Source organism: Eleutherodactylus coqui, chromosome 13 (genome assembly GCF_035609145.1).
Source record: "Eleutherodactylus coqui strain aEleCoq1 chromosome 13, aEleCoq1.hap1, whole genome shotgun sequence".
Taxonomy (NCBI): Eukaryota; Metazoa; Chordata; class Amphibia; order Anura; family Eleutherodactylidae; genus Eleutherodactylus; species Eleutherodactylus coqui.
Window position 1 is genome coordinate 20,545,442 of NC_089849.1, and position 64,865 is coordinate 20,610,306.

At 48.2% G+C, this 64,865-nt stretch overlaps 3 protein-coding genes across 3 annotated transcripts; 2 read left to right on the forward strand and 1 right to left on the reverse strand.

Moving 5' to 3' along the window:
• The first annotated feature begins 19,356 nt into the window (after positions 1-19,356).
• PRELID3B (PRELI domain containing 3B) lies at positions 19,357-31,209 on the forward strand. Its single transcript, XM_066587978.1, has 6 exons — positions 19,357-19,464; positions 25,584-25,752; positions 25,952-26,041; positions 26,150-26,220; positions 27,112-27,214; positions 29,052-31,209. Exons 1-6 carry the CDS (start codon positions 19,433-19,435, stop codon positions 29,169-29,171), a joined length of 585 nt encoding a protein of 194 aa, XP_066444075.1. The 5' UTR covers positions 19,357-19,432; the 3' UTR covers positions 29,172-31,209.
• Positions 31,210-36,051: 4,842 nt separating this feature from the next.
• On the forward strand, positions 36,052-40,583 carry ATP5F1E (ATP synthase F1 subunit epsilon). Its single transcript, XM_066586419.1, has 3 exons — positions 36,052-36,202; positions 37,781-37,909; positions 40,452-40,583. The coding sequence occupies exons 1-2, from the start codon at positions 36,171-36,173 to the stop codon at positions 37,902-37,904; spliced, it is 156 nt and encodes a 51-aa protein (XP_066442516.1). The 5' UTR covers positions 36,052-36,170; the 3' UTR covers positions 37,905-37,909; positions 40,452-40,583.
• Positions 40,584-43,775: 3,192 nt separating this feature from the next.
• On the reverse strand, positions 43,776-58,657 carry TUBB1 (tubulin beta 1 class VI). Its single transcript, XM_066588190.1, has 4 exons — positions 58,532-58,657; positions 50,618-50,726; positions 50,419-50,529; positions 43,776-47,720 (listed from the first exon to the last, which is right to left on the reverse strand). Exons 1-4 carry the CDS (start codon positions 58,586-58,588, stop codon positions 46,630-46,632), a joined length of 1,368 nt encoding a protein of 455 aa, XP_066444287.1. The 5' UTR covers positions 58,589-58,657; the 3' UTR covers positions 43,776-46,629.
• Between the last annotated feature and the right edge of the window lie 6,208 nt (positions 58,658-64,865).

Consider the following 64,865-nt stretch of genomic DNA (forward strand, 5'->3'; position numbering starts at 1 on the left):
CACTACACACAAGGAGCCTCCGAGAGCCTTTTATAGGGCAAGGGGGGACCACTTTTAGGGCCTCCGGTGACAAGACCGTCCATCTAATCACCACAACTCTCATCATTTACAGATCTGCCTGAGATGGAACTGCAGGACGAGTTTTACAGCAAAATGACAACTTTTTCGGGGGGCCGAATTGTTTTTCTCTGTTTTATCAAAGACTGTATGTAAAGGCTTTGGATGGAATGTATCGGCCATGTTACTAGCAATAAACTACTTATGGTATGTGAAGAGCCCGGCCGTGGCTCTGCCCATACACGGCGCATTCAGTGACCCAGTGTTCTGCCAGCACCCAGACACCACCAGCTTATTGTCCTTACAACAATCGGGATGATGACATTGCTGGAACAGGCTTGACCTGGACACAACGCACTTACAACAATGCAGCCTTATTAACTCTTTTATAGTGGCCCAGTACACGCTTTCCTGGCCCCCTCCATAAATGTCATACATGTAATGTCTTATGTTGATGCACTGTACAAAACTGTCTTGTCATTTTGTTATGTGTATTGCACAGCTGCAGCATGTGATGGGTTAAGTGTCTGCAATGCATAGAGACTGTCTGGTAAATGTAGCAATTTATGTCCTGTCACGTGGGATGGGAGAGGGGATAAATGTGAGTGCTTGAGAGCGAGAAGGGAGTTCTTCCATCTTCTGGAGTTGAGAGAGAAAACCACAGAGACACATGGGGCACCTTCAGCCCTCATATGCTGAAGATGGAAGAGGAGGAGAGGTTTCCCGGAGTGCTTGTCTTTGTGATGGAGATGGAGTGAGCCCACTAAGAGAAAGAGTGAGCAAATCAGTGAGTAAAGCTTTCTCAAGGCCCAGTGCAGAGGTACTCTTTCTTCTTCTTCAACTGTTCACACCCAAGCGTCTTGAAGTCTTGGATTGCTGGAGTGGAGGTACGTGTTTACAGTTGTCACACGCAGGCGTCCCGAAGTCTGGGTTCGCGGTGTGGAGGTTCTCAACGTCCAGTCTGTCTGTATATATCTTTCCCTGTGCCTGCAGTTGGAATACTGCTGATTTTTGCCTTGTATTGATTGAAGTTATCACTCAGTGAAGCTTTTCAAGGCCCTGACCGTTCCCAGGGACCTGAGGTACTATAACCTTGTCTGTGGCTCAGTTATTTTCCCGCCGAGGTTCATGCCAGTGGATGCCGGAACGGTGGCGTCACTCGTGACAACCCTAATGTTTATTGGGCATCCCCCTGCCGGCGGTGTCCGGAAGAGGCCCAGCACTGCCCTGCCCTGGCCTTGGCTGCGTGCGTCCCTCCCGGAGAGAGCGTGGTAAATGCCGCCATGACAAGTCAGCATCTTACCCTCCCAGCTCCTCAGCGCATGCCATGTGTCCAGGGTCCCCCTATGGGACGCTGCAGGACCATACTTCTTTTTGGCGTCACTACCGGTAGGAACAGGATTGAATCTCATGTGTCACACAGACATGCCTGCAATGATGCAGAGATACCACCCAAGAAGAAATGTGTTAACAATCTACAAGTGTTTTCACTGTATATTCCGCCCGGGACTACCCAAAATTGCGCCCAATCACCAAAGCTCTCCTCTCTCCAGCTCAATCCCACCAAAATCTTCTCACCAAGTATTTTGAACAAAAAAGACTGCGCCTTGGCCAAACGCAAAATAGGGGGGAGGACTACCCCCACCAGGACTTTCAGTAACCCAGAAGGGGAGGAGTTACCTGCAGACTCCTTGTGCCAGACTTTTACAAATCTCCACCTAAACCAGATGGATTTCCTTGCTGGTCCAACCAGCAAAATGGTCCTAGGCGTGGCTGCTAGCTACCCTCTGCCTCAGCCTCGGTTCTACTGGGGGGATTTGGAGGACCTCTAGGAGTCGGACACTACAGTTTCCCCCGCGGTGCCACCCTCAGTGAAGCAAGAAACCACAATAAAGAAAAAATGGTGACTCCCCCTGGGACTCCTACAGCCGGCTCAGCCCCAGAGGACTGTTAATTGGGCAGGCGCATCCAGGATCTTGCCTGCGGTCCCGTCCACAGACATCCTACAGGCACTACCCCTCTATCAGTCAGTAAAGTTATTCCAGGCCCTGACCGTTCCCAGGGACCTGAGGTACTATAACCTTGTCTGTGGCTCAGTTATTTTCCTGCCATGGTTCATGCCAGTGGGTTCCGGGAACAGTGGCGTCACCCATGACAACCCTTTCACCTGTTCTAATGTGTATTGGGCATCTCTATGCCGGGGGTGTCCGGAAGAGGCTCAGCGTTGCCCTGGCCTTGGCTGCGTGCGTCCCTCCGGGAGGGAGCTTAGTAAGTGCCGCAATGACAAGCAGCATCTTGCCCTCCCAGCTCCTCAGCGCATGCCATGTGTCCGGTGTCACCCTTCGGGACGCTGCACTTTCACTACAGGCAGGATGTAATTACACTGACTGTCATTATGTCTCTTAGCCCTTAAACTACCCAGTGGCAGCACAGACGTTAATGGGTAGTTTAAGAGCTAAAAGACATAATGACAGTCGGTGCAATTACGTCCTGTAAGGCCACCCTTCTCTCCTCGCTACAGGGGAATTCCTGCATAGCAGGGAGAGAGAGAGAGGGCAAGGCTAGAGGGGTACTTCGAAAGATTTCCTCATAGTGGGGAGAGAGAGGGTGGGCTGGAGGGAACACCTCAATGGATTCTCCCGTAGTGCGGAGAGAGAGAGGGCGGTGCTAGGGGGGTTCTCCGAGGGATTCTGCTATAGCGAGGAGAGAGAGAGGGCGGGGCTAAAAGGGTTCGCTGAGGGATTCTTCGATAGCAGAGAGACAAGGCGGCTCTACAAGGGAGTCTCTCTATTTCTGCCCTCTCTCTCCCCGCTATGGGGGAATCCTTCAGAGAACCCCTCTAGCCCTACCCTCTCTCTCTCCCTGCTATGGGGGAATCCCTCAGAGAACCCCTCTAGCCAAGCCCTCTGTCTCCCTGGTATGGGGGAATCCCTTGGGGTTCCCTGCAGCCCCACTGAGATGAAGAGAGTCCCTGGTGATGAAGGGAACCCCCAGGGAATTCCCTTATCCCTGGAGTGACTAACAGGAGCTTACAGCGGGACATTTAAAACTTGCTGTTCAGCTGAATGAGGGACTTCGAGGCTGCTACCGCCATCTCTCTCTTGTCCGAAACAGCAGCAATGTTTTTCCACAACATGCAGCTCCCAATCGTGTGAATGGGTAATATTAATGCTAATTAAGCTCAGGGCTTGATTGAAGAAAATCATCCATTCACGCATTTTTGTGTGCAGTTTGCCGCAATTTTTTTGCGCGCTTACATCCTCGTGTGAAAGAGCCCTAAAAGAGGTTTCTGGGACTCCAACACTGATGACATATCTTTAGGGTATATTAAATAATCTGCAAATAGCATATAATATTCAAATACTTTATCATAGCAATCAGAGCTTTTCTAGTGTAAGTCCACTACGGGGACATAAAAAAATGTTTAAAAAAGAAAAATTGTATGAAGAAACAAACAAAAAACCTTTATACGTACTTTCACCCTTTTGAATAAAAAACCCTACATATTTGCTATCATCGTATCTGTAATGACCCGTACAATACATTGAGCACACTATTTATACTGCATGGCAAAAGCCGTTAAACAAACAGGTTAAAGGCGTATTTTGTTCATTTTGTCTAAATAAAAAAACAATAAAAAAGATCAAAATAAGCCGTATTTACCCCAAAATGCTACCAATAAAAAGTACAGCCCTCGCAGAGCTCCGTCTTGTGGAAAAAAATGTTATGGGACTTTGGATACAACAGTGTATCCCCCAAAAGGTATTTTTACTGTGCAAAAGTGGAAAAACCTAAAAAACAATGTTAACGCCATAATCGTACCGACCCGCAGAAAAGAGTTATACTGTATGATTAACCCTTTACAATCCAATTTTGGATTCAGGGATTCTTATGGGGCTTTCTCTTTCTGCCATTATACAATGGCGCCATCTGCTGCCTAGAGCCAGTAGTGCAGTATGAGACATGCTGGAGAGGCCCCCGACACCAGAGCGGCCAGTAATATACAGTAAGAATACCCTGCCGGACTTTTTCCGACATGGGAGCTGTACAGCCTTCAATCAGAATGTCTTTAGATGTCAGACAGTGGATTGGAAAGGGTTAAGGCCTGGCTTATACAACATATAGGGATTAAGTACTGCGTGAGCTCTGTACGCCCGTGTGATCGGCGGTAGCTCGCAGGCAGTCAATTACATTTTCTTACGCAGTTCTGCAAGCGCAAAATAGAACGCAGCATGTTTTATTTTGCCGTGTATATATGTGAAATAGAGCCCATTGTTCTCTCTTGCTGCGTGTATACCCGCACTCCATACACAATTACACCAGATACAACCACTATGAAATGTATGGCGCTGTGCCTGGTATGCGCTCACCCGAGCACTGCTGCCTCTTCTAACAGCTGATTGGCAGGGATCCCGAGCGGCGGACCCCCACTGACCAGATATTGATGGCCTACCCTGAGAATAGCTCATCAATAGTGCAGTCCTAGAGAACCCCTTTAAGTTACGGCTCACCATGGAGTCGCCATTTTGGAACTCATGTGAACAGATGTGCGCGTCTCCCCAGCGAAATGAATACGGCAAGGACTGCAAGTTTGGCATCCTATAACTGAACCCGGGAGATCAGGATGAGCAATGTGACATGGATAGGAGCGCCGCACTTTATGGCGTTGTGAAGGACACTGCAGCCCGTGAGGACTTTCTGGGAAAGAAACAAGCGTGACCTCCCTGTAGGCACTGCGGGTGGCGCTCACGCGTTTCTTTACTCTGTCCTTGGTCTAATCACAGTCTGATAAGGCGGCTTGATGCTTACGGACATCTCCAGACTCTTGTGAACAGTCGGTGCAGGAGATCCCACCATCTTCTCATTCACCGCGAAGTACATCGTATTCTGTGGCGTTGGGTACCGCCGGCCGCACACGAGGCCGTGACATTGCCCGAGGTTATCGCTGTGTACACAACGCGTGTTACAAGTGACGGTAATAACTGAACGACTTCTCTTTGTATTGACTAATTCATGGAAACCTCTGGCAAAAAAGACAGAAGAGAAGACATTAAAGCAGAGACATTCAGGAACACGTTGGACAACATACAGGGGGGCCTGCTGGCCCCCCGATACATACAGCTGTGATGGTCATTCATGAGGAGTTTTTCTTTTAAGCACTGTTTATGCTACAGACGCCCCCTGTCTTCAGTTTCTGGAACAGCCACAGTTTTTAACGCACAAGCAATGAAGTTAAATAAGTTTAACCCCTTAAGGAACAAGCATGGTAAATATACGACTCTTAGTCCTGGGTTTAATCCCAGCCGATAGCAGAAGTATGGCATGGGATTAAAGCTTCTGCTCCTGCAATCAAGCAGGAGCAATTAGGATCTTTGCCTGTCAGACACAGCCGAGGACCCAGAGGAGAAGGTAGAAGTGGTTTTATCACCTCTGATAGTGATAACTGTCCCTACAGGTAGATGTATTCCCTGTAACTGGGGCTCCTATGGACGCTTCAGCTACAGCAGAAAAGTATGAAATTAAAATAAAGACCATGTGGATGACCCCCGAGATCTTATATGACGTCACAGTTGACATTGATGGGAAAAAAAAGTTACTAAAATAAGTTAAAAAAAATATGCATAACAAAGAAAACGACCCACTGCTGACGCTAAGCAAAACCGTCACCATCTATATATAAAAACGTCCGAAACAAAATGAGGATGAGCGATATTAGCCTAGAATCCCTAAAAAGTGTCTGGTCCTTTAGGATCAAAACACCCTGGTCCTTAACGGGTTAATATGTGCTATGTTCATGTGCAAAACACACGAAAATAAAATGTCCTGTGTATTTTTTTGCGTGAACAAAATGTGCGCGCAATATACGCTCATGTGAACGAACCCCTTGAAATCAATGGGTAGTATTCACTGCATATTGTGAACGCAAATGTTGTGTGCCCAATACGCTGCACAAATGTGTTCGTGTGAATACGCCCTATGTTGCGCACAAACATAGCACATGATACACTAATTTAACTGAATTGCCCATTGAAATCAATGGAAGCATTCTTGCACGGGTTTTTTGCGGGTGTAAATACACGTGACATTCACACTCTTCCAAGGGAGCGCGGGTTCAGTTCCTCTGCGAGACGCACCACAGCCTGCTGTCCTGTGGAGGCTGTATGCACACGGACAAGCACGATATCCGTCCGAGAAACTCAGACCTATGTTACTCTGGTAAACATACGATTTTCTGTGCGGGTGGGAATCATTTTGCAAGAAAACCGCATCACGTCCCGGAGCGTGCTACGTGAAAATTGCATGTTATTTCAATAGGACAACGTTAACCCCTTAATGCTCAAGGACGTACATTAATCTCAGGGACGTTCAGGGTTTCTATGGAGGTGGACTGGGGGTCAATCCTGCTCCATACAATGGGGGTGCCGGCTGTTTCCTACAGCTGAAACCCGCTTGCAACAGCTCCGATAAGCCGCAGCCCTTATAGCTGTTAACCCTTTAAATACCGCAGTCAATTCTAACAGCGTCATTTAACTGCCACGATCGATGTTTCGGGGTCCGAACGGCCTCTCGCGACGAGATCAGGTCACCTGTGGGGGCTAAAAACAAAAGTAACAATCAGTTTTAAAAAGTTTTATTAATTATAAAAAATAAAGGGTAATAAAAAAGTTTTACTGTATTTGAAATTAAAGAATCTAACAAGAAAAAAAACATATTTGGTACCGCCGCGTCCATAAAAGTCCGATCTATCAGAGTAACGCATTATTTACCGCGCACGATGAACGTCAGAAGAAAAAACGTAATAAAAAGTGATCGTAAAGTTGTGTGTAATCCAAAATGGTACCAATAGAAACTACAGAGGGTTGCGCCAAAAAAATCAGCCCCCACATAACTACATACGTGCACAAGCACGCGTGAATGCAGGTCCGTGCAGCATTGCATTCAATGGTGCCGCGGCTGTTGCTATCGGCGGCCCCATTGAAATCAATAGGATGCTGGCAATCCCTACAGTGATTTTCAAGGAAGGTGTTACAGTACTAGTGGGGTGCCCAGCTACACACGGCGCGGGGCTCCCTGATCTACACCCACGCCACTGTCCCTTCCTGGAGATAGCCCTGATGGTGGACACGTCCAGGCCGCCAACTCTGACCCTACGCTTCCTAGGGGAAGACAGGCAGGGACCGCTGTACCTATGCAAGAGACTACTACCCACTAGCACCGACAGGAAAGGCAGATGACAAGAACCAACACGAATAATACAAACAGGACAGAGGCAGATGGTAAAGCCTGGCTGACAACAGCAAGGTCTAGCAGACAAGCTGACAGAAACAGGATACAACCAGAGGCAGACTGGAACCCTTGGCTGATAATGCGAGGTCTAGTGGACACGCTGACAGACCGACACTCAGCAGGTCAGACCAGCAGAGCTACTAAGCTGACTGGAAGGCACAGGAACTGTTAACCCTGGCTCGTCTGGACAAAACAAAGTGTGCTGGCAAAATTAACTATGAGCTGACAGGCGTAACAGAAGGGCTTTAAATATAAGCTCTTCCCTGAAAATCATCCCTAGCTGTAGTAAAAAAATATATATACACTCACCTGTCCGCCGCTGCCGAGGCTCAGGCGCGTCTAGGTGCTTAGATCCTGTCACTGTTATGAAGTTCTTTCAGCAGGTGGGGATTTAAAATCTCCGCCTGCTGAAAGGGCTGTGTCTGATTGGCTGAGCGCTCAGCCAATCACAGGCAGCACTCAGCCATTCATTGAATGACAGCTGAGTGCTGACTGCGATTGGTCACAGCACTCAGCCAATCACAGACAGTGCTCAGCCATTCATTAAATTCATATACACCAGATAGGATTGATTTTCAGGGAAGGGCTTATATTTAAAGACACGTTGGTATGTATGCACACGCTCGTCTGAATGCACCATACTACTGAAAAATACAACTTGTCTCATGAAAAACAAGACCTCAGATAACTTTGACTTATCCATTCACCTAGTTATGATTTTTTTTTCTCAGGAGGAAAGACCGAAATGATAATAAAAAAAAAAAAGGGTCGCGTGATTCGCGTCCCTAAGGGGTTAATAAAAAAAATAAATCTGTCTCACATGAAAATCGCATCTGCATGCAAGTGTGATGCAATTTTTTTCTGGTTCCATAAAAAATAATGGACAAAATCACCCCCAAAAAATAGAACATGCTGCAAGAAAAAAATTGCCCATTTAAAAAAAAACCCATTGTAAGTAGAGATGAGCGAACCTACTCGTTTCGAGTAATTACTCGATCGAGCGCCGCGATTTTCGAGTACTTCCATACTCGGGTGAAAAGATTCGGGGGGCACCGGGGGGCGGGGGGAGGCGTGGCGGAGCGGGGGGTAGCAGTGGGGAACAGGAGGGAGCCCTCTCTCTCTCCCTCTCCCCCCCACTCCCCGCTGCAACCCCCCACTCACCCACGGCGCCCCCCGAATCTTTTCGCCCGAGTACGGAAGTACTCGAAAATCGCGGCGCTCGGGCGAAAAAGGGGCGTGGCCGAGTAGGTTCGCTCATCTCTAATTGTAAGTAATGGGTTATATTTACATTACAGAATCGTGCGTCTAGCAAGGCACAAACCTCGCGCAAGAATAATGAGCGTGTGAATATGGCCTATAGTCTGCCTCTAATACTACGAGGGGCTGCTGATAAGTCTTTGGCTTTGTGTTCTTTTTTTGTTTCTATGGTAACGGATGTTACATCACATGAAAGCCTTATGTGTCTAATATATGTTTTCAAAATGTTGTGTTTGTAGCTTATGGCAACCGTGATCTCGGCACGCGGGAAAACAAAATGGCGGAGTCTAAGGCAATATTCACAATTATTGAGAGCAGAGGAGTGATAAAATTCTTGTTTCTGCAAGGAAAGTTGGCGAAGGAAATTCATGATGATATGTCGCAGTCATTGGGGGATCAATGCCCTTCATATTCTACAGTTAGGAACTGGCGGGCCACTTCAGCCCCAATGATGAGGAACGTCCTGGACGACCGAGAGAGGTTGTTGTTCCGGAGATCGTCGATGCTGCGCACAACCTCATACTGGAGAATCGGCCAATTTCAGCTGCAGGAATAGCCGACATCATGGGGGTTTCTGGTGAACGGGTTTGTGTCATTATCCATGAACATTTGAACATGAAGAAGCTATCTGCACAGTGGGTCCCCAAATGTTTGACAACAGATCAGAAAAGCATGCGAGTGAAAACTTCCCGGTCCATTTGTCAGCGTTTCCAGACTGATAAGAACTTCCTGGACCGACTGGTCACTATGGATGAGACCTGGATTTATGTGTATCACCCTGAAACCAAGGAGCAGTCAGAGAGTGGAGGCACGGTGGTTCTCCTCGCCCAAAGAAGTTCAGCCACTAAGGTGATGGCGTCTCTGTTCTGGGATAAGGAGGGCAGGCTGCTAGTGGACGACCATCAAAATGGTTCCACCATCAATGCAAGGTATTACATTGAACTTTTGGACCAATTGAAGGCAGCTCTGAAGGCCAAAAGGCGTGGCAAGCTGTCCAAAGGAATCATGTTCCTGCAAGACAACGCCTCCGCTCACACTGCACAAGCGACCACGGCAAATGTGGTGGAGCTCGGCTTCCAGCTGGTTGACCACCCACCTTATTCACCAGATCTAACTCCCTCCAACTATCATCTGTTTCAAACCTGAAGAAACACCTCAAGGGGACCAAATTTCACACCATTTCTGATGCCATGGCTGCTACGGATGACTGGTTTGAGACAACCAAATCCTTCTTTTTGCAAGGCTTACAGAACTTGGAATACCGATGTAAGAAATGTATTGCCATCAGTAGAGAGGATGTGGAATAAATGTAAAGTTTCATCTTCCTATCTCATTTCTTTCTGGGTAAAGCCAAAGACTTATCAGCAGCCCCTCATAACAGAGATAACAAGACGATAATAGGAAGTGAAGGAGGGCGATGTCTGATGCTGCCTATAGATGTCTATGGAGAGGAGGAAGCTGCTGCAAAGGGAGAGAGAAGCAGACAGGCTCAAGCAGATGCTGCTGCAGCTAATAGTGTGTGTTACAGTTTCACAGCTTCTGTACTGTATCACATCTGCGCTGCTCAATACGTCTCTACAATGTCTTCCATGCTGCTCTTGCTTCAAGATAATCTGACAAAATAGAAGATGCTATGCATTTCAATCCGGGATTGGGGGTCTTCCTCAAGCAGATAGTTATAGGAGAGCAGATGTCCTAGAGAAAAGATCCTGCTCTACTCTGTGTGCAGAGTATGGAGACATCATAGCAGCAGTTTACCCCCCACTCCCACCCTCTAGCTCAGAGAAGGAGAAGAGACCCTGTTCTCCTATGTGTACAGTGTATGGAGACATCATAGCAGCAGTCTACACCCCCCAGCTCAGAGATGGAGAAGACATCCTGCTCCACTATGTGTACAGTGTATGGAGACATCATAGCCGCAGTCTACACCCACCAGCTCAGAGATAGAGAAGATATCCTGCTGTTCCTATGTGTGTAGTGTATGGAGACATCATAGCAGCAGTCTACACCCACCAGCTCAGGGATAGAGAAGAGATCCTGCTCTCCTGTGTGTACAGTGTATGGAGACATCATAGCAGCAGTCTACACCCACCAGCTCGGAGATAGAGAGGCGATCCTGCTCTCCTATGTGTACAGTGTATGAAGACCTCATAGCAGCAGTCTACACCCACCAGCTCAGAGATGGAGAAGAGATCCTGCTCTCCTATGTGTACAGTGTATGGAGACATCATAGCAGGAGTCTACACCCACCAGCTCAGAGAAGGAAAAGAGATCCTGCTCTCCTATGTATACAGTGTATGGAGACATCATAGCAGCAGTCTACACCCCCCAGCTCAGAGATAGAGAAGAGATCCTGCTCTCCTATGTCTGCAGTGTATGGAGACATCATAGCCGCAGTCTACACCCACCAGCTCAGAGATAGAGAAGATATCCTGCTGTCCTATGTGTGTAGTGTATGGAGACATCATAGCAGCAGTCTACACCCACCAGCTCAGGGATAGAGAAGAGATCCTGCTCTCCTATGTGTACAGTGTATGGAGACATCATAGCAGCAGTCTACACCCACCAGCTCGGAGATAGAGAGGCGATCCTGCTCTCCTATGTATACAGTGTATGGAGACATCATAGCAGCAGTCTACACCCACAAGCCCAGAGATAGAGAAGATATCCTGCTGTCCTATGTGTGTAGTGTATGGAGACATCATAGCAGCAGTCTACACCCCCCAGCTCAGAGATAGAGAAGAGATCCTGCTCCCCTATGTGTACAGTGTATGGAGACATCATAGCCGCAGTCTACACCCACCAGCTCAGAGATAGAGAAGATATCCTGCTGTCCTATGTGTGTAGTGTATGGAGACATCATAGCAGCAGTCTACACCCACCAGCTCAGGGATAGAGAAGAGATCCTGCTCTCCTATGTGTACAGTGTATGGAGACATCATAGCAGCAGTCTACACCCACCAGCTCGGAGATAGAGAGGCGATCCTGCTCTCCTATGTGTACAGTGTATGAAGACCTCATAGCAGCAGTCTACACCCACCAGCTCAGAGATGGAGAAGAGATCCTGCTCTCCTATGTGTACAGTGTATGGAGACATCATAGCAGGAGTCTACACCCACCAGCTCAGAGAAGGAAAAGAGATCCTGCTCTCCTATGTATACAGTGTATGGAGACATCATAGCAGCAGTCTACACCCCCCAGCTCAGAGGTAGAGAAGAGATCCTGCTCCCCTATGTGTACAGTGTATGGAGACATCATAGCAGCAGTCTACACCCACAAGCCCAGAGATAGAGAAGAGATCCTGCTCTGCTATGTGTGCAGTGTATGGAGACATCATAGCAGCAGTCTACACCCACCAGCCCAGAGATAGAGAAGAGATCCTGCTCTCCTATGTGTACAGTGTATGAAGACATCATAGCAGCAGTCTACACCCACCAGCTCAGAGATAGAGAAGAGATCCTGCTCTCCTATGTGTATAGTGTATGGAGACATCATAGCAGCAGTCTAGACCCACCAGCCCAGAGATAGAGAAGAGATCCTGCTCTCCTATGTCTGCAGTGTATGGAGACATCATAGCAGCAGTCTACACCCACCAGCCCAGAGATAGAGAAGAGATCCTGCTCTCCTATGTGTTCAGTGTATGAAGACGTCATAGCAGCAGTCTACACCCACCAGCTCGGAGATAGAGAAGAGATCCTGTTCTCCTATGTGTGCAGTGTATGGGGACGACATAGCAGCAGTCTACACCCACCAGCCCAGAGATAGAGAAGAGATCCTGCTCTCCTATGTGTTCAGTGTATGAAGACATCATAGCAGCAGTCTACACCCACCAGCTCGGAGATAGAGAAGAGATCCTGTTCTCCTATGTGTGCAGTGTATGAAGACATCATAGCAGCAGTCTACACCCACCAGCCCAGAGATAGAGAAGAGATCCTGCTCTCCTATGTGTTCAGTGTATGGTGACATCATAGCAGCAGTCTACACCCACCAGCTCAGAGAAGACTGAGAATTACATTGTACCTGTAGAGGAGAAAACCAGTGATAAATGCAGGATACAAATCATATAATGGCCACAAACTGTTATTCCTCATGTACCCACGCAGCACCGAATGCTGAAAAGTTAGGCACATCTCAATATATAAATAATAATCTCCCCCTAGTGGCGGATGCAAGGAGATAAAATGTTATCATTTATGTCTCTGTCGATGCAAGGGATTTGGATCACAGTTGTCAGAAAAATGGAGCCCCAGCTGCTCTAAAGATATATGAAGAGATGAATCAGCGCAGAATATTAGTCCTAATTACAGTGTAACAGCTAGCTGGTAATGGAGGGCGGTCGGTGACTGTAAGTTCTCGTATCTCCCTGATCTGGGACAGTCCTGGAGGCAGAGAAGTTCCTGGCGTCAGCTTGTATCTGCTAACACTCTGCTTGTCACATGACACCGGTGGAGACGGAACACGCTGTCACCTCTCACCCAGTTACACAACCTGGCGTGTTGCGTCATCATCCCTCGGGTGGAGCCCTGTCCCTGGCAGCCTGCGCTATTAGTAGTAATGCCAGGGTACGGCATCAGCGGGGCACTGTTATATAATGGACAGAACGCCACACAAGCCTAAATATAACCGTCCTGGACGCGGCACGTGGGAACCAGCGCTATTTACGGATGGGAACAACGCTTCCTAAATCATCACCTTCAGATGAAGAGTAATGTCAGCTCCAGGCCGCATCTACAAGGGAGGTTTTAGCGCACAATTTCTGTGTGTTGCGAGATGCGCAGAAATCGCACGGGGAAAGACCCCATCGTGTTAATGAGTGCATTTACATGTCCGATTTTTCTCTTGCGCCGCTGCGAGATGAAGCGTTGCGAGAGAATTGCCAGTTCTTCCCTATGGGAGGAGAAAAATAAGTAAAAAACGCACCGCGCTCACATGTGAGTACTTCGCATTTTTGATCCCAAAGGTAATAGCGGGTGATTTTCACATGCGTTTTTCTCGCCAAACGCATCGCACTCGCGTAACAATCGCGGGTTTGCAATGGCGATATCATTCCGAGTTCCTCCGACTGATATTACACTCGCCCGTGAAACGCAGCCTGATATCGCGCTCCTGTAGGTGCGATATACCAGCGGAGATATTTTGTAAAAAACTACTCCCATCACTTGGGTGAGGCTGCGATGCTCTGCGCAGCTGGAAGCCCCATCGGAGGTTTGGCATAAGTTCCCAATGGGAAACCTCGCATCGCACGCCATGCCATCCGTTTCCTGTCCGATTGAAAACAATGGGCGATGTGTTCCGAGGGACATGGCGCAATTTTTTCCCGCACTGTGGGAGAATCTCCCGATGTGGGAGAAAAAAAATTGCTGACGTGTATGACCTCAATCAAAAGAATGGCGTCCAAATTCGTGCGTCTCGCAACGTACAAATCTGAGAGCGGCCTAAAAAGGGCTTTTCGGGTTATAATCACTGTAAAATGAAGAGTTCTGCAACTTTGTAATATACTTTGCTTTTCAGTTTCTCGTGGTAAAACCTCTGCTTTCTGTCAGTGAATGGAAACATTCTAATTTCCCTCATGACCGAGGCCTGCTCACATCTGAGGGGTTTGTTACAATGTATCAATGTGCGTTAAACACAACAGCACAATCTCACTGCTTTCCTGCAGTCCATTCAGAGAGGGCGGGCACACACTTACCATGTGCCCAAGAGGCTCGGGCACAGCATGCCTCGGGCAGCGTGTCTACTAGAAAAAAAACCTCACTGCCCACTGAATGAATGGGTCTGTATGTTGTCTGTGTGCCAGATGTTTCTTTCACATGTGACACATGGATAAAACAATAACGCTGATGTGTCAGAGGTCTTCGGCCGGGCCCCTCACAGCGAAAAACGCGTGCAACTGCAACTCCACCCAGACGGCCAACGGCCAACAGCAGACATTATCGGCCACCGTCATCCTATAAGACATGCATAGTTCCATAGTCTTCCCAATCATGGGTGACCGGCTGTCATATGTGATGGCTCCCAGACCATCATACCAGCAGGGGGCAGAGTGCCGCTCCACAGCAAAGGCAGGATTGAGGCGCACACCGAGGTCTCCAGACACAAACATGGCCATCGTCAGCGCCCAAACTAAACCTGGATTCATCACTGAAGACGACCCGATACCCCTCCGTAGTGTCCAGTTTCATCGTTCACAACACTGCAAAGAGAGGCGATGGTGGGCATCAGAGGCCGTACATGTAATGGGGGCCGCGAGACCAAATGTCCTTCAGCCAAGCGCCTGGAAATGGTTGTGACAGAAACAGGGATGTAACGATGGCGCCCCCTGTCTCTGGATGGCAGACAATGAAACAGTTGGAGCTGCTGGTGCTTGTCAGATGTTCCTCTCTATTGGTGGTCTGTTGGGGGCATCCTGAGCCCGGTCACCTTGTGTGCCCTCACACATCCACTGGTCCCAACACCCCCTAACAGTCTGGTCAGACGCTCCTCTCTGCTGGTGGTCTGTAGGGGGCGTCCTGAGCCCGGTCACCTTGTGTGCCTTCACACATCCACTGGTCCCAACACCCTCTAACAGTCTGGTCAGACACTCCTATTTACTGATGGTCTGTAGGGGGCGCCCTGAGCCCGGTCACCTTGTGTGCCCTCACACATCCATTGGTCCCAACACCTTCTACCAGTCTGGTCAGACGCTCCTCTCTACTGGTGGTCTGTAGGGGGCGTGCTGAGCCCGGTCACCTTGTGTACCCTCACGCATCCACTGGTCCCAACACCCTCTAACAGTCTGGTCAGATGCTCCTCGCTACTGGTGGTCTGTAGGGGGCGTCCTGAGCCCGGTCACCTTGTGTGCCCTCACGCATCCACTGGTCCCAACACCTCGTAACAGTCTGGTCAGACGCTCCTCTCTACTGGTGGTCTGTAGGGGGCGTCCTGAGCCCGGTCACCTTGTGTGCGCTCACACATCCACTGGTCCCAGCACCCCCTAACAGTCTGGTCAGACAGTCCTCCCTACTGGTGGTCTGTAGGGGGTGTCCTGAGCCCGGTCACCTTGTGTGCCCCCATCCACTGGTCCCAACACCTCCTAACAGTCTGGTCAGACGCTCCTTTCTATTGGTGGACTGTCGGGGGTCTTGAGCCCGGTCACCTTGTGTGACCCCATTCACTGGTCCCAACACCTCCTAACAGTCTGGTCAGAACGGCCCGGTGGGGGACAATTCATTGATATGACCCTCCAGCTTCTCACATCCCAATAATGTGCCCCTCTCAGACTCTGGTAACGGGGTGAAATCTCTTCTCTGCATTATAGAGGCGTCTAGTGGCCAACAAGCTCTACACAAGTGGAAGAAGAGGTCACTACACACAAGGGGCCTCCGAGAGCCTCTTATAGGCCAAGGGGGGAACCACTTTTAGGGCCTCCGGTGACAAGACCGTTCATCTAATCATACGTTTGTCAGTATAGTCAATCATCTGCCTGTATAGCCAGAAGGAATCACCACTGACTAACATTGTCGGTCAGCGCTGGCTTGTTAATGGAAGACCGGCCTTACTGGTTTCGTGGGAGATAATAATCAGGTTACTGTCACAAGTGCTTGATGATCCAGCGCCGTACCGGGATACATGTCCGTAGCCATGTGTGATAACATCCAGACTAAATCACTTCTCACCATCTATACAATATACGGATTATCTCATACCATCAGTATTAGTGTGACTACTGGAAGGTTCCCACACAAGAACAACCCACACCGGTATTTCCTGAACTCCCTTCTGGGGAATTTACTGACACATAGTGGCCATGCACCCTCTAGGTGGGTGAAGAGCTGACCATTGATATAAGACTTTCTATTGATTCCTATAAATGTCTTTCCACAAGGATTGGCGCACATTTGGTCACATGGTCCTCTGCGATGACTGGGGAATATATTCCGATTATTACCACAAATCTCTCCGTGTATCTAACACTGAGGAATATGGACGCTACAATGATGGGGGGTTCCTCTCTATTGGTGGTCTGTAGGGGGGTCCTGAGCCCGGTCACCTTGTGTGCCCTCATACATCCACTGGTCCCAACACCTCCTAACTGTCTGGTCAGACACTCCTCTCTACTGGTGGTCTGTAGGGGGCATCCTGAGCCCGGACACCTTGTATGCCCTCACACATCCACTGGTCCCAACACCTCCTAACAGTCTGGTCAGACGCTCCTCTCTACTGGTGGTCTGTAGGGGGGGCATCCTGAGCCCGGTCACCTTGTGTGTCCTCACACATCCACTGGTCCCAACACCCCCTAACAGTCTGGTCAGACGCTCCTCTCTACTGGTGGTCTGTCGGTGGCATCCTGAGCCCAGTCACCTTGTATGCCCTCACACATCCACTGATCCCAACACCCCCTAACAGTCTGATCAGACGCTCCTCTCTACTAGTGGTCTGTAGGTGGCATCCTGAGCCCAGTCACCTTGTATGCCCTCACACATCCACTGATCCCAACACCCCCTAACAGTCTGATCAGACGCTCCTCTCTACTGGTGGTCTGTAGGGAGGTCCTGAGCCCGATCACCTTGTGTGCCCTCACACATCCACTGGTCCCAACACCCCCTAACATTGTCGGTCAGCGCTGGCTTGTTAGTAGAAGACCAGCCTTAATAGTTTCGTGGGAGATAATAATCAGGTTACTGTCACAAGTGCTTGATGATCCAGCGCCGTACCGGGATACATGTCCGTAGCCATGTGTGATAACATCCAGACTAAATCACTTCTCACCATCTATCTATACAATATACGGATTATCTCATACCATCAGTATTAGTGTGACTACTGGAAGGTTCCCACACAAGAACACCCCACACCGGTATTTCCTGACCTCCCTTCTGGGGAATTTACTGACATGTGCTGGCCATGCACCCTCTAGGTGGGTGAAGAGCTGACCATTGATATAAGACTTTCTATTGACTCCTATAAATGTCTTTCCACACGGATTGGCGCACATTTGGTCACATGGTCCTCTGCGATGACTGGGGAATATATTCCGATTATTACCACAAATCTCTCCGTGTATCTAACACTGAGGAATATGGACGCTACAATGATGGGGGAGGGAAGTCTGGTGATGTCTGAGGTGTATGACCCTGACCATCGTAAGGGGAGAAGCCAGCAGGGTCGCCAAAGCCAGAATTTGGGGAGCCGAGGGCCTTGACCAGCTGCCTTCCAAATTAATTGAGCTGGGACCCCAGAATGGGTACCTTCTGGCTGGCAGCATTGATGACAGTACCCCTACTTCGTAGTATTAATGGAGGCATTCCGGCTGGCATTGTTTATGAGGATACTCCAGCTGGCCCCATCCATGAGGGCATTCCGCTGGCGCTATTTTTTGGGATACTTACTCCACTTGGTAGTATTCATACTGGAGATATACATAGCAGTTGGCACTACTGAATGGGGCATGCCCAGATGGATGTATGCATGTGGACATTCCAGCTGGCACCATTTATTTAGGCACTCTTCTAGTATGAATGAGGTGATTCTGCTTGGCATTATTTACTATGAGCGGCAGTATTTATGGGCATACGGTACTTAAGCTGGCACCATTTATGGGGGTACTCTAGTACAGATTAGGCCATTCTAGCTGCCTCATGTTTCTGGGCACTCTACTTTGTAGTATTAATAAGCCCATGCTGGCTGGCACTATGTACGGGGGCATTAAACTTGGTAGCATTACTGGGGGCTCTCTGCTGGCACTATGGGGTACTACACTTGGTATTATTACTGGGGGCTCTCTGCTGGCACTATGGGGTACTACACTTGGTATTATTACTGGGGGCTCTCTGCTGGCACTATGGGGTACTACACTTGGTATTATTACTGGGGGCTCTCTGCTGGCACTATGGGGTACTACACTTGGTATTATTACTGGGGGCTCTCTGCTGGCACTATGGGGTACTACACTTGGTAGTATTACTGAGGGCTCTCTGCTGGCACTATGGGGTACTACACTTGGTAGTATTACTGGGGGCTCTCTGCTGGCACTATGGGGTACTACACTTGGTATTATTACTGGGGGCTCTCTGCTGGCACTATGGGGTACTACACTTGGTAGTATTACTGGGGGCTCTCTGCTGGCACTATGGGGTACTACACTTGGTAGTATTACTGGGGGCTCTCTGCTGGCACTATGGGGTACTACACTTGGTAGTATTACTGGGGGCTCTCTGCTGGCACTATGGGGTACTACACTTGGTAGTATTACTGGGGGTTCTCTGCTGGCACTATTGGGTATTACACTTGGTAGTATTACTGGGGGCTCTCTGCTGGCACTATGGAGTACTACACTTGGTAGTATTACTGAGGGCTCTCTGCTGGCACTATGGGGTACTACACTTGGTAGTATTACTGGGGGCTCTCTGCTGGCACTATTGGGTACTACACTTGGTAGTATTACTGGGGGCTCTCTGCTGGCACTATGGGGTACTACACTTGGTAGTATTACTGGGGGCTCTCTGCTGGCACTATGGGGTACTACACTTGGTAGTATTACTAGGGACTATCCACTCCTTTCCCCGTGTGTTCTTCTTCTGACTCGGATGATGTATTGGGTCCCTGACTTTCGGCCGCCCTCTCCCCGTCCTTGCTCAGGGTCCCTCCGCAGTGACACCCGCCTGGCACGTGAAGGTCACCTGCTGCCCCTTTAACAAAGCCGGGTCAAGGGCGGGAATACATGACGCAAGTAGGGAACGTCACCCGTGACGTCTCGGCCTCTGATTGGTGGCCGCGCGGGCTGCACTGCACTCTGGTCGGACGTCCGTGTCACTTTGCGTCTGGCGGGCGGAGGGATCGTATCACCGGCATCATGAAGATCTGGGCCTCGGAACATGTGTTCGAGTGAGTATCGGGGGGCTCATCCGTCTGTACGGGGGATTATCGTGTCTCATAGTCTCCTGATGGAATGTTCCAGAACAAGGTTGGATAAGCGGCGGTTTAATGGGACTACAAATCCCAGAATGCCCAACGAGCCCTATTCTACCTTTTACAATCGGATTATAGATGCAAGGCATGCTGGGAGTTGTAGTTTTATTCCCTGAGCGATCACAGCTCCCCTGAACTGTGATCTAAGGCAAAAGACATCCTGGGTTGGAGTTCTATAACAGGATGGCGGTTCCATCCTCATACAAGGTGCAACAGGAGTACAGACTGATCGCCTGTGGTGACCACACGATCGCGGATGCAGATGACCGCTTTAGGGGTGCCATTCTCAGAAACGTTCGCTGCTGTCCGTGACAACCAATCAGATTCCACTTTCCTAAAGCACCCACGTATGTATTATGGATGCAAAATGAGGGCCAAAATCGTTTAGCGTGTCACCAGCTCTAAAACTACAACTCCCAGCATGCCCCAGACCTGGAGACACTACATTGCCCTGCACGGGTCTGTAGAAGTAACGGGCTGCCATAATGACTGGTGATGAAGGCCGTGATGACCTCCCCTCACCTTGGCTGATAACAGAGAACAACATTTGCATTAATCTACTCTTAAAATGTTGGTTATTCTCTAGCGCAGGTACGTTTTACGAAGCCTCGTCGCTGTTTCTCATCCACTTAGATGCGACCTCTCTGCTCTCCTTACTAATTATGTTATTTCCCCGTGCAATAATAATTCTTCAGCTAGATCTCTGCCCTGTGCCATTCCTCTGTTGCTCCTCCTGGAAACATATAAGCAGGGTGTGACAGGGGCCTTCCTCCATGGAAGCCCTTTCAAACCCCTAGCTTCCGGTGGTGACAAGATACAATAATATCGCAGGTTTCACCATGCTCCTTGTCAGTAGGTCCGTCCTCGCGTACCCGAGACTGAGATCCCGTTCACAAAGAGGATGGTTAACGCCACACACATTTCCAAGAGGAACAACAGAGGAACATCTCCAGAATTATCATTCCATGGGGAAGTCTTTACTCTCAGACTAGTCAGCAGAGCTGATGGGTCACATAATCCTATAACCAGCTACACTCCACCGTGGCATGCTGGGACTTGCGGTTCGCTAGGACTCGTCTGGCTGCTTCTTTTAATTACACACCGCTGTGAGAGCTTTCTTAATGACTCGTTAGTCTTTGTAGTTTGATAGTCTTGTTCTAGTGACAAATGTATAATCGTCTTTAGACATTCCTCGACTTCCACCCAACCGCTCAGTCCGCGTTGGCACGTGCGGCGCCGCCGGTGGGTAAATGTCTGGTGAATGAGATGGTGGGTTATCAGACAGGTCTCATCAGTGAGGACGGGCACCTCTTAAAGGGCCGCTTCTCCCAAAGTCCGGGGACCAAGTCAGGTGTCTCTGTTGCAGAGTACTACTGGCTGATAACAGGGAGTAATAGATTGCCTCGCACCTGTACAGTAGAATGGGGCGATGGTCTGACTTATCGTGCTTGAATGTTCCTCCCAAGCCGTTCGCACAGCGATGTGAAGGGACCGATGATCAGCTGACGAAGACGCAGTCACTTGCAATGGAGTATAAAAATGCGCACTGCTCAGCGGTCATCTCGCCGCGGGGACAAGCGACGATATTGGTGATCGCCTGTCCCCGTTAGACGATTCTCGGCCCGTGTAACAGAAAATGAAATGGGCTCTGATATTGTGGGATTTTTCTGCGGGTCCCACAGGGACGGCTGCTGTTGAAGTCAATGGAAGCCGTCTGATCTGCGGCACAATCGTAGCTGACACTGCGGACGAGCCCCCGATCCACGGGAAAGCGGGAGATTATATAAAAAAAACCAAAAAACCTCCACTGCATATGTGCGGCGGTGCACCCACCCACATGACGACGCCCCGCCCACATCTGTAGTGGAGTGGATGTAGGGACCCGCACAGCGGCGCAGAGGATCCGGGCGGTCAGTACTGTCCTCTCGCCGCGGGCTCCACCTGTGTGCAGCCGGCCCGTAGTGATGTGTAATACGCACCACAATAGCACACGTTTCGTTATACCTCATGTTTATGAATTCCGTGTCTGCCGGCAGAGCCGCTTACGGCTGTGATTTCGCTACACATGACCGTATATCTTGCACGCAGTTTGACTTTTGTCTTTTTTTTTAATTCCCCGCTCTGTTTCCTAGCGGCGTTGTATATGGATCGGCGCCTGTAAACAATGTATTGCGCATGCAGGGCGTCACATACGCTGCCTTTACAAATGTATAGGGGTCGCGGTGCGTCGGGAGGTAGAGCGTGCGGCGGTGTGTTTCTCGTGCATGGATCCGTGAAAGCCCATTAACTCCATTCACCACGTATCCCGCGGCCGTGCAGCGAACACGTAATACGCGGCGGAGAGCGCCAGGGGTCACGAGCCCTAACGCACGCCATCCGCCGGTGCCTGAGCCCGCAGGTAACATAGATCTTGCCTTACATACATGAAGCGCAGGGCGGCCGCCATCGCAGGACTCCAGGCCCCCTCAGTCAGGTCGGTGTCGCCTTTATAAATGCCATCTTACTTGCAGACGGTCTCACACCCCGGATTGCCGCCGTTGTATCCAGCAGGCTGACTGCACTGTATGGGGAGGGGGGCAGCCATGTTGGTGGCAGTGATGGGCCGGCATGCGGTTCCCATTAGCACTGGAATGTTCCAGGGTCGGGGGTTGGGCTGCGGGGACGGCCGTCTTCCTCTCTATCACGCTTCTTTCCATTACAGCACACATGCCGGCTCTGTGTAACATGAGGAAGGATATAGTACCTGCTACAGGGCGGCAATGCAGGAGCGGGCCGGCTCCACACTCTCTTATGAAAGTCATCTTATAGTAAATCTGCCTGTTGCCCATAGCAACCAATCACAGTGCAGCTTTCATTTTACCTCAGGAGTATAAGAAATAGCAACCAATCACAGCGCAGCTTTTATTTTACCTCAGCAGTATGAGAGATGAAAGCTGTGCTGTGATTGGTTGCTAGGGGCAACAGGCAGATTTTCTATAAGACAGCTTTCATTAGAGTGTGGAGCCGGCCTTCTTATCTCTTGCCAATCATTACTGTGTCATATGACTTAGTCTGTTATGTGTGCTGTTGCTCCCTGTCATCAGCCATTATAATTGGAAATTAACTAAAAATGTGAGCGTGGAGAGATTTTACTTCAGACTCATTGTGATCTATTATAGGACTGTGCAGCCTTTCTAGTCTGAAGTGGCTGATAACAGAGAAGAATAGCCTGCTCTGATACAACTCCTCGGACGTGACCTGTATTATGCCGTTCAGCTAGCGGCGGTCTTCTGGTAGCCGCAGCCATAAGGCCCCGTTGTCGGCTCACATGTGGTTTCTACATCCTGTAACCCCGCAGTTCCCGTGTCGCACAGGAAGCGCCGCCGCTTCATGCTCTCTTATCTCACCGGTGACTAATCTGATGGAACGGCCCGAAGGGGCTTATAGACTGATAATTGTTCAAAAAGAGCGAAAGCGAATAATAATAGTTCAGCCTAAGGCCTCATGTCCACGGGCAAAATATGATTTAAGATCCGCAGCGGATCTCCCGCATGCGGATCCGCACCCCATAGGGATGCATTGACCACCCGCGGGGTAGATAAATACCCGCGGATGGTCAATAAAAGGGATTTTTTTTAAAATGGAGCATGAAAAAATCTGGACCATGCTCCATTTTCGTGCGGGTCTCCCGCGGGGACGGCTCCCGCGGGCTTCTATTGAAGCCTATGGAAGCCGTCTGGATCCGCGGGAGACCTAAAATAGGAATTTAAAAGTATTTACCCATCCGGAGCGGGCCGGGAAGGTCTTCTCTTCCTCACGGCCGGATCTTTCTTGCTTCGGCTCGGCGGATGTGCCCGGCGCATGCGCGTGGCACGTCGGCGACGTGCCGCCGGCGTGAGGAATTCATCCGCCGGCCGAAAAAGAAGATCCGGCCGTGAGGAACAGCTGACCTTCCCCGCCCGCTACGGATGGTAAATACTTTTAAATTCTTATTTTCAGCGCTCATGTCCGCGGGGCAGGAGGGACCCGCTGCAGATTCTACATGTAGAATCCGTAGCGGGCCTGATTTTCCCCGTGGACATGAGGCCTAAACGCGAGCCAATGGCGAACGGGAATCCGCTTGTCATTAATTTTGTGCAGGCCTGAACATCCCCGTTTTCTCGTTGAGTGGAACCGGCGCTCATTTAGTCACTTATACAGTGAATGTGGAAGGCCTAACGATTGTCGTCTGAACGAGCCAACGATGTGTCTGCCTGTAAACGGGCGTCACGAGAGCGAATGCGGTAGCGGGGACATCGCTCGCTTGTTCAAATGAGAATCGACTTGTCTTAAAGGACTCTTTAAAGGAGTCGTCCAGGAAGCCTGAAGACCGACACGGCCTCGCGATGTCGGGATAAATGGAGTAGTCGCACGCGTGCGGTTGGCGCTCCACTCATTTTAATGGGGCTGATGAAAATACCTGAGTGCCCGCTGCTCGGCTGTCTCTGGCACCCGCGCCCCCGGGGTAACAGGCTGTTTGGCCTAATTCAGCCCCAGTGTGTTCTTTTCTACCCCACAAAATTGCGTAACCGCGTGGGCATTGGATGTGCACTAAAATCCAGCATGCTGAGGGGTTTTCTGCGCATTGTGAATCAAAGCAATGGTTCTATTTTCTGCGTATTGCGTGCGTAAACATGCCCGTGTGAAACCGCCCTTTCCCTTAAGACCTCCATTACCGACGCACTTTACGATGTGGACGGCCGCCAACTGGATTTTATTTGGCTTGCAGAGAACAGAACGTTCCTAAATATCTCTGTAATCCGGGCGGCTCCACCTCGTTCAGCGCGCAGCGGGCGGACCGGTTGGATCCGTAATTACCGTAGAGCGAGCGGACATGAAGAGACGGCTCTGCGTAATAAACCCTTATGGGGCTCCTGCGATCATGTGGCTCAGGCTGCTGTCAGAGGAGCGTATTGTAACTCCATAACTGGTTCATGTTTTGCGGATCGTAATATGGATATAAATATATGTATCCAGTCACATGACCTGTTTTTGGCCATTTTTGCCTCCATATTGGTATTTTTATTGAGCAAACACAAATCAGGGTTTGTCCTGTAGAAAATAAAACAAATGACGTCCAATGGAGATGAAATCCCGCTGGCGTGCGGCTGCCATGATATCTGTAAGATGGCGCTATTACTGATCTGTATTACGGGCGTCTGTAATGCCCTCATCTGATTCCAGGCTTAACGAGGGTTTACTACCAGAAAAGCTCATCAGCTGTGCACAGAATGGGATGAATGTATTATCGCTGGGGGGTTCGACTTCTGAGCCCCCCACGGACCATGAGAATGACCCACATACACGCCCTCTTCAGTCATGTCTACGGGGCCGGGGGTTGTAGTGGGGCACATCAATCCTCTCTCCATAGACGGTGAATGGAGCAGTGGCCACGTTCTCGCACTGCCGCTCCATTCGCTCAGGGATGCTGTTTTGATTCGGGGGGGTCTTCTGTTCCTACCCTTGCGATGGTTATTGGTGGGATAAGCCCTGTAAAGATGAAGACGTGATCGCTGGGATCTGCTGCTGGCAAGCACCCGGCCCGTTAAGGTCAATGGATGAGCGTATATGGTCACCCAGAACGAGAGATGCCGCCTACCTTGACTGCTGGGGGAGTCCAAGCTCTGTCTTGTGTATATGCCCATATCGGCCATACGGATGGGATTGTCCTGACTGATGCCTTAAGGCTATGGCTACACAGTGACTGTGGCCACAGCAAAAATTGGTAGTATCCCCCTGCTACAGGGCAACCCAATGTACATACAGGTGGCCGCATTGCAGCCCACTAGTTACCATGACCGTACAACTACGAGAAATGCAGCGTCCTTTACATTAGATTGCAGTGTAGCGGTAGCACACTCTCCGGCTGCGTAACGTGTGTCGCTGTCAGTCGTCTTGCAGCCCTACTCTGCCTCTGCCATCTGTCTGCTTCCTGACCGTATACCATAATTGCAGCTCATTGTCTCCGGAGTTTTCGGATGAAGTAGAATCAGTAACGTTCTTCTTTTGTATTCTAGCCACCCCTGGGAAACTGTTACAACAGCCGCCATGCAGAAATACCCTAACCCCATGAACCCTAACGTGGTTGGCGTGGACGTCCTCAACAGACACGTGGACAACGGCGGCAAACTGCACAGTCACCGGCTGCTCAGCACGGAGTGGGGCATGCCCAGCCTAGTCAAATCCGTAAGTGTCCTGAGAGTGTTCGCGTACGCTGACGCGTGGTGCACCCGGAATATTGGGACCTTTACCTGGACTGTCCCAGCAGAGAGCGTCCATTGTCACTGCGGAGGTCGGAGTGTTTGAGCTCGGCCGGGCACTTTGAGATGATGGCCGCTCCTGTCTCTGTGCAGACTAAACAATTACTTTTGGGGTTCTTTTGTAGATTATTGGGGCATCAAGGACGAAGACCTATATCCAGGAGCACTCGGTGGTGGACCCTGCGACGAAGACGATGGAACTGAAGTCCTCTAATGTAAGTGAGCTGCCGAGTCCAGGGGTCATTTGGAGACGGGTTTAACCGGTGGCTCATAGCCGCCTAGCGGGTTCCTCCAGCCTGACTTGTGTTGTCTTCCCTCCACAGATCAGCTTCACACACATGATCTCTGTAGATGAGCGACTGATCTACAAGCCTCATCCTCAGGACACAATGAAGTAAGTCTGACCGTAAATACAGAAAATAGTGTTTGTGCAGCAAAAGTAGACCGAACGGAGAAACTTCAGAAAAGGGTACAATGCAGCTAAAGCCTCCCCGCACGGTGAAAGTTGTAGAATTGCAACCGCCATCGAGCTGCAGGTTAGATAATGTGTCTATAATTAGAGATGAGCAAATACACTCGTTTCGAGTAATTACTCGATGGAGCACCGCGATTTTCGAGTACTTCCGTACTCGGGTGAAAAGATGCGGGGGGAGGCGTGGCGGAGCGGGGGGTAGCAGCGGGGAACAGGGGGGAGCCCCCCCCCCCTCCCTGCTGCAAACACCCCCCCCCCCCCCCCCCCCCCCACTCACTCGCGGCGCCCCCCGAATCTTTTCACCCGAGTACGGAAGTACTCGAAAATCGCGGTGATCAGGCGAAAAAGGGGTGTGGCCGAGTAGGTTCGCTCATCTCTATCTATAATGTGTTCACTGGAGTGTGGCAGACCGATGAGAACTGTGTAATGGTAAGGCCGCTCCCATACTCGCCACTTATTACCAGAACAGGTACAACACCGCCTCCTATGAATTACATCACTGAAATCAATTGATCCTTTTCACACGTGGTATCTGACTAGATCACAATTAATCAGATCTCGCACAAAAACTCACTAACACCCTAACTGTGTAATACTTCATATCTCCTGCAGAGGCGCTGCAGGGAAAGTTAACACTTGTCGGCTTCCCATACAGATGATATCTGGTTGCTGGGGGTTGGAGCAACAAGAGTCACTGTGTCTGTGATTACTGTTGGGGGAACTTTCTACCACAACGGGGCTATATGAAGGGGGCAATCCCTTTAATGGTGGGTGGTGCTTTCACCCCTGTATAATCCTGTTTTGTGCTTTCAGAACGGTCCTGACCCAGGAAGCCATTATAACTGTGAAAGGAGTCAGTCTGAGCAGCTATTTGGAGGGAATGATGGCAAACACCATATCCAGCAATGCCAACAAGGTAAGTGGTGGTAATGACATGGCAGTACCCACATGGTTAGTTGGGTAGAATGCCACTCCGGCTGTGTTGGGGGAGAGATTTACCAAAGGTGACGCAATCTGCCTGTATCCTAGAGGCTCATTCATGTAGATCAAGATTGTAGCTGAATGGCGGTGTGTTTGGCAAACAGCTGACAGACGGGTAGTTGTAACCCGACAGACACAGCTTTTTATTCCTGCAGTGGCCTCTGCAGGGGAAATGTGGTACTACATGGTGGCAATTTAATGACTGATCCTCCATGTAATACATAGAAGGCTGAAGTCTGAGTGTGCGCAGCTTTACTTTCTTGTGGAGGGTTGCCTCAAGCAAGGGACCCCCTTCCATCTTATACGTGCCCTTATATAACATGTCGGCTGGGGTGGTATTTATTATACCTTTGGCACCTATATAGTCTTAGGATTGGTCGTGCGGTTTCCTTTGTTCCTACTAGTGTCTTCTCTTCCCTGAGCCTGTATTCCTTAGCGGGCCATGCGCCGTGGGAAATCCATTTCAAAATGACAGAAGTCTGTGTATTTAAAGCAACTCTCCGCTTTTGAGACTCGGTCCTATCCCAGGAGGGCGGTTGGTAGATTACCTGCAGTTGTTGGTCCCTGTTTCAGCCGTCAAGATGGCCAAAGCAATCTTCAGCCTTCCTAATCCCCGTAGTGCATTCGCAGTGTCAGGACTGCCAATATCTGCCCTCTGAGCGCGCTGCAGTGGGCAAATGGTTTGATAGAAAATAGTAGCGATTATTTTGGACGTCCGAAAAACGGGACCAGAAGCGGTGGACGGCCGGCAGAGACGAGCGAGTGCCAGTAATATATCTCCAACCCCTCCGGTTCTCTGACATAATTTTGTCCTGGCACTGGAGGGTCGTTGTTAAGCTTGGATGCCGCCAGCATTCACCCGGATCACACACAATGGGGCGCGTGCGGAATATCCGACACTAAGGATTAAGCTGCAAGAAGTGACGTCAATTTTCGTTCAGTTTCTGCAGGCACAAAAATCAACTGACCATCGGCCTATTTATTGTGAATGGAGGCGGGCGGTCAGAGCGATCTCCGGCCCGGTCCGCCTCTGTTACTGAGTGATCCTCGCTCCTGTAGAGGAGCGACTATCGCTGGGATACATGTCTGCTGTTGAAGCTCCTGACTGATCCCATGTAAAGTACCTTCGCATACTCATGACCCATCCTCAATATCTCCTCTGTGTGGGTCTGTCTCTCGGAGCCCCAAACTATCATCTGTCTGTAGTGTCCACGGTGCCCAGATGACCGCTGCGGCCACTTTACTGCATATCGGACACAGCGCTGTACGTTTCATAGTGGTTGTGCGTGTTATTGCAGCTGAATCTTAGGCCACGTGACCGATGAATGTGACGCTGCAGGTATGGGAAGAGGTCATACTGCTCACCTGGGTGCCACGGCCCCTTCAGTCACGTGACCTTAAGCAGTGGCGGATCCCCAATGATGTGATCTGTTAGGATAGCTCATCAATATTGGAGTCCTGGAAAACCACTTTAATACATTTTTGTAAAGGCTACATTTACATCTGCGTTTTGCCTTTTAATCATAATTCTGTTTTTCTGTTCCGTCTTCTGAGCAGAGAAATGGAATTAAAACCCAAACAGAATTAATTTTTAGTCATCATTGATTTCAATGGGTCTCTAAAAAACTGAAAAAAATGCTGAGCTTTCATTTTTTTTTTTTTTTGCTGCACTATTTTCTCAGTTGAGGAGAATGGGAAGTAAATAGAAAGATTTCATTGTTTCTGGGTAATGCAGGGACATCATCATAATCATCCTGCTCTTCTACTTGCAGGGCCGGGATGCCATGGAATGGGTCATCAACAAACTAAACACCGAACTAGAGGATCTGAAAGCGACAACCAGAGGCGGCATCAGGACGACCATGGCAGCGGCGGCCTCTGTAGAAGAATGACCCACGTCGTCACCATCATCATCATCACTAGGTGTTTCTATGGAAAGGCGGCGGCGTCTCTCCCGTCTATTTATTCTTATTTAAGAATGTATCTTTATTAAGTAGGATTTTTTTCAAATTGAAGCTTGGCGAGAAGTGGGAACAAGAAAAGTCGTGGACCAGGCCGTTACATGACCTCAGCCGCTGCGGGGCCTCTTGCCAATAAAGCCGTTTTCTAGAGTCAGCGCAGTTGTGATATTATGGTACCAGCTTCATGGCCATTATTGGACCAACCAGCACGGAAGCCTCATATCGCGCACTCGTACTTGGCAGACTCCAAAATAACGCTCTTGTTTTTGCTTTTCCGGACACACGAGCCTCGTGTCACTGGAACTGGCAATATCGCCGAAGCAATGACTAATACAGATGTTACAGAGCTGAGTTTGTCGCTTCGTACAAGCCTTCCTAAAACCACTTGCTGCGCGGTCTTTACTCTGCGTTGTCATTAACACGTGTTACGGCCTCTAACTAGGTGAACGACAAATTCAGCTCTGCTACATCTGTTGTTGCTGTTTGTACTTTCAGTATTGCATTGCACTGCATCCTGGAAAATATTACAAGATGTGTCCCTCTATACAGCGGCCATGATGTCGGAGATCCATGAAGACCGGCGCCAAAAAATAACGCTAAGGGATTGTATGAAAACGTGGAACTTTGTGGGTGATCTGTGAAGAAGAAACTGTTTTACTTGAATTGTGTTTGTCAGGTTACATAAGATTTGCAACGCGAACGTCTTGATTAATGATGCTTGTTCACATCGGGGCTTCTGGGTTCCGCTTTCCTGCTCTATGGGCACGCGAAAACGGCAGCCGCTGGCTGAACAGTCTTATGATGGACCTGGACGGCACCGAATGGACTCCATTGACTATAATGTGGTCTTTTCCGTTTCCAACCGCCAACATCTTACAGGATGAGATGGTTCCGCAGCAGCGTCTTGTCATCCTGCTTTTTTTTTTTATTTTTAAATGAAATTTAGCGACTGCGTTTAGGGCGGAATCTCAGGCGCCAATGTGAACAGGCGCCAAGCTAAAGAGAATCCTGAGGTACGATTTCTGGGGGGGGCCGGGGTCACATTCGTGCACTAATGAACCACAACGTAACCCACCATGTGCAGCGATTACGGTGGGGGGTTAATAGCTAAACAAGTTCTCAGAATTGGGATTTATGTAAAATACCCAATTAAATTTAATTGGGTTACTCCAGTCACAAACATTGATGGCAAAGGTATGAGCTCCACTTTGTTACACAAGTTCATAATTTACTCGCTGGCGAAACGGCGATCGTAAAACGTTTCGTTGATATGAAACAATATGGCTGCTGAGGCTTCAGACAGCTAAAAGAAAACCCAGCCGATGCCGGTTGAGAAATTGCCTGAAATTTGTGTATTACCATAATTTGGCTGTGTTTAGTATAAATAATCGCCAAAGTGCTGCGCACAAACCTTTTCTGGTGTAACGTGTATTCAATGTGTGGACTACATGGCAGCCATTTTGTATCTGTCTCTGTGATATGGATTAAACGTTGAGACAAAATGGCTGCCGCTGCCTCCGCAGGTTTCCTGCCCATAGTGACCTATCGGAGTGCAGCTTTTCATATCTTACGAGGCTGGTTGCTGTGGTAGATCAGATGGGTTTGATAGATGAGGCCCAATATATTTGGTTTAGTTACGTGAAACATTTTGGTCGGCTCAAGTCTTTTTCTTAGGCTGGGTAAATGTGAAGTTCTGGTTTTTTTTAAAATCGGTGGTCTTGAGCAGCTGTTGTGGGACTACAACTCCCAGCATGCCCTAGCACGGCGGTTCACCCACAGGTTCGAGATCACCAGCTTTGGGAAATAACACAATTTAGTGTTTGCTCGCATGGGAGGGCTGTAACCTGGCCTTACCTGTACAGACTGACGGCTTTTGTACGTCTAGCACTCCTGAGTTTATTTTTATATTAACGTTGTTCATGTAATGTCACATCAACAAGAAAATGTCAGTAAAAACTGGAAACGAAAAGCGCCGTGTTTTGTCTTTATTCCAAACAAAATGGTTGGATTATGTAACGTGGCAGGGTGCGTGGAAAGATCAGTTTAAAGGGCCACTCTGGAGAAAACAGGTTTTTCCATCCCTGCTCCCCCCTCACCCGATTGGCTGTCACACTCTGGAGGTCTCCTCTGTGTATTGCAGCCACTTCCATGCAGTGCAGCCCCCTGTCTGATGCTTATCAGGCAGCATCTTGAGGTTGAGTTCTTTTTACTTGTTTCACATCTATCCCATGATGCATTAACTGAGGCCATACCATTTTTTTGCCTGCTGGGGGAGACAGTTATCATCCTTGCCTTTTTTTTTTTTATATATATATATATTCACCTACAGGCCATAAATATACAGTCAGGAGGATGAGCTGTGATCTCCTCTATTATACCTGTGTGATCATCACCAGTAACTGTGATAAGTGCCTGTGTCCCACTGCAGGCAGTTTCTGTGGTAGATCCATGTAACAACATCACACAAACTGAGAAACTGACTAGTTTTAGACCACATAACCCAAGCAGATCTGGTCAGAATTGAGATCACATGACCGTCTGAGGAAAAAGAGGCTGGAAGTTATAGACTAGGATAACTAACCGAGGCGACACTAGTGGAGTCATTGCAAGACAAATCAACCAAGCAATAACACCAACTATTTAATTATTTTTTTCTTTTCTATCACAGAACTTTGCACCCTTGTTCATTACTAGAATGGATGTTTAAAAAAAAAATCTCAAATTTTCAGGCCCAAGCAGCCAAGTGTTCGCCTCTGTCGTGTGGCTGTATATCTTTTAGATAGACACCGTCTTGGATTTGGAGAGTCCTACACTAAGTGCAGGTCCCCACGAGACTCTTGTTTTAGTGAATAGTGTATCTGCCTCATCTCCCTTCCATGCCCTATTCCCATAGACCCTCTGATCTTTGCTTATCTGACACAATCCCAAATATAAGAATAGATCAAAGGGCGGATCGGATTGTATGCAGACCACATGATACTTTTTATTTTAGAACTTAGGGTACCCCCTACCACTTATGGTTACCGTTTTGTCAGTTTACTGGACTTTTTATAAACTGGCAGAAATCGGCATTCATGCCCCATAGAGTCAGGGGTTGGTCCTTGGAGGAAGAGCACTGCGGACTCCCAATAGTATCGGGTCTCAAGTATCTAGGAGTTCATATTTTTATGAGTAGTGGGGCTCTACTAGGTTAAATCTATATTTCTGATGGTTTTAACCTAAACAGAGCCGCACTGTTTCCGTTTCTTCAGGGTGTGAAGACTCAGTCTTAACAAAATGATTGTTCTACCCACATTTTTGTATCATCTGCAACATCTGGCCACGGGGGTTCATAAGGATTTCTCAATCAATGTCTACTTTCATATGAGATAAAGCCTAACGACTCTACAGCGCCCTAAGGAGTTGGTTTGCCGGACCTCAGGTTATATTACCTGGCGGGTCAGCTCCGGTATATTCATCATTGGCTCCCAGATCTCCCTCTCCAAACGCTGGATACCACTTAATGTAGTACTTTATCTGAAATCTCTCTGGACGGTGCGGGAAACGCCACATTATGTTATACCAGACAACTGCTTCCTATACATAAGCTGGTGCTGGGGTGTGGTGGGCATACAAGCAAATGGGGAGACTCCACTTGAGACCCCTCTATGGAACAATAGCTCCCTTCCACATCTACATATGCCCAATACATGGCGTTATGCCCCTAGATCATGTATATGTTGGGGGTATATTAGGCAGCAATACTATCAAATCCCTAGAGACGGTAGATATCTGCAGCGGAGACCTGCAGTTCGGGCACAATTCTCTGACCCTCATCAAGCATTTTCATCCTACCCCCTAATAGGGATTTTAGAGCCACGGGGTCCTGGGGGTTTGACCTTGGTGGTATACATCCATTTCATACTATCTAAAATTACCTGGGTTCCACTGACTATTTTGGATAGATGGAAGGCAATTGCCCCCTCTGTCAGAGGAGGATTGGCATACAGCCATGGCATCCTACACATGAGCATTACCGGCAGCCAATAATAAATGATACCATTGTACATACTACATCAAAACTATTGGAGTCCTAAGACGGTTTAAAATGGAAAGAATCCCAACTACGTAATGCCATATTGGCCCTCTACTAATTTCATACACTTGATGTGGTATTGCCCATTGATACGCTCCTTTTGGGTAGAGGTTACGGCCTTTCTCAGTGGTCTTCTTGATAAACCGATCCCTTGTACCCCTGAAATATGTCTACTTGGTTTGATAGATGAAGAATTATGGCAGCATCATGTACGCATTTTTCCGTGCGATGTGCCGTCCCTTGCTCGTAAGTCAATAGCATTGAGATGGAGGGATAGACGGCCGCCGTCGGATCACTCAGTGGTGTAACCTGGTGAATGCTTACCTCCCCTATGAGAAAGTTGTAAAGAAGAATAGAAAATGCCCAGAAAAGTTTCAAAAAGTCTGGGATGTATGGTGGAACTGTCTGACCACAACGTGCACTCCAATATTCGCTCGCTCCGATGAGAGCCGCCCAGGATTAGGATTTGATGATTGAGTGCGATGAGGGTCCTGGTGAATTCGTATGTGACCAGAAGTTTCGTCTTACAGTTTTTGTTCTCCAGGAGCGTCATCTGTTCCCATCCGCTCGACAGCTGCAGGTGAGAAAGTTATCGACTAGAGATGAGCGAGCATACTCGGTAAGGCGATATACTCGAGAGCATCGCCTTTTTCGAGTACCTGCTTGCTCGTCCCTTGCTCGCTCGAGTACCTGCTTGCAGAGGGGATCGGGAGGGGGAGAGAGAGAGAAGGATCTCTCTCACTCTCCTCCCCGCTGCCCACGGCCCCCCGAATCTTCAGGGACGAGCCAGCAGGTACTCGAAAAAGGCGATGCTCTCTCTCGTATATCGCCTTCCCGTGTATGCTCGCTCATCTCTATTACCGACGTGGAAACGTTTGCCGTAAAGTTTATTTGTATTTTTATGTTTCAATAAAACAAGTTTAAAAAAAAGCAACAAAACTTCATAAAACCTCTAGAAATGTGTTGTTGTCAGAAGCAGCCTTCCAAAACATGAGATGACGTGGAATCCAATTACCTTTTTTTTGTTAATTAGGCAATTTAATAAAAGTGTGTTTGGGGGTGGAGGACCCCTTCATCAGATAAGTGGGGAGCGATACTGCGATCCAGAAAGGACACAAGGCAAGAGAAGATAGAACAACAATACAAAACATGGAAGAATCAGCGTGGGTGGGACACAGAATGTATCATTTATTGTACTGACCCTGACAGAATAATGAAAATGTCAGTAAAAGCACAGGAAAGATCATCATGATTCTGTGGGATCGGAGGGTCGCATAGGGATGGGAGTGAATGCACTGTGTCCGTGGTACACTTGTGGTTCTGAAAATATCATTGCTGTTGAGCTGGGACCTTCAAATACCCCATAATCCTGGTTATTCATTTTTTTTCCTTTATCCAATCTCAGTGGAGGGAAATCGTAGTTAGTAAGTCTGGAGAATGTGTATTGGAGGAGCAGGGAGACTATAAGATCTCCTGCAAATGGCTAATTTCGCTACCACCACAACAAAGGGATTCCTTACTGGACCCAAAAGGAGTAAATGGGATCAAAGACCCCTCCGGTACAGATGTGAAAGGCAGAGGAACAGATACTGATGCGCTATGCTTAGCAGAAAATACACTTAAACATCTGCCTAGATCCACTCTACTTTCCCCAGACCAGAAAGGTGGCAGATTGACACGCAAAGATGGGTGATGATCTACCAGCATCATTTCATCACAAACTGCACTTGCAGGTTTAGTCCGGCAATTGTTGGGGGAAGTGTGAGCACCAGTGACAGCCGCCAACACTGGTGTGATAGTAGGCAGACCGCTACAGTCATGTCAGAAAATGTGGCTCATGTATTTGCCCCAGAACACTGGCATCTATCCATATCTGTGCCCACTGCTTCATTTTACTAACAGCAATCAGAGATCTTAAAAATGGCTGAAAATAAAAATAAAAAAAAGTAATTAATCGTTGCCTTAGGCCGGTCTTGCACGGGCGGATTTGAATTGCAGAATCCATAGTTGGTGTCCGCAGCAAATAGCATGCATGGAAAGGAATGGAAAAATCACTTTTTCGTTCACGCTTGTGGAGACGAATGGCAATTTTCACAAGCAGAGAAAAACTTGCAGCATGTTCTATTTGCTGCAGACTCTGCACAGATGACCTCCATTGACATTGCGGATAGGCTGCGTACCCGTGTCATCGCCTAGCAACGGCACAGAAAATACAAATATTAAAGTTAAAAAAAAAAAATCAGTACTGCGCATGACTGATGGTGCGTGTCCACGGTCATCCGCAGTACAGAGAGAGAAGGTACGTGCGGTCGCCGGCCGCTGTCATAGCTGGATTCCGCTGCGGGATCACAACAATACTGAACATAAAAACTGTTGTGTGAATAAGCCCCAACACTGGATAACGGCTTGCAGTGCAATGATTTAAGAAAAACTGTTGCCCATAGCAACCAATCATTTTTTCCAGAGAACAGTAAAATATAAAAGCTGTGCTATGACTGGTTGCTATGGGCAACAGTGTTTCTTTTTAAGTTCTTACATCTTGTATTAATGATTGCATTCCTATCAATGTTATAAAATGCTAGTTATCAATAAAGATTTGAGTTTAAAAAAAAACAACTATACCGTGTGCCCCGGACGTTACGTCAGACGCTCGCAGCATCTAACATTGCTTCTTTTGATTGGTTATATATAACCGGCTCTTACACGCGATTGGCTAAAACGCAGTTAAGCCGTAATTGGTCCACCCGTCGCTGTGCTCTTCTGTGATTGGCTGCATACGGGCTGTCTCTCCTTTTCCGCTCGCATTCTCACGCTGACCTTCTGTCAGAGCTCTCGGTCAGTGAACGGCAGCAGTTATGGTGGCGTACTGGAGACAGGCCGGACTGAGGTAATGGCCGGCTCTCGGGTCAGTGCAGAGGACGGCAGCTCCGGCGGCCTCTGTGCGGGTCTGCTCGCCTTCTGCAGGCCGTGAGGTTTGCAGTTCGCTGCAGTCCCGCCTATTAGCCCTGCCTCAGGGATCGGGGGACACCCCACCTCACCTGAGCACTGTGTCTTCTTCTAGGTCATCACTAGTAATGGTATCTAGGGCTGCAGTCGCGCTGCGGTCCGTGATGATCACGTGATTGCTGCAGCTGCGGTCCGTGATGATCACGTGATTGCTGCAGCTGCGGTCCGTGATGATCATGTGATTGCTGCAGCTGCGGTCCGTGATGATCACGTGATTGCTGCAGCTGCGGTCCGTGATGATCACGTGATTGCTGCAGCCGCGGTCCGTGACGATCACGTGATTGCTGCAGCCGCGGTCCGTGACGATCACGTGATTGCTGCAGCCGCGGTCCGTGACGATCACGTGATTGCTGCAGCAGCATCATGGCGGTCAGGATGTGAGCGTTGCTGCCTGGAGAATGAGCGGTGACGCTGCAGCGGTAACCTGAGTTTCCGTCTATCACAACAACCACTGGGACCACTGCAGGGCTGCATCCTGGTGGCCGTGGGTAGGTAAGTATGTCTATTTTAACCCCTTCAGCGCTATTGAAGCTGGCTTGTCCAGTAACCAGACAGCCCCTCTAAAGCCCACAAGGATTGGTGTGATGCAGCACCGTCACACCAGGTGATCATCTTAAAAGGGGGTATTCCCTCCATTGTGTAGCATATCCACAGGACCTCTGGGGTCCTCACCTATCGGGAGACCGAGGGAGCAGATTCTCACCTGCCTTCTCCATACACCTTGAGGGAAAGGATTCTTAAAGAGGTGTTTCCTTCTGACAGTGATGGCAGATCACCAGGGTGCACTGTCACTTTATGATTGGTGGGGGTCCTACCTCTGGGACCACTACTGACCCCAAGAATAAAGGGGCCGCAGCGCGGCGACTTAACTGCATGTAACTGACCTATCCCGTTCACTTAAGGGGGGCGTGCCAAAGTATACGATAAGGAATAACTGATGGGTGGGGGTCTGACTGCTGGGACCTCCACCGTTCTTGAGAAGCTCCCTGCATAAATACATAGTGGAGGATGCCCATACACACTGTTCGGCCATTCACTTCAATGGAAGCAACAGAGTTTGACCATCTCCAGTGCTGCCGTTGATATGAATGGGACAACAGTGTATCTGCGTCATCTTCATTCATGCAGGGACTTTCAGGACCCCCACCTGTCCTCAGTATTGGTGGGGGTCCCAAGTGTCAGACCCTCACTGATCATAAACTTATCACCTACCCTGTGGATGGGAAATAACTCTATAACTTGGCACAATCCCTTTTGATGAGGCCGTGCTTCCATTCCCTGCCCAGTGGGATGCTTGAGATCTTTGGGGGTTCCAGAGACAAGACCACCTGCCACTAATCCTACAATGAAGGCATATCCTAGTGATGTAAGATGGGGGTGATTACATGGGGGTTCTGTGTACCATCATGTAACTTGGATTTGGACATGAGGGTCTTACAGCTTCTCTATCTCTTCACAGCTACATCCGCTATTCTCAGATCTGCGCCCAGGCGGTCAGAGCGGCCATGAAACCACAGTTCAAAGCAGAAGCTGACAAGTTGTCCGCCGCCAACGTGAAAATCGTCAAGCCGAAGAAAGAGTAAAATGGGTTAGTGCTGAGCGTGTCCTTACTGCTGGTCGGCGTTAGTCTTTGAGTCGTCATCCTGTGCACTTCTGGCTGATGGTTGTCATCCAGCTCTCCCAGACCCCCGAATGCCTCTATACACACCCACATTGCCATGTAACACCATTCAAGCGGCTTGGAAAGCGGAGTGACGACCTGTGTTGGTGCCGAGACCTGCATGTTCTCACATAGAGGTTGTTCTGCTCCTCGCTGTACCACAAACTCTTTCCAGTGACCCCGGAGTCTTTTGAGCGATAATCGTTGTCTAATTCCACTGACATAGTGCAGTATTCGTTATCCCGTCGCTCATCGCTGTCTTTGACAACAATGAGCCTTATCAGGGATTCACAGCGGATACTATTGTTTCAGCTGTATCCCGCTCACTGATGACAGGCTGGGTATGAAGAACAGAGCGGTCCAGCTGTATTCTTCATACCACGCTCGGTCGCATAACTGACGGACACTCTGAGCAGAGAAAAGCTGGATGCACAAGACAAGCGGGGACGCCCCACTTGTGTTCTGCATCCTCTGCTCGACTGCATAACAGCCGGGCGCTCAGAGTGGGGAACAGCTGGATGCAGAGGGCAAGTGGCCCCGCTTGTCTTCTGCATCCTCTGCTCGAAACTCATGGTGATCTCTCAGCGTTTGAGGGATCACCTTGTACTGTAAATGACACAACGATTAACGCTCAAAAGTTGCCCAAAAGACATCTTTTGAGTGATAATCGTTGTCTAAATGGGCCTTTACCTGCAGTCATTGTTCTGTTAGCTGTCTGTTCCGGGTCCTGTTTTTTGGCTGTCCAAGATGGCCAATGCAATTTTCATACTATCTAATCCTCCGCAGTGCGTGGTAGTGTTCAACTGACAATGCAATATTACCTGTGCTGTGATTGGCCAGTGCTGATCATTTTAGCAGCTCTCGCCAATCAGCAGTGCATAGTAGCTGCCGCAGTCTTCGACTGCCAAAAATGGGACCCAGAACGCCAGCAGATCACAGGGACAGCAAAAACTGCAGGTAATATACCACCGCCCTCAGTCCGGGACCACATTTTGTCCTGAATCAGGAAAATTTAAAAAAAAACCTTTAAATGATTTTGAGCTGTATAATCTATCTACCGGGTCATAGGAGCGGATATACTGTTTACCACTCAAAGGATGCATTCACATCCATAGCAAGTCGACACCAAAACCTGTGTTAACATGCGCACCATTTGATGTGAAATTTGGTGCAGATTTCACCCCGTCAATTGAATTTATATTAAACAGGTGAGATCTGCAAAACTGCACCAAAATCCACAGCAAATCCGCTACATGCAAACTCACTTTAAGGCTGCTTTTTTTTACATGGCTGAGAAGAACGCATGATATTTGTATGTTGAGACGCACTAATATGAGCCCCATTCTTTTGAATGGCGTTATATACATTAGTAAACCTGCGCTAATGTCTTGGAAAGATTGTTGTGATAGAACATGGACTGCAGGTGGCGCTAACACACCCATGTATGAAATCTGTTTGCAGGCTAGAACTTGTCATTTGTGTTCTCTTCAAATAAGCACATTGTAGAATTTCTTTCAACCCTGAACTAGTGGCTATAATGAACCCCGTAAATGACCCTACAGAGAGCCCGACTGGGCTGGCAGCAGGGCACCCACCTCCCATGACCCCTTTGTATGAATGCTGTGTCCTTAATCGCTCCCTCACAGGGGCTTATTTGTGCAGAGAATAGAATCCATAGACTTCAATGGGTTTGTTCACATTACCTTACTTTGCGCGTGCATTTCGGTCATACAAAAACTCAGCATGCTCTGCATAGAAGTCAATGGGGGGGTCCGCACATGCGTGCACAATATGCAAGGAAATGCGTGATGCGCTTTGTAATTCTATTGAAAAAATATCATATCTGGAACTAATTGGCCATTTCAAGCGAGGTGTCTTGTTTTCCGCAAGGGCAGAAAAAGTACAGTAAAATATACCCATACGCACGCAAAAAAGCAGCACTGAGGCGTGTGTATATGCCCCAAGTCATGGCTGCTTTGTGTAGTGCTGTACGCTCTCAGTACAGAGGCGAGGGGCTTAATTATTAGGACTTCTACACTGGCTGCCTTTGGGGTTGCTGTAACGTTCACTGACCGACAGAGCTTGTTGGTCGGCTCTCGCTTACTTTTATTTTACGTGGGCTGCAAAAATGTTTCTGCACCGACCCGCCAGTGCGCACTTGTTCCTCCGCTGACTCTTGTCCTTTTCTCATGGCCTGACAACTGGGCAAACTAATCTATATGTCCGATGATTGGGCTGTGTGAAAGGGCTTTACATTTTGGCCCCCTCTAAGAGGCTGTTGAGTGTTTTGGTGGAGTGCGGGGTCTGCATCTATTATCCATGCCCCATCTGCTTGAACACGGCCATGGCACGAGTCAGGATGTATCATGTGACGTTACTGCAAATATTATGAAGTGTAATCTCCGCTGTGTAACGACGTTCTCACAACCGCCTTGTTCTGTGCAGTGACTCTATTACTCTTCTCTTTCAGATCCTCGGCACCAGAAAGTCGCTGCTGAAGCGCCAAGATCCCCGGAGCCGCTTCCCGTCTGCGCTCACCCCTGGAACAGATCTAAGTTAAACTAACTAAATGCGTGAATAAAGTAGGCTGATTGTTTGTAAAGGTCTCCTGTCTGTCCACCTTCTTACTGTTTAGCAGGTTTGGATTTCTTGCAATCGTCGGGTCACAGCGAACATGACCACGTTCACTCATTGGGTTGTGATGTAGCATCATGTGACATGCGGCATAAAGCTTTAGGCTAAGGTTTGACAACTCGGGTCTGAAGATTCCAGTGTTAAGCCCCATTTACACGCAGATAATCGCTCAAAACTTGTCAAACTGACAGTTTTGAGCGATCATTTTGCATTAGCTACTAATGGGCAATCGGCCTAATAGTAGCTAACTTGCTTCATTTGCATGTATTTAGAGAACAGTGGATGGTCTGTTCTCTGACTACATCTTAACTGTTCTCCAGCAGAACAGCAGCTGAAAGAATGTTATCATGTTTGGAGAACTCAGCGTGCAGTCCCTCTTATCAGGGACAATGGATTTTAAGCTGAGCTGAACTTGGCGATGGCCGAAAAGTGCACGATGGGCACACGTTTTCAAGCAACGATTATCAATCAAAAGATGGCGTTTGAGCGATAATCGTGGTGTGTAAAATGGCCTTTAGACTCTGTAGCGGCTGCACAGCTCCTCTGACTACCTGCTGTGTGCTTGAAAGCATCGGCAATCGAAGGCCAGCTTCACACGACTGCATTTCAATTGTGGAATCCGCGATTGTCACTGCATGGATGATGGGTGATAGTCTGCGCCTATTGAAGAGCGTAGAAGTTTCACATATCTGCCTGCAGATTGCAATTTCCGCAAGCGGATTTAAAATCTCAGCATACTCCTTTTTTTTTTTTTTTTTTTTTTGCGGGATCTGCAGACTGCCTCCATTAAAGTCAATGGAAGCCATCTGACCCACAACCCATCCATAATTGACATTGCAATAGGCTGTGGGTACCTGCATCATCGCCTAGTGATGGCATGGGAGAAACATAGTTAAACCTACTGCACACAACAGACAGCAAGCGCCCGTGGTCATCTGCAGTGCAGGGCTTGTAGGGCTGCAGGGTCCTCACACGCAGAATCAGAAGAATGTGTGTGCAGTTGGCCTAAGACACTACATGCTCATCTGACTGTTCACATGTACAGCACTGGCCAATCAGAGCAGCCTGTAGTGTCTTAGACTAATGATACATACTAGTGCGGTCAGAGAAGCCATCTTTATTTGTTCAGGACCGAAGGGTTGCTTTAACTGCTGCACATGTGACTGACAGTAATAAAACGCTGTAAGACAAAAACAGGATGTGAGATCTTTTCTGCCCACAAGTTGGTTTTCTTTCCCTTTACTTTTTCACTTCTGTTATCTCTGGGGCCAGGATTGCACTTCTTGGCTTCCTTCAGAATGCCTCCCCTCCCCCCAACCTACAGATCCCATAGGCCACATTGCAGTAAACTTCCACCAGAATGCCTCCCCTCCCCCCAACCTACAGATCCCATAGGCCACATTGCAGTAAACTTCCACTATCCTACGAGGTCTCGGCAGCACTAGTTAGTCTGTTGTGACTCCTGGAGCGCGACCAGATATTACTCAAAGACTTATGTATCTCCGGTATAAAAAAGGGAAGCATAGCGGCCGCGGGTTGTGGTCTGTGCAGTCTTATGATTAGCACACGTGTCTGCACTTCTCGATGTGGAGTTGCACTGTGTGTATCCAAACCTAATGACAGAGTAAAGTGATACCAGTGACCAATAGCTGGTCTGGTAAATGCCATGTGTGGTAGGTGATCAACATATCCTGGTAGCATCATAAAGCTAAATGTATGCATATAAAAGTGGGTGTGCAGTAGAGCTACGCCGTATAAAGGCCCGGGGCGTGGGCGTACACCTTGTTCTAACAGGTTTCTGTGAGTACCCATCAGTGATGGGCTCTATACAGGTAAGTGCTGCTATTGGCGATGGGTGGTGGCAGTGCCAGGGGTAGTAATTTGAGTCAAGACTTACAGCGAACCTCCAGTTTCAGGACAATGTTCTGTTCTGGAGGTGGAAGGGTTTATTACCTGTACTTGATTTTCTTGCCTGTCCCTACATGCTGTTGGGTGGCCAAGATAAATGCCACCATTTTTTAGACTGCTTGATCACATATAATGCACTGGTAGTGTTAGGAATAGCAATGCACCAGGACTGCTCATGTGGTTGATTAGCCAGGGCTGCTCATGTGGTTGATTAGCCAGGGCTGCTCATGTGGTTGATTAGCCAGGGCTGCTCATGTGGTTGATTAGCCAGGGCTGCTCATGTGGTTGATTAGCCAGGGCTGCTCATGTGGTTGATTAGCCAGGGCTGCTCATGTGGTTGATTAGCCAGGGCTGCTCATGTGGTTGATTAGCCAGGGCTGCTCATGTGGTTGATTAGCCAGGGCTGCTCATGTGGTTGATTAGCCAGGGCTGCTCATGTGGTTGATTAGCCAGGGCTGCTCATGTGGTTGATTAGCCAGGGCTGCTCATGTGGTTGATTAGCCAGGGCTGCTCATGTGGTTGATTAGCCAGGGCTGCTCATGTGGTTGATTAGCCAGGGCTGCTCATGTGGTTGATTAGCCAGGGCTGCTCATGTGGTCGATTAGCCAGGGCTGCTCATGTGGTCGATTAGCCAGGGCTGCTCATGTGGTCGATTAGCCAGGGCTGCTCATGTGGTCGATTAGCCAGGGCTGCTCATGTGGTCGATTAGCCAGGGCTGCTCATGTGATCAGTGTTCCCCAACTCCAGTCCTCAGGGACCCCCAACAGGTCATGTTTTCAGGATTTCCTCAGTGTTGCACAGGTGATGTAATTATTGTCGGTGCCTCAGACATTGCCACGGGTGTTCTTAGTATAAGGATATCCTGAAAACATGACCTGTTGGGGGTCCTCGAGGACAAGTTAAGAAACACTGTTAGGCCACAAAAAAAGTTCATCCTATAATCCTCCACCCTTATTCCACTCGCTGCCTCTTTCCTGAGAAGCCGCTGCTTGGTCTCTGCATGAGACTCATGTCTGCTTCCCGTGGGCGTATGCTGAGAATACTCTGTGGAAAGCGCTGGCAGAGGGAGCCATGTATGTATATAAAGCTCACTCCTCGCCTCGGCAGCCCCATTCTAGAAGCCCATAACCTTAGTTTATGGTTCTCCAAGAACAGGTTTACCGGCTAATGCCAAGACAGTGTTCCCCTCTGGCCCGGTGACCTGCTGTGATCCACTCCTTACATCAGTTATACTTGAACAGATTTTGACCTATTTCTTAGTAAATGTTCCCTTTTTATTATACATATTGGGTACCAAAACGACAAATCAAGCAAGATCATAAAAGAAGCACGCAGCGTGCCACTGTGTATCCTTAAAAGCTTAAATATGAAAGTTAGTGGTGGTTAACCCCGTGCATGATGAAGACTTCAAATAGGGCCGCACATCAGTGTCAGACTGGCTGAGAAGTTGGCTTTAGGTTTGGGTACTGAAACAAAACCTCAATACCTATCTAATAGATATATAGCCCTCCCTATTCTGTCTGGTCAGGCTGGGTGCTCTTACTAAATCATGGACCTGGGGAAGGCTGCACCCCATGTAGCTACCTTTACCTGGATAACACAGCATGTCCATGAGGGCCACATCGCTAAAGTGCCATTTATCCCTTGGTGATATGTATGGAATGAGCCATATGTAGCGACTGGGATCAGAGATAAGGCCAATCCTGGCCATGTGACCAATTAGATGCTACACTATAGAGGGAGGGGGCGACTTCTGTCACATAACTCTCTGAATGGATGTAGTGGCCGCCTGAGGCCTAGTGAAGGTCTGCAGAGGCCCGGGTCGCATATTAACTTTTTCCACAACACTTCTGCCTTATTCAGCAATTCCAGCAACCTCATTGATTGTTTGGGTTGGCTGTGTTGTGGAAAAAGGTAATATGCCTCCAAGCCTGCTACTGGAGTCACGCATGACAGGTGCGGTGCAATGCATAAGTATTGTAGAAGTGATCAAGAAGGCACGGGTTGAAGTCCCACTACAAGAGTAAATGTTTAAAAAGGCGTATACACCCTAAAATGATACCACTAAGGACTACGCCACGCCTTGCAAAAAATAAGCCCCCCTACAGCTGCGTGACAAAAGAAGAAGCTTAACGCTCTTAGGCTGGATTCAGGCGAACGTATATCAGCTCGGTTTTCACGCCCAGCCGATATACGGCGTCTCTCTCTGCAGGGGGAGGGGGGGGGGGGGAGGCTGGAAGAGGCGGAAGCAGTGCACTGAACTCCCGCCCCCTCTCTGCCTCCTCTCCGCCCCTCTGCACTATTTGCAACGAGGAGAGGCGGGGCGGGGGTGGGGCTAATTCTCATAACTTAGCCCCGTCCTGCCTCCTTTCATTGCAAATAGTGCAGTGGGGGCGGGAGCTCAGTTCCTGCTCCTGGCTCTTCCATTCCCGCCCCCCCCCCTGCAGATGAGGACACCGTATATTGGCTCGGCGTGAAAACTGAGCCGATATACGGTCGTCTGAATCTACCCTTAGACGGTTTCTAGCATTAGAAACGTCTTTCTTCTGGGAACAGCGCCACTCATCTGTACGGGTTCAGTGTGGTATTGCCGATTGGCTTCATTGAAGGAAATGGGGCTAAGCTGTACTACTACTGCGGCCAGGGATGGCGCTGTTTCCTGAAGAAGGGGCAGCCAACTCTTGGAAAAAATCTTTTTAACTAACCCCTTGGAGATCTTACTGTAAGGCCACTTACACAGAAATTATGCTGTATATCGTCAATAATATCCGCGCATGAATTGAAATGAATGAAGTCTGCGGTGCGATAGCGGCAACAACTCGGGCAGGACGTGGATTGGAGAACCTGCCACAGGACTTGGATCCGCAGCGGGTATTTCTGCTGCTAGTGAATGGAGTTTAATAAAATTGCATTTACCAGTTCTGTACGGCACATAGCTGCGGACAGGTTCTGCAACTAGTATACGCCGTGTGAAGCCGGGCTAAGGCTCTGTTCACCTCCATGGGGGCTTTCTCTCCATATTGAAGGCACATACAGCGCAGCACCATTTTGACGGATCCGGCACAGAGTTATGGCTTCTGCTAAGTACAGAATGTGGAGCACAAGAGTTGAATGAAGCCTAAAAGAACCTGAGAACTTGAAGCATATAATAATAATTAGGTTATAACAAAACATATACAAACACGCCTCTAAGTGCTCTATGCTGACAATCGCCTTTAAGTGGGATGTGAGCATCATCCCTCATGTACATAAATGGCATCCTTTTTACATATACAACTATATAGGACGAGCAATCTATTATGTCCTTATGGTCCCATTTCTACAAAGCTCGGGATACTGGGAGTTGTAGTTTCATGTTACAGACTACTGTGTTACTTGGATAATTATTCAGTAAAGATGAGCGAGCATACTCGCTAAGGGCAATTACTTGATCGAGCATTGCCCTTAGCGAGTACCTGCCCGCTCGGAAGAAAAGGTTCAGCTGCCGGCGGCGGGGAAGAGCGGGGAGGAACAGAGGGGAGATCTCTCTCTTCCTCGCTCCCCCCTGCTCACTGCCACAACTCACCCGCGCCGGCAGCCGAACCTTTTCTTCCGAGCGGGCAGGTACTCGCTAAAGGCAATGCTCGATTGAGTAATTGCCCTTAGCGAGTACCTGCCCGCTCGGAAGAAAAGGTTCAGCTGCTGGTGGGGAAGAGCAGGGGGGAACAGAGGGGAGATCTCTCTCTCCCTCGCTCCTCCCTGCTCACTGCCGCAACTCACCTCTCACCCGCGCCGGCAGCCGAACCTTTTCTTCCGAGCGGGCAGGTACTCGCTAAGGGCAATGCTCGATCGAGTAATTGTCCTTAGTGAGTATGCTCGCTCATCTCTATTATTCAGTAGTCTATCAATGAAGATTTCTAAAAGGAAAGCGTGAACAGTTTTCAGACTGCGGCCTCACTCAGACGGACATACATGTTATGACCTAGACTAACAACGTCATAGAGCGCTACAATACTGTTAGTCATTAGACCGGCGGTCGAGCCAGGAATCATGGCCGTCTGAGCAAGGCCTACGTTTTTCACTTGGAATTCTTGTTTGTCTTACTGACACTAAGTATTAAAGGTCTTCTAAGAGGAAACTTCTTGCACTGTCTTTGTTACTTCTTCTGTTTCTTCAATCTCTTCCTCAAAATAGTCCTCCACGTCGGCTGTGGCATCCTGGTACTGCTGGTATTCTGCAATCAAATCATGTACATTACACTCTGCCTCGGTAAACTCCAACTCATCCATGCCCTCTCCCGTATACCAGTGTAGGAAGGCTTTCCTGCGGTACATGGCCGAAAAGTGCTCGGAAATTCGCTTGAAGATTTCTTGGATGGCAGTGTTGTTGCCTATGAAAGTGGAAGCCAACTTGAGACCACGAGGTGGGATGTCGCAAACGGCAACCTTGACGTTGTTGGGAATCCACTCCACGAAGTAAGCACTGTTCTTGGACTGCACGGCCAACATCTGTTCATCCACTTCTTTGGTGGACATTTGACCACGGAAGATTCCAGCCACTGTTAAGTAGCGACCATGACGTGGGTCGCAGGCGGCCATCATGGTCCTGGAGTCAAACATCTGTTGGGTTAGCTCAGGTACAGTTAGAGCTTTATATTGTTGACTTTTTCGAGACGTTAGAGGGGCAAACCCAGTCATGAAGAAGTGAAGACGAGGGAAAGGTACCATGTTGACCGCCAACTTCCTGAGATCAGCATTGAGTTGACCAGGGAAACGCAGAGAAGTAGTCACGCCGCTCATTGTCATGGACACCAGATGGTTGAGGTCACCATAGGTTGGGTTCGGCATCTTCAGAGTGCGAAAGCAGATATCGTACAAGGCCTCGTTGTCAATGCAGAAGGTCTCATCTGTGTTCTCAATCAGTTGGTGGATGGACAAGATGGCGTTATAAGGTTCCACCACTGTGTCTGACACCTTGGGTGAGGGCATGATGCTGAAGCTGTTCATGATCCTGTCTGGATACTCTTCACGAATCTTGTTAATAAGGAGAGTGCCCATCCCAGAGCCAGTTCCTCCTCCGAGAGAATGCACCAGCTGAAATCCTTGAAGACAATCACAGCTTTCGCTCTCTGTTCTCACTACATCCATCACAGACTCGATCAGCTCTGCTCCCTCCGTGTAGTGGCCTTTTGCCCAGTTGTTGCCGGCTCCAGAGTTGCCTGTTAAAAAACACAAATGTTTATCAACCTGTACCGGTCCACAATGCTCCAGAACTACGAGAGAGAATACATTGGCTGGTAAGTCCACCAATGAACTACCGATCCTGACTTGAAGACAAATTCCCTATTAATGGAATCCCTCCGTTTAGTTACGGAAGTAACCCATAAGAATCTATGGATTGTGTTATGCGTAGGGTGCATGATACAGGAATTCAACAAGTACCAAAGAGAGAATACCCGTGTTCACCCCTCTCAGGTGCAGCCTTATATCTTTCTGACTTATCCCGTCTGTGTCCAGTGGTTGGGGGCTGCACAGAATGACATCACAAGTTGCAGGTTGTCTCAGCCTACAAATGAGATTCCCACTATAGACTCTTGCTGAATAGTATAGAGCAGCCGCCCTCAAATAGTTAACAGTGGTCTGAACCCTGTAGACCGGCCATCATAGATACATTGGAAGAGGGCAGTGACAGGTGTGGACCTACCACCGAGCCCAGCACACAGGGTCCTTATGGTGGCCAGTGTCAGGACATTGCATGTTGCCACGCCTGGAAGTGAAGAGGACCCAGGAAGTGGTAAGTACAGTGGGGAAAAAAAGTATTTAGTCAGATAACAATTGTACAAGTTCTCCGACTTAAAAAGATGAGTGGCCTAGCCAGTCTCCAGATCTCAACCCTATAGAAAACCTTTGGAGGGAATTGAAAGTCCGTGTTGCCCAGCGACAGCCCCAAACCATCACTGCTCTTGAGGAGATCTGCATGGAGGAATGGGCCAACATACCAGCAGTAGTGTGTGCCAACCTTGTGAGGACTTACAGGAAACGTTTGACCTCTGTCATTGCCAATAAAGGATGTATAACAAAGTATTGAGATGAACTTTTGTTATTGACCAAATACTTATTTTCCACCATAATTTGCAAATAAATTTGTTAAAAATCAGACAATGTGATTTTCTGGATGTGTTTTTTCATGGTGTCTTTCGTAGTTGAGGTTTACCTATGATGTCAATTACAGGCCTCTAACATCTTTGTAAGTGGGAGAACTTGTACAATTGGTATCTGACTTAAAGGGGTTGTCCCGCGCCGAAACGTGTTTTTTTTTTTTTCAACAGCCCCCCCGTTCGGCGCGAGACAACCCCGATGCAGGGGTTAAACAAGAACACCGGACAGCGCTTACCTGAATCCCCGCGCTCCGGTGACTTCTTACTTACCTGCTGAAGATGGCCGCCGGGATCTTCTCCCTCGGTGGACCGCAGGGCTTCTGTGCGGTCCATTGCCGATTCCAGCCTCCTGATTGGCTGGAATCGGCACGTGACGGGGCGGAGCTACACGGAGCCCCATTGAGAAAAGAAGACCCAGACTGCGCAAGCGCGTCTAATTTGGCGATTAGACGCTGAAAATTAGACGGCTCCATGGAAACGAGGACGCTAGCAACGGAGCAGGTAAGTGAAAAATTTCTGATAACTTCTGTATGGCTCATAATTAATGCACAATGTACATTACAAAGTGCATTAATATGGCCATACAGAAGTGTATAGACCCACTTGCTGCCGCGGGACAACCCCTTTAATACTTTTTTTACCCACTGTAGGTGCTTTTCGCCTTTTTTGTCTGTTCTGGGGTCTGAATAATTTTAGGGATCTGAATGAGTTTATAAAGGTCTGAAGTAACATCTTTTGGGAGCTTAGGAGTCTGATCTGAGGCCAGAACAAGTTTAGGCGTCAGTTGTGGAGTTGGAACAAGTTCAGGTGTCTGATCTGAGGCCTGAATGGTTTAAGGGGTCTGGTCTGGAGACTGAACAAGTTTAGGTGCCTGATATAGGGTCTAAATGAGTTTAAGAGTCTGGAGAGCTCTAGGAGTCTGTTTAGAAGTCTGATCTGAGGCCTGAATGGGTTTAGGGATTTTTTTCTAGGACCTGATTGACTTTATAGGGAACTTGTCGGCACTTTTTACGACACTAAACCAAGCCCATCGCTAGAATTATCACCTGTTTAGAAAGCTTATTTTCTAAAGGACTTATAGGAAAAACTCGCAGAGAACAGAGACGGTCCGACCCCCCACCCCACCGGACTGCTCTACCTAAATTTACATGCAGTGCAGGAACTTTGTAAATAGCGACTCCTCAGGTATGGATTTATAAAGAGACTTGGGAAAATAAGTTTTCTAAACAGGTGTAGGTGATCATTGTAGCGCTGGGCTTTTATTAGTCTGCTGAAAAGTGCCGCCAGTTTCCATTTTAACGGTCTGATCTGCAGTCTCACAGGGATTGTCCAGGACTAAATTAATTTTCTTACAAAAACAGCACATACCTTGGCCATGAGTTGTGTGAAGTATTGCAGCTCACATTGATTGAAGTGAATGGAGTGAAGCTGCAATACCTCACATGACCTGTGGACAGGTGTGGTGCTGTTTTTGGAATAAATCAGCCATGTTTTCATAATCCTGGACAATCCCTTTAAGTAATTAAGGAATCTTGTCTGGTTTTCCTTCTAGCAAATAATAATAGATCTTGATGTTAACACTTCGCAAGCTGGGTAGAATATTTCCAAGATGCCATCTTTACTGTTGGGGTTCAGCGCAGACCCAGGGAAGAGGGCCGTTACTAAGACTGGTTGAGTTCAGCTACGGTTATGTATTTTCCATCAGAAATATTTCGTATTTCCACCTGCATAATGAGGCGACATGTTTGTATCACATTACCATGGATGAAGCTGTCCGGGCGGAACAGAGGTCCAATACTGCTGGAGCGCAAACTGTCCATGGTGCCAGGCTCCAGGTCCACAAGCACGGCTCGGGGGACATACTTATGGGCTGCGGAAGGAAAGCAGAGAGCAAGAGGTAAGAAACAACTTAATACCGCGGCGTCAATGAGAAACGTACGTCACGATGGGGCGCTTACAGTGAGCCTCGTTGAAGTAGACGCTGATCCTCTCCAGCTGCAGGTCGGAGTCTCCTTTGTAGTTCCCTCCATTGTCGATGCCGTGTTCATCACTAATCACCTCCCAGAACTACGAGGAAACACAGATCTTGTGTGATTGGATGCACCAGTGCTATATGTATATGCTTAGGGCGGCGTCACACGGGCGTATGCGTATTTGCATGTGCCTCTGCAACTTTATTGCGCACTGAATGAGGATTTTTGACGCGCATATTTTACTCCACTTTTTCCTCCCGCAGGGCGTATTCATTTGCACATGGCAAAGACGCACCGAATAAAAAGGCTAATTGGTCTAATGAGTTCTGGATGTGTCTTTCCGGTGGAATCACCCAGTATAATATGCATCTTCTTGCATATTGCGTATGTATTTAACCCCTCCCCCCATTGACTTCTACGGGGATCTTTTATGCACAAATGCGCAGAAAATGAAGAATGCTGCGTTTTCCTTTTTGCATGACCAAAACATGCGTGCAAAATAAGGAAATGTGAACAAACCCGTTCAAATCAATGGTTTCTATTCTCTGCATATTGCACCCATGTGACGCCGGCCATATATAGGGCATATGAAGCTAAAGATGGTTATAGGGGTTTCCAAGATTAGAAAAACAGCGCCACACCTGTCCATGCATTGTGTCTGACATTGAAGCTCAGCTCTATTACAGTGAACTGAACTGTGATACTGCACACAACCTGCAAACTAGTGTGGCGCTGTGCAAGGAACAGTTTTTTTTCTAACACCGTACAGCCCCTTTATGAAGAATACATGGAGCAGTTGGATTGTCTGTGGCTCCAGGAAGAACTGAATATTATTAGTCTGCACAGTGGAGACCGTCAGGAAGAAGCTGCGGTTTCCTGACGAAGCACAAGAAAGACTCTTCATCTCTGTTCAGCAGACTTGTCCGTGTGCCGTTATCAGTCTCCCCCACAACACACCGCAGTGCGAAGCTTCGGCACACCCAACGTGCCAGCCCTGAAAGGCCCCTGATACCTCACTTGCACCCTACTAACTTATTGTTTACTGACATCTGGAAAAGTACAGCATGTTCCATTAGAGACGTCATCCGTGTGCGGCCCGATGTCCATGGGTGCCCAACACTGCATGTCCCATGCCCGACCGTGGAAACAGACAAGAGTCGGACTTACAGTGGAGTGTTAAAAAGTTACACCCAACTTTCTATAGCATAACTTGGATCGGACATGACAAGAACATCCCGTCCGATGCACAGGACCCCGTCCGTGTACGATTTTCACCTGACACAAGAGGGGGACATGCTGCAATTTTTTTTCCTTTAAACTCCAAAAATCAGACAGAAATATCGACTATGTGGAATGCATGTACCCTTAGGGGCCCTTCACATGCTTGTATATGCAGAGAAGAGAGCCCATTGATTTCAATGGGATCATTGACATGCATGTATTTTGGCCCCCGTCTTTCTGCGTGGGGGACATTTCTAAGGTCCCCATAGAAGTCAATGGCAGGTGCGCAAATGTGTGCGGAATTCACAAGTGGATGCTTAAACTCATTAGACGAATTAAGCCGTGTGTGTTTGTGTCACGCTTGCAAAAAATACACGACCTACGGACAGAAAAGGCTGTTTGATACGCCGACATGCGCGAAAAAAGGCTCGTTAATAGCACAAAACAGTTGTGTCAAGGCGTACACAATTGCGCAGATGCTCGTGTGAAGCCGGCCTAACCGTGATTCTTTTCACAGGAACCATCAATCTGTGTGAAAACAATTGCCTGTATGTAGAGCCTCGTTGGCTGTAATGGAACACACGGATGGCACACGGACCGTAAACACGCCTGAATAACCCCTTAGCATGTAATCACACGGGATGCATGCCGTTTTTACAACAACCGCATGTGTTTTTAGGGTGGTACTTTTGTTGCAGTTCTAACCGCCCCCCAACCGCGCCGCGCCAATACGGGGATGTGAGATGACATGTTTTGGTAAAAATGGACTAAGAAATACCAAACAAGGTGATCTTCACTTCTCCTGCCTCATGTTAGTTCCCAGCTGACAGCTCCGGGCGCCGTCATGTTCTGTTTACAGACTGCTGCAGCCAATGACAGCTCAGCGATTGTCGGTGGGGGACAAGCTGGGAACCGGGAGGGGTGAAGGGAAATAGTTTGTTCAATTTTGCCATAGGGGACCGAAACGTTTTATCTCAGACCACCCTTTACAGGAACGCTGCCGGTTCACAACGATTATTCAGCAATTGTCTATAATATGTTCTGCATTAGCTCCTCATGATATTAACCCCTTAAGGACGCGGCCCTTTTTTTCCATTTTCGTTTTTTATTTCCCCCTTTTAGAAAAAATCATAGCTCTTATGTAATCGCCGTCGCTGTATGAGGGCTTGTTTTTTGCGGGACGAGTTGTATTTTTCACTGGTACTATTTAATATACCATATAATGTACTGAAAAACTTCTAAGTGAAGTGAAATTCGGGAAAAAATGAATTCCGCCATCTTTGGGTGCGTCTTGTTTCTACGGGTACACAGTGCAACAAAAATGACCCGATAACTTTATTCTATGGATTCTTTTGAATTCTATGGATATTTAATATCTAAAATATTTCAGTTATTTTCTGTCGCCATCTGCTGGCGGCCAGAACTTTTTTATTTTTTTGTTTATATGGTTGTGCGATGGCTTATTTCATGCAGGGCGTCCTGTAGTTTCCGTTGGCACCATTTTGGAATTCTTACAACTTTTAAATTACTTTTTATTATATTTTGTCTTGGAGACAGGGTTACCAAAAAATGCATTTCTGGCGTTATTTTTTTTTCCAGACAACGTTCACCGTGTGCGGTAAATAATGTGCCGCTTTGATAGATCGGACTTTTATAACTGCAGGGACACCGATAAGACAGCCACTCACACTGCCTCTTGATAATGAGGGGGGTGGCTGCTTGGCGTACACTCCCACACATAGTGGATACAGGGTGCACACTATTATATACGCAAAAGGTTTTGTTTTTTTTTACTTTTATTACTTTTTATTTTTTGTTATTGATTAGTAAAACTTTTTAAAACTTATTTTAATTTTGTTTTTAAGTCCGCAGAGGGGACAAGAACTTGCAATGCTTTGATCGCTGCTGCAGTATGATGTAAAGCTATAACATTACATCATACCGCAATCTGACAGCCAATCTATTAAGCCACACCAAAAAGCTGTTGGTGTAACACCTTTTTCTTAGTGACCAAGCTTTTTTTCATCTTTCCATTTTAGGTTTTCCTTCCCCCCTTTAAAAAAAAAAACCGACGTTGCTGCATGAGGGCTTGTATTTTGCGGGACGAGTTGTATTTTTCAATGGTGCTATTTAATATACTATATAATGTACTGAAAAGATTTTTTTTTTTAATTCTAAGTAGTGTAAATTAGAGATGAGCGAACCTACTCGTTTCGAGTAATTACTCGATTGAGTACTGCGATTTTCGAGTACTTCCGTACTCGGGTGAAAAGATTCGGGGGGCGCCGGGGGGCGGGGGGAGGCGTGGCAGCGTGGGGGGTAGCAGCGGGGAACAGGGGGGATCCCTCTCTCTCTCCCTCTCCACCCCACTTCCCGCTGCAACCCCCCACTCACCCACAGCGCCCCTTTGAATCTTTTGGCCCGAGTACAGAAGTACTCGAAAATCGCAGTACTCGGGCGAAAAAGTGGCGTGGCCGAGTAGGTTCGCTCATCTCTAGTGTAAATTAAAAAAAAACTAACATCCGCCATCTTTCAGTGCGTCTTGTCTCTACGGCACACAAAGTGCAACTAGCCTCCATGACCGCCCGTATCCAAGCTAGAGGCGGTACAATAAGGTACTAGAGCCTCCATGCCTGACTGTATCACATCTTGTATCCAAGCTAGAGGCGGCCCAAAGAGGTACTAGAGCCTCCATGCCTGCCCGTATCACATCTTATATCCAAGCTAGAGGCGGTACAACAGGGTACTAGAGCCTCCATGCCCACCCGTATCACATCTTATATCCAAGCTAGAGGTGGCCCAACCGGGTACTACAGCCTCCATGCCCCCCCAGTTTCACATCTTGTATCCAAGCTAGAGGCGGTACAACAGGGTACTAGCGCTTCCATGCCTCCCGTATCACATCTTGTATCCAAGCTAGAGGCGGTACAACAGGGTACTAGAGCTTCCATGCCTCCCGTATCACATCTTGTATCCAAGCTAGAGGCGGTACAACAGGGTACTAGCGCTTCCATGCCTCCCGTATCACATCTTGTATCTAAGCTAGAGGTGGTACAACAGGGTACTAGAGCCTCCATGCCCACCTGTATCACATCTTGTATCCAGATGTATCTAACCGTTCCTAGAGACCTGTGGTGCTAAGAACTGTCTGTGGCTGAATTTATTATCCGCCGAGGGTCATACCGGTGTGCATAGGAATGGTGGCGTCACACGTGACAACTACAACCCTTGTTCTCCTGTTCGGTGTGCATTTCCCTATCCTAGGGGTATCCCAGGTGGCCTGCAATGATACTCTGGCCCAGAGGTGTAACTTGAAGCTTCTGGGCCCCAATGCAAAACCTGTAACAGGGCCCCCAACTATAATGCTTTATTCATAGTACTGGGCTACCTATATGGAGAAGAGAGGCCTTATGGGCCCCCTAAGGCTCCTGGGCCTGGGTGCACCCGCATCCCCTGCATCCCCTATAGTTACGCCCATGCTCTGGCCGTGGCTGCGTGTGTCCCTCCGGGAAAGAGCATGGTAAGTAAGCCAGCACTATACCCTCCCAGCTCCCCACGTATGTTAGGTGTCTGGGGTCACCCTATGAGACGCTGCAACATGACCAGAACCAAGTTTCCAGTCAGTGATACACAGAGTAGATGAGAAAACTGTTCAGTAACTCGTATGTTGTAAGAAAGTAGATATCAGCATGAAGAGCTGTAAGTGATGCTCTTGGGTCAGCGGCGTCCTCGCCTCGGATCAGCGGCGTCCTCACCTCGGCTCCAGACTCCTCACCGGACACTTTGCATCTACTAGATCTTTGTTTTCCTCCTCGCACCATTGGCCGTAGCGCAGATATACAAACACTCAGCTGAAGGAAACCTGAAACTTCCTGCAGGCTTGTGAGGCGAGAAGGACATGAAGAAGACGTAATAAAGTCTTTAAAGGCGCTCAGAAAATCGCTGAAATGTTGGAACACTAATCCCCCCGTGTGAGCGCTGCCAACGATCGAACAATCAATGATAATTCATGTGCTTATCGTTTTTTTCATGTACGCATGACAATCATCGTTCGCTCTTTCGCCAATAGTTCAGTTTAAATGGCGCTCGTTCAGTCGTTCTCATTCGCCGCTGCAGAGAACTAATTGACAAAATGATCTTGTAGAACACAAAAGGAACAATTTATCTTTGTTTTTGAACTGAGTGAAGGAGCGATCTGTGAGATTGGTTGTTTATTCGCTCGGGACAATGCTTATTGCTACGTGTAAAAGACAGGCAGTCATGCATCTACGAACGACTGCCTGATTACTGTGAATGGAGGCGGACGGTCGGAACGATCCCCGGACCGCTCCACCTCCATCCACTGACCGGATCCTCCTCTGTGAAGCAAGGAACAATTATCGCTAGGACGGCTGTTGGGTGTCGTGGCATCTGGAATTCGTCCCGGGTAAAAGGGTCTTAAATCTCCAGCAGCTGCACAATCTTGAGTCCACAGTACTGTAAGGCCCTTTTATACATGCCAGTGATTGCCTCCATGCCCGCCCGTATCACATCTTGTATCCAAGCTAGAGGCGGCCCAACAAGGTACTAGAGCCTACATGCCCGCCTGTATCACATCTTGTATCCAAGCTACAGGTGGTACAACAGGATACTAGAGCCTCCATGCCCACCCATATTACGCCTTGTATCAAGGCTAGAGGCGGTACAACAGGGTACTAGAGCCTCTATGCCCACCCATATCACATCTTGTATCCAAGCTAGAGGCAGCCCAACAGGGTACTAGAGCCTCCATGCTCGCCTGTATCACATTTTGTACCCAAGCTAGAGGCGGTACAACAGGGTACTAGAGCCTCCATGCCTGCCTGTATCACATCTTATATTCAAGCTAGAGGCGGTACAGCAGGGTACTAGAGCCTCCATGCCTGCCTGTATCACATCTTGTATCCAAGCTAGAGGCAGTACAACAGGGTACTAGAGCCTTCATGCCTGCATGTATCACATCTCATATTCAAGCTAGAGGTGGTACAACAGGGGTACTAGAGCCTCCATGCTTGCCCGTATCACATCTTGTATCCAAGCTAGAGATGGCCAAACAGGGTGCTAGAGCCTCCATGCCCACCCATATCACATCTTGTATCCAAGCTACAGACGGTACAACAGGGTACTAGAGCCTCCATGCTCGCCTGTATCACATCTTGTATCCAAGCTAGACGTGGTACAACAGGGTATTAGAGCCTCCATGCCCACCCATATCACATCTTGGGCCGCCTCTAGCTTGGATACAACAGGGTACTAGAGCCTCCATGCCTGCCTGTATCACATCTTGTATCCAAGCTAGAGGCGGTACAACAGGGGTACTAGAGCCTCCGTGCCTGCCTGTATCACATCTTATATTCAAGCTAGAGGTGGTACAACAGGGTACTAGAGCCTCCATGCCCGCCCATATCACATCTTGTATCCAAGCTAGAGGCGGTACAACAGGGTACTAGAGCCTCCATGCCTGCCCATACCACATCTTATATCCAAGCTAGAGAAGGTACAACAGGGTACTAGAGCCCCCATGCCCACCTGTATCACATCATGTATCGAAGCTAGAGACAGTACAACAGGGTACTAGAGCCTCCATGCCTCCCATATCACATCATGTATCCAAGCTAGAGGTGGTACAACAGGGTACTAGAACCCCCATGCCCACCTGTATCACATCATGTATCGAAGCTAGAGGTGGTACAACAGGGTACTAGAGCCTCCATGCCCACCCGTATCACATCTTGTATCCAAGCTAGAGATGGTACAACAGGGTACTAGAGCCTCCATACCCACCCATATCACATCATGTATCCAAGCTAGAGGTGGTACAACAGGGTACTAGAGCCTCCATGCCCACCCATATCACATCATGTATCCAAGCTAGGGGAAGTACAACAGGGTACTAGAGCCTCCCTACAAGGGGTCAGGTTTTCCCAATAAATTATCCAAATATGCACAAATGTGTCCGTGTGAATCGGGCCTGAAGAAGGGGTTTTATGCCCTGAAGTGCATTTTTACTGCTGATTATTTAAATAAAAGAGTCGCTGGATACTGCAGCTTCTTGTCTTCAGCCATTTTTGGAAGGCATCGCTGTGTCTCCAGTTTTTGTTGCCTATTGCATTTCTCTCCAACTTGAGGTTCTCCAGCTGTTGCAAAACTACAACTCCCAGCATGCCCCGACAGCTGCAGAGCCACATGCTGGGGGACAATGTCAAAGTGTATAATGACTGCCGGCGCTGGAAGCTCTATAGCAATGGGCCGCTGTGGAACTCTACTAGCAGCCAACGTGCCCAGTGTGATCAGGATCGAGGACGGTTGGTTGCGGGTGATTTAGTGCCATATAGGAGTCCGGCTGGGGAGGCAGCAAACCAAAACGACTTCTATGGGGACCTCTGGTGCTCAAATATGCAGAAAATTAGGACATGTTTTTTTTTTTTGCACGACCAAAATGCGGGTGCAAAATACAGAAAATTGAAATCTCTAAATACACTCGTGTGAAGCCGGCCTTATAGCGGTAAACATCATCCGGTGACCGGTTCAGCTCTGCTACATCTGTGTCCACCACAAACACTCCAAACTCAATCATCTCCCACTGTGATAATCTTCTACCCTATAAGTGATCACATCTGTATAGGGGTCCCCATCATTTCTATTTGGGAAGTCGCTCACCTTCGCTCCAATCTGATTCCCGCACTGACCGATCTGCAGATGGACAATCTCACGCATCCTGGACGCCGGCAGGACAGTCAGCTCCCTTCTGTGGCTCAATGAGTGTGACGCAGCAAAACTTCACTGGAGATTATATACCGGCGCTGACGTTACCCGGAGCCTTATTATCTCTGCACAACCAGAGGGTGTATAGAACAGTAGGGGGGGGGGAGTCACAAAGGGTCACGGGGAGTCAATAGAAATCGCCCACAAAATACAGAAGGCTGCAGAAAATTTTTGGATTCTCAGTTCAGACCGTTCTCAGCCGGTATGGCCACCATTATGACTCCCATTATGATTCCCACAGGGGTTGCTGCTCAGCTTTCCTCAGGTCATGAACGGCAAATCTACCTATATGTGTCCTCTTCTTGTGCCGCAGGAAAATTTTCCATTCAAACGTCTTGGAAAGCTGAGTGACAACCACTGCAGAAGCGATAATGGCGGAATGAATCGACTTACATGGCAGCTAAGAGGTTAAAAATGCAGATCAGAGGGAATACAGTAACCACAGAGTAGGAGATGTCCCCAGCCCGAAGCGCGTCAGCATCCTTATCTCCCTCCACACACACCAGTTACTAAGAATATTTCATACTAACATGACCACCAACACCCCGTAGTCACCGAACGCAACATCGTCCGGAACCCCGGGGGCATGTGTAGTGGTGAAATGTCAGAATCAGCAGATCAAGGGAGTATCGTATGGGACAGACCTGTCCAAACCCCCCAGACCCATCCTGTAGCCGCAGCCACAATGACCGCAGTAACCCTCTTCGGCCCTTTCCACCAAATTCCCATAGATGTGAGGATGGATTTGCTTTCATTCCTGGAGGAGAACTTCAGATAGTGATGTGGAGGATGATGGGTGTGTTGGTCGTGTAGGGATACATAGTAACAGAGTATGTTAGGCTGAATGAAGCAATGTCCATCTAGTTCAGCCTGTTTCCACTTCCCTTCGTTGATCCAGGGGAAGGCAAAAAAAAACAACAGGTAGAAGCCAATTAGCCCATTTGGGGGAAAAATTCCTTCCCGACTCCATAATGGCCGTCAAAATTATCCCTGGATCAACCTCTGATAGTTCCTACCTGACTGTAAGACCCGGAACAATAACCCGCTGGTCAACTAATGTCTATATCCTGTAATATCATAGCACTCTAAGAAGACGTCTAGTCCCCTCTTAAACTCCTCTATGGATTTTGCCATCGCCATGTCCTCAGGCAGATAGTTCCACAGTCTCACTGCTTTTACAGTAAAGAACCCCCTTCTGTGTTGGTGATGAAACCTGCTTTCTTCTAGATGTAGCGGATGCCCTCTTGTTACCGTCACAGTCCTGGGTCTAAACAGATCATGGGAGAGATCCTTGTATTGTCCCCTCATGTATTTATACATAGTTATTTGGGTGAATAATCCCAATTCTGATGCCTCTCTGGGTATTCCAGTCCTCCCATTCTGTTTATTAATTTAGTTGCCCTTCTTTGGACCCCCTCAAGCACTGCTACATCCTTCCTGAGCAGCGGTGTCCAGAACTGTACACAGTATTCCATCTCCCACCCTGAAGGGTAGCACAAGACCTATCCAAGTGGCTGAGGGAAAGCCTACAAAAGGGTAACCCATGGTGCAGTTTACTTTGATGATGGGTTGTCACAGGTGACGCCACCGTTCCTTCCTCTGTGGTGAATCCGGATGATGAGATAACTGATCCCCACTCATAAAGCAGGTTTAAATAGCAAAGCTGGGAATGGTCAGCAGGGCTCCTTTACTTGTAAAAAAACTTATTTACAGTCCAACACGATGCAAGCAGAACAATTAGTGTAGAGGTGCGACAGGGAGGAAGTCACAGTTTCACCGAGGAATCTACAGTCCCAGTTATCTGTAGGCATCCGTGCCCAGCACAAACACCTCTTCTACTCGCCAGCTCTCTACCGGTTGGCCCTCACATTTGGCATACACTCCACACTGCGATGCCGGTTCACTCTCTCTCTCTCTTAGTTCCTCAGTGGGGTAACACCCTTGGCATCTCCTGGGTGTAATGGCCCAGGAACTGCTGGGGATGTCTCTCAGCCTCCTCCATCCTGGCCCACACAGAACAGAAGGTGTCTGTGTGGGTCCTTGCTGGGCTAGGACTGAAACAGAAGACTCATTTACAATCCATTGCCAACACATACATCTCTCATGGTCACATGACTCCAAACTTACAACATAAAACGATACATTTCCAGACAGAGATGGCTCAACTGCAGACATTAACCCATTCAGTGCTGCAAACTCCAGTACATATTTTGCTGATTCATTCCTCATTCAAAGACAATGTACAAGACAAAACAGACAGCATATACCAGACATTATGGATGGGCCCCGTTGTTCTGGACCACTACGGTTCCAGAGGAAGGCAAAAAAACTCCAATGAGGCAGAAAACCCTCAATGAGGCAGTAGTCTAAGAAAAGTGTTCTGTGATATTCCAAATGTCCTCTTCTGCCTCAGTCAATGTAATGCAAGTTTATCATATGCTCAAGCAAAATAATATGATTGCTTTAAATAAAAATAACTATCTCTTGCTTCAAATAAAGTGTTAAAGTGTTTTTAACCATCCAAGTCTGCTTCCTGGAGTCCTTCCCACCTTCTACATCTGCACTGAGGTACCAGGATTACTGCCCCCATTTTTGTTACGTTCTCCAAATGTTTCTATTTATTGTTTTATTCGAAATGGGTCCCTGCCCGTACACGAGCTGGCATCATGACAAACAACATATTACGCTTCCCAACCCCGTGGGCAGCACACAGTAAGAATTGCAAAATTTTTGCCACTGTATGCAGCTGAGCCGGGCCGCATTGTACCTTCCAAGAGGAGCAGCAGAGCCACCATGATTGCCATCTCGCTCCCTGCTGCACTCCCCCTCTAAGGTCAGCCCTCGGTCGCCACACTCCATGATGTACATTTATATCATGGAAGTTCGGGATTTGTATGGTGGGGAATTGGGGGTCGACCCCGCTCCTAAAAATGCGGGTGCTGGCTGTTTCCAACAGCTGACACCCGCCCGCAACAGCTGTTGATCAGCGCTACCACTGATCAGAGCTGTTAACCAACCCATTGCATATTGCCTATGAAGACATGCCTGTGGCGTGACTTAATAGAAGTCAGATCACGGTATGATGTAATACTGTGGTATTATATAATACTGCAGGAGCGATCAAACCATCGCAAGTTCTTGTTCCCTGCGGGGACTAAAAAAATTGTAAAAGTCAGTTTTTAAATGTTTTATTAATTATTAAAAAATAAATAAAAGGTAATAAAAGTTTTTAAAAAAACGTTTGCGATATATATATATATATATATACTAAAAAAACATGCGATATCGCTGTGTCCATAAAAGTCTGATCTATCAAAGTAACACATTGTTTATCAGGTCAAAACAACCATCAGACAGCGACGCGGATGGATAAATAAAAGAGTTATGATTTTTTAAAAGTGGGGAGGAAAAAAAAGGGGAAAAAAAGAGCTGCGCCCTTAAAGAGTTAACTACTAAATTTCAGCTCTAGAACACTTGTATAAGAAATCACAGAAAAGTTGCACAAATGTTTGGGCTGTGCAACCAAAGTTGCCATGTGACCCTATCCTGAGTGTGCCTATAGGGGGTGTATTAGGCTAGGGTTACAAGGTGACTTTGGCCGCCGTCGCCCTTCTACCTTACAATGTAGGTCACCACTGTGACTCACGGATCGCCCAAAAAAATTTTTTCTCGTAGTCTGTGGGTAACTTCTAAAAGATTGACATTTATTTTACCACAAGGTGCCAGCAGGGCTATACTGCAATCTTTAGTCACATGACCTGCGGCCAAAGTCACCATGTAGCTCTAGCATTACGGCGAGGTCCCATGACCGACACCTGATTTAAAGGGACATCGACCGCTGCACATTCACTTCATTGTGCTGTGATTGCAACTTTCCTGGCACGCTGTGTGCGGCACCACCAGCCATCCTGCTCATCCGTGTAAGACGACTTTTGTCCTCTGTTGTCTGGTCTCAGCAGATATACTCGGCGCACTAAACACGTTTAATCTTTCGGCATCGGCCATTTCTGTTACAGACAGCAGTGAGGGAAAGGAGGTTTTCAGGATCTACTAGAAAGTCTGTGGCAAGTCTGTTAGAGCAAGGAAGAAGGAAGACAATCCTAGAAAATAGGGGCAGCTTGAGAGAAGTCCTGTAAGGGCTCCTTCACATGGGGTGTATTTGTGAGCGTTTTTGCACAAAACACAGAAAAAAGAACCCATTGATCTGCACTTGCACCTTAGAAGTGGGAGGTGCGCGAACGCCTACACAATTCACGTGGGAAGGAGCCCTAACAGTGCGGTTGTGGGGAGAAGGTCCTCCTTAATGTCGGCAGCCATTCCGCCGCAGTGTTCAGCTTGGACAGACTGCTGACTACTTGGATGATTAGTCACTTACAAGGTTGTTTTGTAGGGCTCTGTTCTATTACTTCTTCATTTTCCAACCACTAGGTGGCGCGTGACCTGTACACATTGATCACACACAAGTCGAACAGAGAGAATGTATCTTAATATGATGCACATTTAAAAGAGTTGTCTGGGATTATTAAAAAAAAACATGGCTGCTTTCTTCCAAAACAGCGCCACACCTGTGCACAGGTTGTGTCTGGTATTGCAGATCAGCTACTTTGAAGAGAATGCGATTAATCTGCAATACTATTTACAACCAGTGGAGAGGTGTGGTCCTGTTTTAGAAAGAAGGTGGCCACGGACAACCCCTTTAAGTTAAAAGGACACTATTTGTCAGTTGTAGTTCTTGCAAGTCAGACCTGGGTAATGCAGGGTCAGAAGTGAGGGCAGCGCATGGCAACAGTCTTTTAAGTGTTACTTGGACTAATACATACTTGTATGCTTCCTCCTCTTTCTCTGTACAGTATTTGACTTCACAATGTGCTCCAGAGCTGCTCTTCCTACTGGATCAGGAAACATGATGCTGCAGCTCTATAAAAGCCATTTATGAAGTCGTGGAGTCGCGTCTTTTGGTCACTCAGTCATCCACCTGCATACATGGCTGGCCTTAGCTATGTGTGCATCGGGCGGTCGCAAGGGAGGCACCAGACAGATGAAGACTGAGACTATCACCCTCCTTAGGTCTGCCTGGTCATGCGGCAGCATCTTGTGGAGCTACATGAACGCTTTTCCTCCTGGGTCTGTCTCTTCCGTCTGATGTTCCCAGGTGCTTCTATCAGCTTATCGGCGCCCCAGCAACTACGCTTATGTTATGAGCTTGGTTCCGGTGCTGTACTTTTCTACTGTGCTTGGTTCTGGTGCTATATTTATTTTATGATCTTGGTTGGCTCTGGTGCTGCATTTATATACTGATTTTAGTTTGGGTGGTCTATTTATGTTATTGGCTTGGTCCGGGGGTGTATTTATGTACTGAGCTTGATTCTGATGCTGTATTTCTGTATTGAGCTTGGTCCTGGGATTGTATTTATTTTTTAAGCTTGTATATATGTACTGAGCTTGGTTCTGGTGCTGTATTTATGTATCAAGCTGTTCTGGTACTGTATTTATGTACTGAGCTTGCTTCTGGTGCAGTCCTAATGTTATGTGTTTGGTTTTGGTGCTGTATTGAGCTTGGTTCGGGTACAGTAATTTTCTACAGAACTGATCTGGTGTAGGTATGCTGCTATTTTGCTGGTTTCGTCACAGCCAGCATACAAGCAGGCTGCCTATCAGTGCAATATATATCTTTTTTTTCTGATGACCATGGAGGACAAAAACTTTCCACACAAGAGTGTCAACTAACCTACGGCTGCACTGCATGCATGTCCAGAAAATCCCCTGTTCTATTTCCCCTCCCCCGCTCTGATTATCTTGGAATGCCCCCCTCTGTTCCGTGTCTGCTTGGATTTAGCTCACAATATACATTGTGTAGTAAAGCCAAGCCGCCATCAGTCAAGTGTATATATATATATATATTTGTACCACATTGCGACTACATGACAGCCCACATGCAGGTGATAACATGAAGCTGCTCGGCCCCAGTGCAAAATTTGAAACCGGCCCCCAAACCGGCCCCCAAACCGGCCGTCGTGGATTTCTGCTGTGGCAGTACCGCGGTTGTAAACAAAATGTGGCCGCTGGCGATCGCGGACAAACACACGTTTTTCTGCGGTCTCCATTAATACTATGCTAATGGAGACTTCCTGCGGCGTAAATCCGCTCGAAACAGAACATGCTGCGATTTGTTTCCAATGGCGGAAATCCGCGGTAGAATTCTGCATGTCGGCATTGGCAGGTTAGGCTC

Excerpts from the sequence above, each read along its gene's own strand:
- PRELID3B (XM_066587978.1), top strand. The coding sequence starts at position 19,433 with ATGAAGATCTGGGCCTCGGAACATGTGTTCGA. Across the intron at positions 25,753-25,951 it reads TGCCCAGCCTAGTCAAATCC|ATTATTGGGGCATCAAGGAC; the intron begins GTAAGTGTCCTG and ends GTTCTTTTGTAG. Across the intron at positions 26,221-27,111 it reads CATCCTCAGGACACAATGAA|AACGGTCCTGACCCAGGAAG; the intron begins GTAAGTCTGACC and ends TTGTGCTTTCAG.
- ATP5F1E (XM_066586419.1), top strand. The coding sequence starts at position 36,171 with ATGGTGGCGTACTGGAGACAGGCCGGACTGAG. Across the intron at positions 36,203-37,780 it reads TGGAGACAGGCCGGACTGAG|CTACATCCGCTATTCTCAGA; the intron begins GTAATGGCCGGC and ends ATCTCTTCACAG.
- TUBB1 (XM_066588190.1), bottom strand. The coding sequence starts at position 58,588 with ATGCGTGAGATTGTCCATCTGCAGATCGGTCAGTGCGGGAATCAGATT. Across the intron at positions 50,530-50,617 it reads CTACTTCAACGAGGCTCACT|CCCATAAGTATGTCCCCCGA; the intron begins GTAAGCGCCCCA and ends TTCCTTCCGCAG. Across the intron at positions 47,721-50,418 it reads CCCGGACAGCTTCATCCATG|GCAACTCTGGAGCCGGCAAC; the intron begins GTAATGTGATAC and ends GTTTTTTAACAG.